This window comes from Vidua macroura, chromosome 11, assembly GCF_024509145.1.
Source record: "Vidua macroura isolate BioBank_ID:100142 chromosome 11, ASM2450914v1, whole genome shotgun sequence".
Classification (NCBI taxonomy): Eukaryota; Metazoa; Chordata; class Aves; order Passeriformes; family Viduidae; genus Vidua; species Vidua macroura.
In genome coordinates, this window is record NC_071581.1 from 6,150,340 (window position 1) to 6,222,428 (window position 72,089).

The following is a 72,089-nucleotide window of genomic DNA, read 5'->3' on the forward strand; positions in this document are numbered from 1 at the left end:
ACCTTCTACAGAAGGAGAAAAATGGGCACAGAGTAATTGGTTGAACTTAGAAAATGTTCTTGATAGAGTGTGTTCATTACAACATGAAACAAAATTCAAACTGGGCAAAAATAAAACTATCTTCTGCTCAGTTTTGGGAGCTTGTCTTATGGCAGCTATAGAAAATGGCTTCGAGCGAAGAAGTGAGGAACATGCTATAATAGACTCCCTTCAAAATCTAGTTGAAATTTTGCAAAAACAGTTCTATGAAGCAAAAAAATGTGATCTATGCATTGCGAGCTGCCTTAACAGAGGAACATATTAACAAATCCCATCATGCTGATTCCTCTACAGAGCTTGAGGAGAAGGAAACTCCTCACATTAAACAAATCTATCCTCATCAAGAACTTGAAGCAGCAAGTAATTGTGGGGAACATTGCTGCCATCACTTGAGACCCTTGATTAAAACAGAGTAGAACTATCTCAGTGATGATGATCTGGAACCTCACATCACAACCAAACGCATACCATCACAACTAAACACGGCCACCGAGCTAGCTAAGCTTAAAAGGGAATACGGACAGCCTCCACATGAATCAGAAACAGAATATGTTTTCCGGGTGTCCCTCACTGGTGGTGATCAAATTCAATTCACTGAACAGGAAGCCAGTGGGTATTGGGGACATGGTGTCTTCTTAACAACAGGAGAGAAAGGTGACACATGGTCCCTGACACAGCGTGCAGCTTTTTGGGCCGGGGGAACAAGCCCCTTGGAAAGGGGAGATCCCATAGCTAGAATTAGTACCCCCGACCAGCTCTTGGAAAATGTGCACAAAGCTGCTTGCCTGCAAATGACTCACAAAAAGAAATGAATTCCTGGCTTTGAATCCCTGATGCAATTACCTGTGAAGCCCAAGATAATGACCCCTTGAATTTGTGGGCTTCCAGAATCACTCAAACCTACAGCAATTCTCCTTCCAAAAACGATAGCAGCTGTATCTCCTGTAGAAAGACCAGACAGATTTCCTAGTCACTGGAACGACCCATTTGTTCCCCTTTATGACTTGTTGAGGAAAGGGGTGAAATGGGATTGGAGTCTTTCTCAGGAGTCAGCATTGCAATTGCTGATTTTTGAAGCAACAGCTCATCAAGCACTGGGCCCTATCCATCCTACAGATCCTTTCCAGGTGGAATGGGCATTTGCCTCCTCAGGGCTGTCAGTACACATATGGCAGCGGGGTCCTGAGGCTCCGACAAGACCTGTTGGTTTTGATTCCCGTGGTTCCAAAGATGCTGAGAAAAGATACACTACCTGGGAAAAAGGATTGTTGATGGTTATCTTAGCTTTCCTAGAAGTAGAAAAAATTGCACAAAAACAACCAATTGTATTGAGAGGCCCCTTCAAGGTTATTAAGACAGTCACTAGTGGGAGTCCCCCTCCTGACGGGGTGGCCCAGAGGGCCTCAGTGAGAAAGTGGTATGCTCAGGTTGAACATTACTGTAACTTCTTCTCAATGACAGAAGGAGCTGTAAAAACTTTAGCAATCCAAGAAACTGAGAGCTTGGACAAACCTGCCTCTGCAATCAAAGTAACCCCTCCTTTCTGCCCCGAACAATCAGCAAACTCTTGGTTTACTGATGCTTTTGCTAAAGGGGAAGGAAAAGGATGGAAATCTAGGGCAGAAGCCCTCCACTTTTCCTCTGGTGAGCAAATGATTACAGAGGGAGAAGGTAGTACACACAGTGGGGAGCTGATAGCTGTCTGGAGTGTTTTTCAACGAGAAGCACAGAATTCCTCTTTGGTCTGCATCTACACTGACTCCTATGCTCTGTACCAAATGATCCTAATAATCCAGCTCATGACCCTGGCCAACCTGTTCTGGTGGACCTCTCTTACTATAGGACTAGTAGCACTTGTGCTAAAACCCCCTCTGAAGAAATATGCATGGGAATCCTCTGGTGCTCTAGGGAAAGAGCATTGGACAAATACATGCTGGAGAATTCCATCATTCTAACTTTTCTGCCTCTCGGCGGCAGAATTCTGTTGTGTTTACTTTTTCAGAAGAACTCCGAGGGACATGAAGACCACCTAATCCATGATAAAACTGGTCATACTTTTCTGCATCCTACCGCAACCCCATGGCCAGAAAGCAGCTGAGTGACCGTGGTCTGAACTAATTGTGGTAGCATGCAGAAAAAGTGAAAGGATCTCTTGAAGCACAAAAAGGTTTGTACGCAGCCAAGCATACAGGATTGTTGGCACAATTTCACATGAACACAAACTGTAGAAGTAGTTTGGTTTTGGTCCAAAAATACTGAAGCACTTTTTTTTTTGTTTTGTTTTGTTTTTGTTTTTGTTTTTGTTTTTTTAAGTTGAAAGTATTGATTCAAATACTGGAGTAGGACTTGATGTTAATGTTGTGACACCTACCACCCAACCACTGGTTACACTTAGCCCGAAAATTTTTGAAATTGGACCATGTAGAATCAGGAAAACTGGCCAACAACAGATATTGTTTAATCTGTTATGGTCTCTTAAACAAGTCAAATTGCTGATGCAAAACAATATCTGAGAAATACAACCAGCTTGTTCACCCTTTTTGCAGACCTCTTTTCAGGCTTGGACAACCTGGCTGCGACAGTGGAAGCCTCCTAAAAACCGCGTGCCAAGAGACATAACTGGTCTTGTGGGAACAGGATTGGGAATCCTAAATAGTATTGATTCAGAAGTATGAATGAATAAATTGGCTTCCACAACTAAAGATTTAACCAAAATACAACAACCACTGCAATCGTCCTTATCAGCCTTGGGAACACATCAGTGGTTGCTATCAAACATTCTAGCAAATTGGGAAAAGATAAATGTAAATAATAGCAAATTGATCATTGATGCACTTAATGCCGCACAAAGCAACGTTTCCTTAGCTCTTAGCCGTATCCAGGCTCAATGATGGATGCAGTCAGTTGCTGCCTCAATTATAAGAGAAGGTGAAGAAGGCACTTTTCCCACTGAAATTAGGAAAATAGTCTGGGACAGTGCCACTGACTTTGAAAGAGATTTCCAATCCTGGTGGAATTTAGTGAATTTTACCTATGACCCCAACACAAACACAGCCACAGCATTTGCGTTGACCATAAGAAATGCCTGGGTGCATTTGATATTCCCTATCATTGCACTAGGATTAAATCATGATGGACCCACTTTCTATCCTTCTGAACATAGAGAATGGGCCCGTCAAATTGATGACAAATGGCAAACTGTCAATTTAGAGTCCTGTACCATCTGAGAACAACTAGGGTTTATCTGTGAAGGTAATGCAATTGTAGCTCAAGATATTTGTCTGGAGACAGAACAAAATAGCTGTCATTTTGATATTCATCCTAACGAGACTTCTGAAACAGTCCTTGTATCTACAGACAATGGGTGTGCCTGCTTCAGAACCGCTTGGGATACTGTGTTTATAGAAAGTACAGTAGTAGCTACTAAAAATCATTCAAATTTTTGTGCTTGCAACTTTACTAAAATTGCAGGATGTGATTTTTCTTTTGTAGCTCCAGTTACTTCACATGAACTTTTAGAATCCAATCTCACGTTGATTCACAAGCTACTGCCTACTCCCATTGGGATGAACCTTTCTCTGGTCAAGCAATTATTACTTCATCAAGATCTAATAGAGATCCTAGGAAAAATCAAGGGGAATGGACAGAAAACTCTGGTAACTGTTCATCATCATGTGCAAGAAATACATCGTGTTGTAGAAAGGGTGAAAAGTGATGCCGAGCACAAGTGGTGGGATACCCTTTTCGGGTGGTCACCCACCGCCACCGGTATCCTGAAGAAATTGTGTCATCCCATTGTTGTTCTTCTGATTTTAGTTATGATTGGTTTTGTTTTATCAGTAATCTTGCTTATTGTAAATTGGAGAATGATGAAACGATTAACAAAATTAACATCTATAATTAATGCACACCACTTGGCCGACATCCTTTACACTAGAGATGTTCCCAGGACAGTAGACACAAGAAGATGATAAGGTTAGAAGATATGTTTTACATCATTTTCTTTTATGATTTGTTCTAATCGCTGTTTTAATTATTTTTGTTTATTGTTTATAAAATTGTACTGAGTAATATCGATTATACTAGGTTTATTACTTTACTGTTTAATATTGATGATACTGGTTTATTATTTGATCAATTTATTGTTTAATTGATTCATATTGATTATTATTTAAATAACTATTATTGATTTACTAATTGTATTTTGCTTATTGTTTAATTATAATTTGTTGTGATTACTAATATGTTGTGATTGTTTTAGTTTTCCTGTTTTCTCTTTCTTTCCCTTTTCCTCTTCTCTTTTCCCTGGGACCTGCTGCCAACACTTGACGAGTCCTGAAGACTCCACGACGACACCATGGAATCCTGCTGATGAAGATCTTTCGAGGGCAATCGTCAGTCACGGGGTGGTGTAAGAGCCCGTCAGAAGCCCCTCATTTTCCATTCTGCCTTCCGATTGCCACAAGAAAGAATCCCTTCCCCCACTGTAGTTCCGGCTTAGAACAGGACACAGCGCAGGTGGGACCACTGAACCGTCATGCTGGCTGTTCCCAACAAGGCCTGGTAAGAACTTGGCAAGGAGTTGGCAAGGAGTTGGCAAAGACCTGACATGGAGCCAGCACGGGACAGCCTGATGCGCGGCCTGCTTCTAATCTCCGTTCTTAAGCCCAATGAACTTTTGGGGTGACTCTCGCGGTCCTTCACTGAAGACCCCTCATCTGCCTCGTTACCACTGTGACAAAGAAAGAATGAGAACCCTCCTCCCAAGGACTGAGACTGAGACCCCTGCTATAGGGAGGAGGGGAAATTGGTGGTCTGACCACTAATGACATGACCTGTTTCCCTTCAGTGATTCAAATGGACTTATTCTTCATTGGATTCGTCTTGCTTTGGTGGTTTCTGTGGACTCACCCGTTCCCTCGGGGCGATTACAATGGACTTTCATTATTACACTTGTTCCCCCCCTCTCTCCTCTGTGGACTATAATTGGAGCCCCGAGTCGACCAGAACTTCGAAGACTCCCCCGACACGACAGACGGATCCCCATCGTCCGGAGCACTGAGGATCTCGCCTGTGTTGGTAGCTATTCCCATATCCCTGTTCTCTCTCTAACCTTTTATCTCCTTTCAGATCCCCACTATCGCGTTTACTGTTTTGGCCCCTACTAAAGGTGCATTTGTTGTGATTAACTGATAGTCCCTTGTTGTTTGCCTTTGTTGCACTTTTGGGATGGGTGAAAAGAACCATCACGACACCCCGCAAGAAACGGATCGTGACATTAAAATTGGCGTCACGGACAGGATTTCTGTCTAGACAGAAGGGTTGCAGCTGAAAAGGCACCCATACTGTCTTTGGCAATTCATAAAGGATCCCTTAGTGCAAAGGGCGGGACACTGTTGTTTTGTTGTTGTTGTGTGTATGTGGTCTGGGAAGGAAGGGACAACTTGAAGCAACTAAGCAGAGCCTCCCAGGCAGATGATTGTCCTTTCACCCAGCCAGGGAAGCGAAGGGCGACACAGCGAGGGCTGTGTAGTTTTGTGGAACTTAAGTTTGTAGCTCCCTGTCGTGGTTTTGGTCCCTTCACAAAATGAGTGACAATCTTAGCCTTGAAATTAAAGCTGAATTTTATGCACTACTAGCCAAACACAATGCCAAACCTTCTACAGAAGGAGAAAAATGGGCACAGAGTAATTGGTTGAACTTAGAAAATGTTCTTGATAGAGTGTGTTCATTACAACATGAAACAAAATTCAAACTGGGCAAAAATAAAACTATCTTCTGCTCAGTTTTGGGAGCTTGTCTTATGGCAGCTATAGAAAATGGCTTCCAGCGAAGAAGTGAGGAACATGCTATAATAGACTCCCTTCAAAATCTAGTTGAAATTTTGCAAAAACAGTTCTATGAAGCAAAAAAATGTGATCTATGCATTGCGAGCTGCCTTAACAGAGGAACATATTAACAAATCCCATCATGCTGATTCCTCTACAGAGCTTGAGGAGAAGGAAACTCCTCACATTAAACAAATCTATCCTCATCAAGAACTTGAAGCAGCAAGTAATTGTGGGGAACATTGCTGCCATCACTTGAGACCCTTGATTACAACAGAGTAGAACTATCTCAGTGATGATGATCTGGAACCTCACATCACAACCAAACGCATACCATCACAACTAAACACGGCCACCGAGCTAGCTAAGCTTAAAAGGGAATACGGACAGCCTCCACATGAATCAGAAACAGAATATGTTTTCCGGGTGTCCCTCACTGGTGGTGATCAAATTCAATTCACTGAACAGGAAGCCAGTGGGTATTGGGGACATGGTGTCTTCTTAACAACAGGAGAGAAAGGTGACACATGGTCCCTGACACAGCGTGCAGCTTTTTGGGCCGGGGGAACAAGCCCCTTGGAAAGGGGAGATCCCATAGCTAGAATTAGTACCCCCGACCAGCTCTTGGAAAATGTGCACAAAGCTGCTTGCCTGCAAATGACTCACAAAAAGAAATGAATTCCTGGCTTTGAATCCCTGATGCAATTACCTGTGAAGCCCAAGATAATGACCCCTTGAATTTGTGGGCTTCCAGAATCACTCAAACCTACAGCAATTCTCCTTCCAAAAACGATAGCAGCTGTATCTCCTGTAGAAAGACCAGACAGATTTCCTAGTCACTGGAACGACCCATTTGTTCCCCTTTATGACTTGTTGAGGAAAGGGGTGAAATGGGATTGGAGTCTTTCTCAGGAGTCAGCATTGCAATTGCTGATTTTTGAAGCAACAGCTCATCAAGCACTGGGCCCTATCCATCCTACAGATCCTTTCCAGGTGGAATGGGCATTTGCCTCCTCAGGGCTGTCAGTACACATATGGCAGCGGGGTCCTGAGGCTCCGACAAGACCTGTTGGTTTTGATTCCCGTGGTTCCAAAGATGCTGAGAAAAGATACACTACCTGGGAAAAAGGATTGTTGATGGTTATCTTAGCTTTCCTAGAAGTAGAAAAAATTGCACAAAACCAACCAATTGTATTGAGAGGCCCCTTCAAGGTTATTAAGACAGTCACTAGTGGGAGTCCCCCTCCTGACGGGGTGGCCCAGAGGGCCTCAGTGAGAAAGTGGTATGCTCAGGTTGAACATTACTGTAACTTCTTCTCAATGACAGAAGGAGCTGTAAAAACTTTAGCAATCCAAGAAACTGAGAGCTTGGACAAACCTGCCTCTGTAATCAAAGTAACCCCTCCTTTCTGCCCCGAACAATCAGCAAACTCTTGGTTTACTGATGCTTTTGCTAAAGGGGAAGGAAAAGTATGGAAATCTAGGGCAGAAGCCCTCCACTTTTCCTCTGGTGAGCAAATGATTACAGAGGGAGAAGGTAGTACACACAGTGGGGAGCTGATAGCTGTCTGGAGTATTTTTCAACGAGAAGCACAGAATTCCTCTTTGGTCTGCATCTACACTGACTCCTATGCTCTGTACCAAATGATCCTAATAATGCAGCTCATGACCCTGGCCAACCTGTTCTGGTGGACCTCTCTTACTATAGGACTAGTAGCACTTGTGCTAAAACCCCCTCTGAAGAAATATGCATGGGAATCCTCTGGTGCTCTAGGGAAAGAGCATTGGACAAATACATGCTGGAGAATTCCATCATTCTAACTTTTCTGCCTCTCGGCGGCAGAATTCTGTTGTGTTTACTTTCTCAGAAGAACTCCGAGGGACATGAAGACCACCTAATCCATGATAAAACTGGTCATACTTTTCTGCATCCTACCGCAACCCCATGGCCAGAAAGCAGCTGAGTGACCGTGGTCTGAACTAATTGTGGTAGCATGCAGAAAAAGTGAAAGGATCTCTTGAAGCACAAAAAGGTTTGTACGCAGCCAAGCATACAGGATTGTTGGCACAATTTCACATGAACACAAACTGTAGAAGTAGTTTGGTTTTGGTCCAAAAATACTGAAGCACTTTTTTTTTGTTTTGTTTTGTTTTGTTTTTTGTTTTTGTTTTTGTTTTTTAAGTTGAAAGTATTGATTCAAATACTGGAGTAGGACTTGATGTTAATGTTGTGACACCTACCACCCAACCACTGGTTACACTTAGCCCGAAAATTTTTGAAATTGGACCATGTAGAATCAGGAAAACTGGCCAACAACAGATATTGTTTAATCTGTTATGGTCTCTTAAACAAGTCAAATTGCTGATGCAAAACAATATCTGAGAAATACAACCAGCTTGTTCACCCTTTTTGCAGACCTCTTTTCAGGCTTGGACAACCTGGCTGCGACAGTGGAAGCCTCCTAAAAACCGCGTGCCAAGAGACATAACTGGTCTTGTGGGAACAGGATTGGGAATCCTAAATAGTATTGATTCAGAAGTATGAATGAATAAATTGGCTTCCACAACTAAAGATTTAACCAAAATACAACAACCACTGCAATCGTCCTTATCAGCCTTGGGAACACATCAGTGGTTGCTATCAAACATTCTAGCAAATTGGGAAAAGATAAATGTAAATAATAGCAAATTGATCATTGATGCACTTAATGCCGCACAAAGCAACGTTTCCTTAGCTCTTAGCCGTATCCAGGCTCAATGATGGATGCAGTCAGTTGCTGCCTCAAGTAGAAGAGAAGGTGAAGAAGGCACTTTTCCCACTGAAATTAGGAAAATAGTCTGGGACAGTGCCACTGACTTTGAAAGAGATTTCCAATCCTGGTGGAATTTAGTGAATTTTACCTATGACCCTAACACAAACACAGCCACAGCATTTGCGTTGACCATAAGAAATGCCTGGGTGCATTTGATATTCCCTATCATTGCACTAGGATTAAATCATGATGGACCCACTTTCTATCCTTCTGAACATAGAGAATGGGCCCGTCAAATTGATGACAAATGGCAAACTGTCAATTTAGAGTCCTGTACCATCTGAGAACAACTAGGGTTTATCTGTGAAGGTAATGCAATTGTAGCTCAAGATATTTGTCTGGAGACAGAACAAAATAGCTGTCATTTTGATATTCATCCTAACGAGACTTCTGAAACAGTCCTTGTATCTACAGACAATGGGTGTGCCTGCTTCAGAACCGCTTGGGATACTGTGTTTATAGAAAGTACAGTAGTAGCTACTAAAAATCATTCAAATTTTTGTGCTTGCAACTTTACTAAAATTGCAGGATGTGATTTTTCTTTTGTAGCTCCAGTTACTTCACATGAACTTTTAGAATCCAATCTCACGTTGATTCACAAGCTACTGCCTACTCCCATTGGGATGAACCTTTCTCTGGTCAAGCAATTATTACTTCATCAAGATCTAATAGAGATCCTAGGAAAAATCAAGGGGAATGGACAGAAAACTCTGGTAACTGTTCATCATCATGTGCAAGAAATACATCGTGTTGTAGAAAGGGTGAAAAGTGATGCCGAGCACAAGTGGTGGGATACCCTTTTCGGGTGGTCACCCACCGCCACCGGTATCCTGAAGAAATTGTGTCATCCCATTGTTGTTCTTCTGATTTTAGTTATGATTGGTTTTGTTTTATCAGTAATCTTGCTTATTGTAAATTGGAGAATGATGAAACGATTAACAAAATTAACATCTATAATTAATGCACACCACTTGGCCGACATCCTTTACACTAGAGATGTTCCCAGGACAGTAGACACAAGAAGATGATAAGGTTAGAAGATATGTTTTACATCATTTTCTTTTATGATTTGTTCTAATCGCTGTTTTAATTATTTTTGTTTATTGTTTATAAAATTGTACTGAGTAATATCGATTATACTAGGTTTATTACTTTACTGTTTAATATTGATGATACTGGTTTATTATTTGATCAATTTATTGTTTAATTGATTCATATTGATTATTATTTAAATAACTATTATTGATTTACTAATTGTATTTTGCTTATTGTTTAATTATAATTTGTTGTGATTACTAATATGTTGTGATTGTTTTAGTTTTCCCGTTTTCTCTTTCTTTCCCTTTTCCTCTTCTCTTTTCCCTGGGACCTGCTGCCAACACTTGACGAGTCCTGAAGACTGCACGACGACACCATGGAATCCTGCTGATGAAGATCTTTCGAGGGCAATCGTCAGTCACGGGGTGGTGTAAGAGCCCGTCAGAAGCCCCTCATTTTCCATTCTGCCTTCCGATTGCCACAAGAAAGAATCCCTTCCCCCACTGTAGTTCCGGCTTAGAACAGGACACAGCGCAGGTGGGACCACTGAACCGTCATGCTGGCTGTTCCCAACTAGGCCTGGTAAGAACTTGGCAAGGAGTTGGCAAGGACTTGGCAAAGACCTGACATGGAGCCAGCACGGGACAGCCTGATGCGCGGCCTGCTTCTAATCTCCGTTCTTAAGCCCAATGAACTTTTGGGGTGACTCTCACGGTCCTTCACTGAAGACCCCTCATCTGCCTCGTTACCACTGTGACAAAGAAAGAATGAGAACCCTCCTCCCAAGGACTGAGACTGAGACCCCTGCTATAGGGAGGAGGGGAAATTGGTGGTCTGACCACTAATGACATGACCTGTTTCCCTTCAGTGATTCAAATGGACTTATTCTTCATTGGATTCGTCTTGCTTTGGTGGTTTCTGTGGACTCACCCGTTCCCTCGGGGCGATTACAATGGACTTTCATTATTACACTTGTTCCCCCCCTCTCTCCTCTGTGGACTATAATTGGAGCCCCGAGTCGACCAGAACTTCGAAGACTCCCCCGACACGACAGACGGATCCCCATCGTCCGGAGCACTGAGGATCTCGCCTGTGTTGGTAGCTATTCCCATATCCCTGTTCTCTCTCTAACCTTTTATCTCCTTTCAGATCCCCACTATCGCGTTTACTGTTTTGGCCCCTACTAAAGGTGCATTTGTTGTGATTAACTGATAGTCCCTTGTTGTTTGCCTTTGTTGCACTTTTGGGATGGGTGAAAAGAACCATCACGACACCCCGCAAGAAACGGATCGTGACATTAAAATTGGCGTCACGGACAGGATTTCTGTCTAGACAGAAGGGTTGCAGCTGAAAAGGCACCCATACTGTCTTTGGCAATTCATAAAGGATCCCTTAGTGCAAAGGGCGGGACACTGTTGTTTTGTTGTTGTTGTGTGTATGTGGTCTGGGAAGGAAGGGACAACTTGAAGCAACTAAGCAGAGCCTCCCAGGCAGATGATTGTCCTTTCACCCAGCCAGGGAAGCGAAGGGCGACACAGCGAGGGCTGTGTAGTTTTGTGGAACTTAAGTTTGTAGCTCCCTGTCGTGGTTTTGGTCCCTTCACAAAATGAGTGACAATCTTAGCCTTGAAATTAAAGCTGAATTTTATGCACTACTAGCCAAACACAATGCCAAACCTTCTACAGAAGGAGAAAAATGGGCACAGAGTAATTGGTTGAACTTAGAAAATGTTATTGATAGAGTGTGTTCATTACAACATGAAACAAAATTCAAACTGGGCAAAAATAAAACTATCTTCTGCTCAGTTTTGGGAGCTTGTCTTATGGCAGCTATAGAAAATGGCTTCGAGCGAAGAAGTGAGGAACATGCTATAATAGACTCCCTTCAAAATCTAGTTGAAATTTTGCAAAAACAGTTCTATGAAGCAAAAAAATGTGATCTATGCATTGCGAGCTGCCTTAACAGAGGAACATATTAACAAATCCCATCATGCTGATTCCTCTACAGAGCTTGAGGAGAAGGAAACTCCTCACATTAAACAAATCTATCCTCATCAAGAACTTGAAGCAGCAAGTAATTGTGGGGAACATTGCTGCCATCACTTGAGACCCTTGATTAAAACAGAGTAGAACTATCTCAGTGATGATGATCTGGAACCTCACATCACAACCAAACGCATACCATCACAACTAAACACGGCCACCGAGCTAGCTAAGCTTAAAAGGGAATACGGACAGCCTCCACATGAATCAGAAACAGAATATGTTTTCCGGGTGTCCCTCACTGGTGGTGATCAAATTCAATTCACTGAACAGGAAGCCAGTGGGTATTGGGGACATGGTGTCTTCTTAACAACAGGAGAGAAAGGTGACACATGGTCCCTGACACAGCGTGCAGCTTTTTGGGCCGGGGGAACAAGCCCCTTGGAAAGGGGAGATCCCATAGCTAGAATTAGTACCCCCGACCAGCTCTTGGAAAATGTGCACAAAGCTGCTTGCCTGCAAATGACTCACAAAAAGAAATGAATTCCTGGCTTTGAATCCCTGATGCAATTACCTGTGAAGCCCAAGATAATGACCCCTTGAATTTGTGGGCTTCCAGAATCACTCAAACCTACAGCAATTCTCCTTCCAAAAACGATAGCAGCTGTATCTCCTGTAGAAAGACCAGACAGATTTCCTAGTCACTGGAACGACCCATTTGTTCCCCTTTATGACTTGTTGAGGAAAGGGGTGAAATGGGATTGGAGTCTTTCTCAGGAGTCAGCATTGCAATTGCTGATTTTTGAAGCAACAGCTCATCAAGCACTGGGCCCTATCCATCCTACAGATCCTTTCCAGGTGGAATGGGCATTTGCCTCCTCAGGGCTGTCAGTACACATATGGCAGCGGGGTCCTGAGGCTCCGACAAGACCTGTTGGTTTTGATTCCCGTGGTTCCAAAGATGCTGAGAAAAGATACACTACCTGGGAAAAAGGATTGTTGATGGTTATCTTAGCTTTCCTAGAAGTAGAAAAAATTGCACAAAAACAACCAATTGTATTGAGAGGCCCCTTCAAGGTTATTAAGACAGTCACTAGTGGGAGTCCCCCTCCTGACGGGGTGGCCCAGAGGGCCTCAGTGAGAAAGTGGTATGCTCAGGTTGAACATTACTGTAACTTCTTCTCAATGACAGAAGGAGCTGTAAAAACTTTAGCAATCCAAGAAACTGAGAGCTTGGACAAACCTGCCTCTGCAATCAAAGTAACCCCTCCTTTCTGCCCCGAACAATCAGCAAACTCTTGGTTTACTGATGCTTTTGCTAAAGGGGAAGGAAAAGTATGGAAATCTAGGGCAGAAGCCCTCCACTTTTCCTCTGGTGAGCAAATGATTACAGAGGGAGAAGGTAGTACACACAGTGGGGAGCTGATAGCTGTCTGGAGTGTTTTTCAACGAGAAGCACAGAATTCCTCTTTGGTCTGCATCTACACTGACTCCTATGCTCTGTACCAAATGATCCTAATAATCCAGCTCATGACCCTGGCCAACCTGTTCTGGTGGACCTCTCTTACTATAGGACTAGTAGCACTTGTGCTAAAACCCCCTCTGAAGAAATATGCATGGGAATCCTCTGGTGCTCTAGGGAAAGAGCATTGGACAAATACATGCTGGAGAATTCCATCATTCTAACTTTTCTGCCTCTCGGCGGCAGAATTCTGTTGTGTTTACTTTTTCAGAAGAACTCCGAGGGACATGAAGACCACCTAATCCATGATAAAACTGGTCATACTTTTCTGCATCCTACCGCAACCCCATGGCCAGAAAGCAGCTGAGTGACCGTGGTCTGAACTAATTGTGGTAGCATGCAGAAAAAGTGAAAGGATCTCTTGAAGCACAAAAAGGTTTGTACGCAGCCAAGCATACAGGATTGTTGGCACAATTTCACATGAACACAAACTGTAGAAGTAGTTTGGTTTTGGTCCAAAAATACTGAAGCACTTTTTTTTTTGTTTTGTTTTGTTTTTGTTTTTGTTTTTGTTTTTTTAAGTTGAAAGTATTGATTCAAATACTGGAGTAGGACTTGATGTTAATGTTGTGACACCTACCACCCAACCACTGGTTACACTTAGCCCGAAAATTTTTGAAATTGGACCATGTAGAATCAGGAAAACTGGCCAACAACAGATATTGTTTAATCTGTTATGGTCTCTTAAACAAGTCAAATTGCTGATGCAAAACAATATCTGAGAAATACAACCAGCTTGTTCACCCTTTTTGCAGACCTCTTTTCAGGCTTGGACAACCTGGCTGCGACAGTGGAAGCCTCCTAAAAACCGCGTGCCAAGAGACATAACTGGTCTTGTGGGAACAGGATTGGGAATCCTAAATAGTATTGATTCAGAAGTATGAATGAATAAATTGGCTTCCACAACTAAAGATTTAACCAAAATACAACAACCACTGCAATCGTCCTTATCAGCCTTGGGAACACATCAGTGGTTGCTATCAAACATTCTAGCAAATTGGGAAAAGATAAATGTAAATAATAGCAAATTGATCATTGATGCACTTAATGCCGCACAAAGCAACGTTTCCTTAGCTCTTAGCCGTATCCAGGCTCAATGATGGATGCAGTCAGTTGCTGCCTCAATTATAAGAGAAGGTGAAGAAGGCACTTTTCCCACTGAAATTAGGAAAATAGTCTGGGACAGTGCCACTGACTTTGAAAGAGATTTCCAATCCTGGTGGAATTTAGTGAATTTTACCTATGACCCCAACACAAACACAGCCACAGCATTTGCGTTGACCATAAGAAATGCCTGGGTGCATTTGATATTCCCTATCATTGCACTAGGATTAAATCATGATGGACCCACTTTCTATCCTTCTGAACATAGAGAATGGGCCCGTCAAATTGATGACAAATGGCAAACTGTCAATTTAGAGTCCTGTACCATCTGAGAACAACTAGGGTTTATCTGTGAAGGTAATGCAATTGTAGCTCAAGATATTTGTCTGGAGACAGAACAAAATAGCTGTCATTTTGATATTCATCCTAACGAGACTTCTGAAACAGTCCTTGTATCTACAGACAATGGGTGTGCCTGCTTCAGAACCGCTTGGGATACTGTGTTTATAGAAAGTACAGTAGTAGCTACTAAAAATCATTCAAATTTTTGTGCTTGCAACTTTACTAAAATTGCAGGATGTGATTTTTCTTTTGTAGCTCCAGTTACTTCACATGAACTTTTAGAATCCAATCTCACGTTGATTCACAAGCTACTGCCTACTCCCATTGGGATGAACCTTTCTCTGGTCAAGCAATTATTACTTCATCAAGATCTAATAGAGATCCTAGGAAAAATCAAGGGGAATGGACAGAAAACTCTGGTAACTGTTCATCATCATGTGCAAGAAATACATCGTGTTGTAGAAAGGGTGAAAAGTGATGCCGAGCACAAGTGGTGGGATACCCTTTTCGGGTGGTCACCCACCGCCACCGGTATCCTGAAGAAATTGTGTCATCCCATTGTTGTTCTTCTGATTTTAGTTATGATTGGTTTTGTTTTATCAGTAATCTTGCTTATTGTAAATTGGAGAATGATGAAACGATTAACAAAATTAACATCTATAATTAATGCACACCACTTGGCCGACATCCTTTACACTAGAGATGTTCCCAGGACAGTAGACACAAGAAGATGATAAGGTTAGAAGATATGTTTTACATCATTTTCTTTTATGATTTGTTCTAATCGCTGTTTTAATTATTTTTGTTTATTGTTTATAAAATTGTACTGAGTAATATCGATTATACTAGGTTTATTACTTTACTGTTTAATATTGATGATACTGGTTTATTATTTGATCAATTTATTGTTTAATTGATTCATATTGATTATTATTTAAATAACTATTATTGATTTACTAATTGTATTTTGCTTATTGTTTAATTATAATTTGTTGTGATTACTAATATGTTGTGATTGTTTTAGTTTTCCTGTTTTCTCTTTCTTTCCCTTTTCCTCTTCTCTTTTCCCTGGGACCTGCTGCCAACACTTGACGAGTCCTGAAGACTCCACGACGACACCATGGAATCCTGCTGATGAAGATCTTTCGAGGGCAATCGTCAGTCACGGGGTGGTGTAAGAGCCCGTCAGAAGCCCCTCATTTTCCATTCTGCCTTCCGATTGCCACAAGAAAGAATCCCTTCCCCCACTGTAGTTCCGGCTTAGAACAGGACACAGCGCAGGTGGGACCACTGAACCGTCATGCTGGCTGTTCCCAACAAGGCCTGGTAAGAACTTGGCAAGGAGTTGGCAAGGAGTTGGCAAAGACCTGACATGGAGCCAGCACGGGACAGCCTGATGCGCGGCCTGCTTCTAATCTCCGTTCTTAAGCCCAATGAACTTTTGGGGTGACTCTCGCGGTCCTTCACTGAAGACCCCTCATCTGCCTCGTTACCACTGTGACAAAGAAAGAATGAGAACCCTCCTCCCAAGGACTGAGACTGAGACCCCTGCTATAGGGAGGAGGGGAAATTGGTGGTCTGACCACTAATGACATGACCTGTTTCCCTTCAGTGATTCAAATGGACTTATTCTTCATTGGATTCGTCTTGCTTTGGTGGTTTCTGTGGACTCACCTGTTCCCTCCGGGCGATTACAATGGACTTTCATTATTACACTTGTTCCCCCCCTCTCTCCTCTGTGGACTATAATTGGAGCCCCGAGTCGACCAGAACTTCGAAGACTCCCCCGACACGACAGACGGATCCCCATCGTCCGGAGCACTGAGGATCTCGCCTGTGTTGGTAGCTATTCCCATATCCCTGTTCTCTCTCTAACCTTTTATCTCCTTTCAGATCCCCACTATCGCGTTTACTGTTTTGGCCCCTACTAAAGGTGCATTTGTTGTGATTAACTGATAGTCCCTTGTTGTTTGCCTTTGTTGCACTTTTGGGATGGGTGAAAAGAACCATCACGACACCCCGCAAGAAACGGATCGTGACATTAAAATTGGCGTCACGGACAGGATTTCTGTCTAGACAGAAGGGTTGCAGCTGAAAAGGCACCCATACTGTCTTTGGCAATTCATAAAGGATCCCTTAGTGCAAAGGGCGGGACACTGTTGTTTTGTTGTTGTTGTGTGTATGTGGTCTGGGAAGGAAGGGACAACTTGAAGCAACTAAGCAGAGCCTCCCAGGCAGATGATTGTCCTTTCACCCAGCCAGGGAAGCGAAGGGCGACACAGCGAGGGCTGTGTAGTTTTGTGGAACTTAAGTTTGTAGCTCCCTGTCGTGGTTTTGGTCCCTTCACAAAATGAGTGACAATCTTAGCCTTGAAATTAAAGCTGAATTTTATGCACTACTAGCCAAACACAATGCCAAACCTTCTACAGAAGGAGAAAAATGGGCACAGAGTAATTGGTTGAACTTAGAAAATGTTCTTGATAGAGTGTGTTCATTACAACATGAAACAAAATTCAAACTGGGCAAAAATAAAACTATCTTCTGCTCAGTTTTGGGAGCTTGTCTTATGGCAGCTATAGAAAATGGCTTCCAGCGAAGAAGTGAGGAACATGCTATAATAGACTCCCTTCAAAATCTAGTTGAAATTTTGCAAAAACAGTTCTATGAAGCAAAAAAATGTGATCTATGCATTGCGAGCTGCCTTAACAGAGGAACATATTAACAAATCCCATCATGCTGATTCCTCTACAGAGCTTGAGGAGAAGGAAACTCCTCACATTAAACAAATCTATCCTCATCAAGAACTTGAAGCAGCAAGTAATTGTGGGGAACATTGCTGCCATCACTTGAGACCCTTGATTACAACAGAGTAGAACTATCTCAGTGATGATGATCTGGAACCTCACATCACAACCAAACGCATACCATCACAACTAAACACGGCCACCGAGCTAGCTAAGCTTAAAAGGGAATACGGACAGCCTCCACATGAATCAGAAACAGAATATGTTTTCCGGGTGTCCCTCACTGGTGGTGATCAAATTCAATTCACTGAACAGGAAGCCAGTGGGTATTGGGGACATGGTGTCTTCTTAACAACAGGAGAGAAAGGTGACACATGGTCCCTGACACAGCGTGCAGCTTTTTGGGCCGGGGGAACAAGCCCCTTGGAAAGGGGAGATCCCATAGCTAGAATTAGTACCCCCGACCAGCTCTTGGAAAATGTGCACAAAGCTGCTTGCCTGCAAATGACTCACAAAAAGAAATGAATTCCTGGCTTTGAATCCCTGATGCAATTACCTGTGAAGCCCAAGATAATGACCCCTTGAATTTGTGGGCTTCCAGAATCACTCAAACCTACAGCAATTCTCCTTCCAAAAACGATAGCAGCTGTATCTCCTGTAGAAAGACCAGACAGATTTCCTAGTCACTGGAACGACCCATTTGTTCCCCTTTATGACTTGTTGAGGAAAGGGGTGAAATGGGATTGGAGTCTTTCTCAGGAGTCAGCATTGCAATTGCTGATTTTTGAAGCAACAGCTCATCAAGCACTGGGCCCTATCCATCCTACAGATCCTTTCCAGGTGGAATGGGCATTTGCCTCCTCAGGGCTGTCAGTACACATATGGCAGCGGGGTCCTGAGGCTCCGACAAGACCTGTTGGTTTTGATTCCCGTGGTTCCAAAGATGCTGAGAAAAGATACACTACCTGGGAAAAAGGATTGTTGATGGTTATCTTAGCTTTCCTAGAAGTAGAAAAAATTGCACAAAAACAACCAATTGTATTGAGAGGCCCCTTCAAGGTTATTAAGACAGTCACTAGTGGGAGTCCCCCTCCTGACGGGGTGGCCCAGAGGGCCTCAGTGAGAAAGTGGTATGCTCAGGTTGAACATTACTGTAACTTCTTCTCAATGACAGAAGGAGCTGTAAAAACTTTAGCAATCCAAGAAACGGAGAGCTTGGACAAACCTGCCTCTGTAATCAAAGTAACCCCTCCTTTCTGCCCCGAACAATCAGCAAACTCTTGGTTTACTGATGCTTTTGCTAAAGGGGAAGGAAAAGTATGGAAATCTAGGGCAGAAGCCCTCCACTTTTCCTCTGGTGAGCAAATGATTACAGAGGGAGAAGGTAGTACACACAGTGGGGAGCTGATAGCTGTCTGGAGTATTTTTCAACGAGAAGCACAGAATTCCTCTTTGGTCTGCATCTACACTGACTCCTATGCTCTGTACCAAATGATCCTAATAATCCAGCTCATGACCCTGGCCAACCTGTTCTGGTGGACCTCTCTTACTATAGGACTAGTAGCACTTGTGCTAAAACCCCCTCTGAAGAAATATGCATGGGAATCCTCTGGTGCTCTAGGGAAAGAGCATTGGACAAATACATGCTGGAGAATTCCATCATTCTAACTTTTCTGCCTCTCGGCGGCAGAATTCTGTTGTGTTTACTTTCTCAGAAGAACTCCGAGGGACATGAAGACCACCTAATCCATGATAAAACTGGTCATACTTTTCTGCATCCTACCGCAACCCCATGGCCAGAAAGCAGCTAAGTGACCGTGGTCTGAACTAATTGTGGTAGCATGCAGAAAAAGTGAAAGGATCTCTTGAAGCACAAAAAGGTTTGTACGCAGCCAAGCATACAGGATTGTTGGCACAATTTCACATGAACACAAACTGTAGAAGTAGTTTGGTTTTGGTCCAAAAATACTGAAGCACTTTTGTTTTGTTTTGTTTTGTTTTGTTTTTTGTTTTTGTTTTTGTTTTTTAAGTTGAAAGTATTGATTCAAATACTGGAGTAGGACTTGATGTTAATGTTGTGACACCTACCACCCAACCACTGGTTACACTTAGCCCGAAAATTTTTGAAATTGGACCATGTAGAATCAGGAAAACTGGCCAACAACAGATATTGTTTAATCTGTTATGGTCTCTTAAACAAGTCAAATTGCTGATGCAAAACAATATCTGAGAAATACAACCAGCTTGTTCACCCTTTTTGCAGACCTCTTTTCAGGCTTGGACAACCTGGCTGCGACAGTGGAAGCCTCCTAAAAACCGCGTGCCAAGAGACATAACTGGTCTTGTGGGAACAGGATTGGGAATCCTAAATAGTATTGATTCAGAAGTATGAATGAATAAATTGGCTTCCACAACTAAAGATTTAACCAAAATACAACAACCACTGCAATCGTCCTTATCAGCCTTGGGAACACATCAGTGGTTGCTATCAAACATTCTAGCAAATTGGGAAAAGATAAATGTAAATAATAGCAAATTGATCATTGATGCACTTAATGCCGCACAAAGCAACGTTTCCTTAGCTCTTAGCCGTATCCAGGCTCAATGATGGATGCAGTCAGTTGCTGCCTCAAGTAGAAGAGAAGGTGAAGAAGGCACTTTTCCCACTGAAATTAGGAAAATAGTCTGGGACAGTGCCACTGACTTTGAAAGAGATTTCCAATCCTGGTGGAATTTAGTGAATTTTACCTATGACCCTAACACAAACACAGCCACAGCATTTGCGTTGACCATAAGAAATGCCTGGGTGCATTTGATATTCCCTATCATTGCACTAGGATTAAATCATGATGGACCCACTTTCTATCCTTCTGAACATAGAGAATGGGCCCGTCAAATTGATGACAAATGGCAAACTGTCAATTTAGAGTCCTGTACCATCTGAGAACAACTAGGGTTTATCTGTGAAGGTAATGCAATTGTAGCTCAAGATATTTGTCTGGAGACAGAACAAAATAGCTGTCATTTTGATATTCATCCTAACGAGACTTCTGAAACAGTCCTTGTATCTACAGACAATGGGTGTGCCTGCTTCAGAACCGCTTGGGATACTGTGTTTATAGAAAGTACAGTAGTAGCTACTAAAAATCATTCAAATTTTTGTGCTTGCAACTTTACTAAAATTGCAGGATGTGATTTTTCTTTTGTAGCTCCAGTTACTTCACATGAACTTTTAGAATCCAATCTCACGTTGATTCACAAGCTACTGCCTACTCCCATTGGGATGAACCTTTCTCTGGTCAAGCAATTATTACTTCATCAAGATCTAATAGAGATCCTAGGAAAAATCAAGGGGAATGGACAGAAAACTCTGGTAACTGTTCATCATCATGTGCAAGAAATACATCGTGTTGTAGAAAGGGTGAAAAGTGATGCCGAGCACAAGTGGTGGGATACCCTTTTCGGGTGGTCACCCACCGCCACCGGTATCCTGAAGAAATTGTGTCATCCCATTGTTGTTCTTCTGATTTTAGTTATGATTGGTTTTGTTTTATCAGTAATCTTGCTTATTGTAAATTGGAGAATGATGAAACGATTAACAAAATTAACATCTATAATTAATGCACACCACTTGGCCGACATCCTTTACACTAGAGATGTTCCCAGGACAGTAGACACAAGAAGATGATAAGGTTAGAAGATATGTTTTACATCATTTTCTTTTATGATTTGTTCTAATCGCTGTTTTAATTATTTTTGTTTATTGTTTATAAAATTGTACTGAGTAATATCGATTATACTAGGTTTATTACTTTACTGTTTAATATTGATGATACTGGTTTATTATTTGATCAATTTATTGTTTAATTGATTCATATTGATTATTATTTAAATAACTATTATTGATTTACTAATTGTATTTTGCTTATTGTTTAATTATAATTTGTTGTGATTACTAATATGTTGTGATTGTTTTAGTTTTCCTGTTTTCTCTTTCTTTCCCTTTTCCTCTTCTCTTTTCCCTGGGACCTGCTGCCAACACTTGACGAGTCCTGAAGACTGCACGACGACACCATGGAATCCTGCTGATGAAGATCTTTCGAGGGCAATCGTCAGTCACGGGGTGGTGTAAGAGCCCGTCAGAAGCCCCTCATTTTCCATTCTGCCTTCCGATTGCCACAAGAAAGAATCCCTTCCCCCACTGTAGTTCCGGCTTAGAACAGGACACAGCGCAGGTGGGACCACTGAACCGTCATGCTGGCTGTTCCCAACTAGGCCTGGTAAGAACTTGGCAAGGAGTTGGCAAGGACTTGGCAAAGACCTGACATGGAGCCAGCACGGGACAGCCTGATGCGCGGCCTGCTTCTAATCTCCGTTCTTAAGCCCAATGAACTTTTGGGGTGACTCTCACGGTCCTTCATTGAAGACCCCTCATCTGCCTCGTTACCACTGTGACAAAGAAAGAATGAGAACCCTCCTCCCAAGGACTGAGACTGAGACCCCTGCTATAGGGAGGAGGGGAAATTGGTGGTCTGACCACTAATGACAAGACCTGTTTCCCTTCAGTGATTCAAATGGACTTATTCTTCATTGGATTCGTCTTGCTTTGGTGGTTTCTGTGGACTCACCCGTTCCCTCGGGGCGATTACAATGGACTTTCATTATTACACTTGTTCCCCCCCTCTCTCCTCTGTGGACTATAATTGGAGCCCCGAGTCGACCAGAACTTCGAAGACTCCCCCGACACGACAGACGGATCCCCATCGTCCGGAGCACTGAGGATCTCGCCTGTGTTGGTAGCTATTCCCATATCCCTGTTCTCTCTCTAACCTTTTATCTCCTTTCAGATCCCCACTATCGCGTTTACTGTTTTGGCCCCTACTAAAGGTGCATTTGTTGTGATTAACTGATAGTCCCTTGTTGTTTGCCTTTGTTGCACTTTTGGGATGGGTGAAAAGAACCATCACGACACCCCGCAAGAAACGGATCGTGACATTAAAATTGGCGTCACGGACAGGATTTCTGTCTAGACAGAAGGGTTGCAGCTGAAAAGGCACCCATACTGTCTTTGGCAATTCATAAAGGATCCCTTAGTGCAAAGGGCGGGACACTGTTGTTTTGTTGTTGTTGTGTGTATGTGGTCTGGGAAGGAAGGGACAACTTGAAGCAACTAAGCAGAGCCTCCCAGGCAGATGATTGTCCTTTCACCCAGCCAGGGAAGCGAAGGGCGACACAGCGAGGGCTGTGTAGTTTTGTGGAACTTAAGTTTGTAGCTCCCTGTCGTGGTTTTGGTCCCTTCACAAAATGAGTGACAATCTTAGCCTTGAAATTAAAGCTGAATTTTATGCACTACTAGCCAAACACAATGCCAAACCTTCTACAGAAGGAGAAAAATGGGCACAGAGTAATTGGTTGAACTTAGAAAATGTTATTGATAGAGTGTGTTCATTACAACATGAAACAAAATTCAAACTGGGCAAAAATAAAACTATCTTCTGCTCAGTTTTGGGAGCTTGTCTTATGGCAGCTATAGAAAATGGCTTCGAGCGAAGAAGTGAGGAACATGCTATAATAGACTCCCTTCAAAATCTAGTTGAAATTTTGCAAAAACAGTTCTATGAAGCAAAAAAATGTGATCTATGCATTGCGAGCTGCCTTAACAGAGGAACATATTAACAAATCCCATCATGCTGATTCCTCTACAGAGCTTGAGGAGAAGGAAACTCCTCACATTAAACAAATCTATCCTCATCAAGAACTTGAAGCAGCAAGTAATTGTGGGGAACATTGCTGCCATCACTTGAGACCCTTGATTACAACAGAGTAGAACTATCTCAGTGATGATGATCTGGAACCTCACATCACAACCAAACGCATACCATCACAACTAAACACGGCCACCGAGCTAGCTAAGCTTAAAAGGGAATACGGACAGCCTCCACATGAATCAGAAACAGAATATGTTTTCCGGGTGTCCCTCACTGGTGGTGATCAAATTCAATTCACTGAACAGGAAGCCAGTGGGTATTGGGGACATGGTGTCTTCTTAACAACAGGAGAGAAAGGTGACACATGGTCCCTGACACAGCGTGCAGCTTTTTGGGCCGGGGGAACAAGCCCCTTGGAAAGGGGAGATCCCATAGCTAGAATTAGTACCCCCGACCAGCTCTTGGAAAATGTGCACAAAGCTGCTTGCCTGCAAATGACTCACAAAAAGAAATGAATTCCTGGCTTTGAATCCCTGATGCAATTACCTGTGAAGCCCAAGATAATGACCCCTTGAATTTGTGGGCTTCCAGAATCACTCAAACCTACAGCAATTCTCCTTCCAAAAACGATAGCAGCTGTATCTCCTGTAGAAAGACCAGACAGATTTCCTAGTCACTGGAACGACCCATTTGTTCCCCTTTATGACTTGTTGAGGAAAGGGGTGAAATGGGATTGGAGTCTTTCTCAGGAGTCAGCATTGCAATTGCTGATTTTTGAAGCAACAGCTCATCAAGCACTGGGCCCTATCCATCCTACAGATCCTTTCCAGGTGGAATGGGCATTTGCCTCCTCAGGGCTGTCAGTACACATATGGCAGCGGGGTCCTGAGGCTCCGACAAGACCTGTTGGTTTTGATTCCCGTGGTTCCAAAGATGCTGAGAAAAGATACACTACCTGGGAAAAAGGATTGTTGATGGTTATCTTAGCTTTCCTAGAAGTAGAAAAAATTGCACAAAAACAACCAATTGTATTGAGAGGCCCCTTCAAGGTTATTAAGACAGTCACTAGTGGGAGTCCCCCTCCTGACGGGGTGGCCCAGAGGGCCTCAGTGAGAAAGTGGTATGCTCAGGTTGAACATTACTGTAACTTCTTCTCAATGACAGAAGGAGCTGTAAAAACTTTAGCAATCCAAGAAACTGAGAGCTTGGACAAACCTGCCTCTGTAATCAAAGTAACCCCTCCTTTCTGCCCCGAACAATCAGCAAACTCTTGGTTTACTGATGCTTTTGCTAAAGGGGAAGGAAAAGTATGGAAATCTAGGGCAGAAGCCCTCCACTTTTCCTCTGGTGAGCAAATGATTACAGAGGGAGAAGGTAGTACACACAGTGGGGAGCTGATAGCTGTCTGGAGTATTTTTCAACGAGAAGCACAGAATTCCTCTTTGGTCTGCATCTACACTGACTCCTATGCTCTGTACCAAATGATCCTAATAATGCAGCTCATGACCCTGGCCAACCTGTTCTGGTGGACCTCTCTTACTATAGGACTAGTAGCACTTGTGCTAAAACCCCCTCTGAAGAAATATGCATGGGAATCCTCTGGTGCTCTAGGGAAAGAGCATTGGACAAATACATGCTGGAGAATTCCATCATTCTAACTTTTCTGCCTCTCGGCGGCAGAATTCTGTTGTGTTTACTTTCTCAGAAGAACTCCGAGGGACATGAAGACCACCTAATCCATGATAAAACTGGTCATACTTTTCTGCATCCTACCGCAACCCCATGGCCAGAAAGCAGCTGAGTGACCGTGGTCTGAACTAATTGTGGTAGCATGCAGAAAAAGTGAAAGGATCTCTTGAAGCACAAAAAGGTTTGTACGCAGCCAAGCATACAGGATTGTTGGCACAATTTCACATGAACACAAACTGTAGAAGTAGTTTGGTTTTGGTCCAAAAATACTGAAGCACTTTTTTTTTGTTTTGTTTTGTTTTGTTTTTTGTTTTTGTTTTTGTTTTTTAAGTTGAAAGTATTGATTCAAATACTGGAGTAGGACTTGATGTTAATGTTGTGACACCTACCACCCAACCACTGGTTACACTTAGCCCGAAAATTTTTGAAATTGGACCATGTAGAATCAGGAAAACTGGCCAACAACAGATATTGTTTAATCTGTTATGGTCTCTTAAACAAGTCAAATTGCTGATGCAAAACAATATCTGAGAAATACAACCAGCTTGTTCACCCTTTTTGCAGACCTCTTTTCAGGCTTGGACAACCTGGCTGCGACAGTGGAAGCCTCCTAAAAACCGCGTGCCAAGAGACATAACTGGTCTTGTGGGAACAGGATTGGGAATCCTAAATAGTATTGATTCAGAAGTATGAATGAATAAATTGGCTTCCACAACTAAAGATTTAACCAAAATACAACAACCACTGCAATCGTCCTTATCAGCCTTGGGAACACATCAGTGGTTGCTATCAAACATTCTAGCAAATTGGGAAAAGATAAATGTAAATAATAGCAAATTGATCATTGATGCACTTAATGCCGCACAAAGCAACGTTTCCTTAGCTCTTAGCCGTATCCAGGCTCAATGATGGATGCAGTCAGTTGCTGCCTCAAGTAGAAGAGAAGGTGAAGAAGGCACTTTTCCCACTGAAATTAGGAAAATAGTCTGGGACAGTGCCACTGACTTTGAAAGAGATTTCCAATCCTGGTGGAATTTAGTGAATTTTACCTATGACCCTAACACAAACACAGCCACAGCATTTGCGTTGACCATAAGAAATGCCTGGGTGCATTTGATATTCCCTATCATTGCACTAGGATTAAATCATGATGGACCCACTTTCTATCCTTCTGAACATAGAGAATGGGCCCGTCAAATTGATGACAAATGGCAAACTGTCAATTTAGAGTCCTGTACCATCTGAGAACAACTAGGGTTTATCTGTGAAGGTAATGCAATTGTAGCTCAAGATATTTGTCTGGAGACAGAACAAAATAGCTGTCATTTTGATATTCATCCTAACGAGACTTCTGAAACAGTCCTTGTATCTACAGACAATGGGTGTGCCTGCTTCAGAACCGCTTGGGATACTGTGTTTATAGAAAGTACAGTAGTAGCTACTAAAAATCATTCAAATTTTTGTGCTTGCAACTTTACTAAAATTGCAGGATGTGATTTTTCTTTTGTAGCTCCAGTTACTTCACATGAACTTTTAGAATCCAATCTCACGTTGATTCACAAGCTACTGCCTACTCCCATTGGGATGAACCTTTCTCTGGTCAAGCAATTATTACTTCATCAAGATCTAATAGAGATCCTAGGAAAAATCAAGGGGAATGGACAGAAAACTCTGGTAACTGTTCATCATCATGTGCAAGAAATACATCGTGTTGTAGAAAGGGTGAAAAGTGATGCCGAGCACAAGTGGTGGGATACCCTTTTCGGGTGGTCACCCACCGCCACCGGTATCCTGAAGAAATTGTGTCATCCCATTGTTGTTCTTCTGATTTTAGTTATGATTGGTTTTGTTTTATCAGTAATCTTGCTTATTGTAAATTGGAGAATGATGAAACGATTAACAAAATTAACATCTATAATTAATGCACACCACTTGGCCGACATCCTTTACACTAGAGATGTTCCCAGGACAGTAGACACAAGAAGATGATAAGGTTAGAAGATATGTTTTACATCATTTTCTTTTATGATTTGTTCTAATCGCTGTTTTAATTATTTTTGTTTATTGTTTATAAAATTGTACTGAGTAATATCGATTATACTAGGTTTATTACTTTACTGTTTAATATTGATGATACTGGTTTATTATTTGATCAATTTATTGTTTAATTGATTCATATTGATTATTATTTAAATAACTATTATTGATTTACTAATTGTATTTTGCTTATTGTTTAATTATAATTTGTTGTGATTACTAATATGTTGTGATTGTTTTAGTTTTCCCGTTTTCTCTTTCTTTCCCTTTTCCTCTTCTCTTTTCCCTGGGACCTGCTGCCAACACTTGACGAGTCCTGAAGACTGCACGACGACACCATGGAATCCTGCTGATGAAGATCTTTCGAGGGCAATCGTCAGTCACGGGGTGGTGTAAGAGCCCGTCAGAAGCCCCTCATTTTCCATTCTGCCTTCCGATTGCCACAAGAAAGAATCCCTTCCCCCACTGTAGTTCCGGCTTAGAACAGGACACAGCGCAGGTGGGACCACTGAACCGTCATGCTGGCTGTTCCCAACTAGGCCTGGTAAGAACTTGGCAAGGAGTTGGCAAGGACTTGGCAAAGACCTGACATGGAGCCAGCACGGGACAGCCTGATGCGCGGCCTGCTTCTAATCTCCGTTCTTAAGCCCAATGAACTTTTGGGGTGACTCTCACGGTCCTTCATTGAAGACCCCTCATCTGCCTCGTTACCACTGTGACAAAGAAAGAATGAGAACCCTCCTCCCAAGGACTGAGACTGAGACCCCTGCTATAGGGAGGAGGGGAAATTGGTGGTCTGACCACTAATGACATGACCTGTTTCCCTTCAGTGATTCAAATGGACTTATTCTTCATTGGATTCGTCTTGCTTTGGTGGTTTCTGTGGACTCACCCGTTCCCTCGGGGCGATTACAATGGACTTTCATTATTACACTTGTTCCCCCCCTCTCTCCTCTGTGGACTATAATTGGAGCCCCGAGTCGACCAGAACTTCGAAGACTCCCCCGACACGACAGACGGATCCCCATCGTCCGGAGCACTGAGGATCTCGCCTGTGTTGGTAGCTATTCCCATATCCCTGTTCTCTCTCTAACCTTTTATCTCCTTTCAGATCCCCACTATCGCGTTTACTGTTTTGGCCCCTACTAAAGGTGCATTTGTTGTGATTAACTGATAGTCCCTTGTTGTTTGCCTTTGTTGCACTTTTGGGATGGGTGAAAAGAACCATCACGACACCCCGCAAGAAACGGATCGTGACATTAAAATTGGCGTCACGGACAGGATTTCTGTCTAGACAGAAGGGTTGCAGCTGAAAAGGCACCCATACTGTCTTTGGCAATTCATAAAGGATCCCTTAGTGCAAAGGGCGGGACACTGTTGTTTTGTTGTTGTTGTGTGTATGTGGTCTGGGAAGGAAGGGACAACTTGAAGCAACTAAGCAGAGCCTCCCAGGCAGATTATTGTCCTTTCACCCAGCCAGGGAAGCGAAGGGCGACACAGCGAGGGCTGTGTAGTTTTGTGGAACTTAAGTTTGTAGCTCCCTGTCGTGGTTTTGGTCCCTTCACAAAATGAGTGACAATCTTAGCCTTGAAATTAAAGCTGAATTTTATGCACTACTAGCCAAACACAATGCCAAACCTTCTACAGAAGGAGAAAAATGGGCACAGAGTAATTGGTTGAACTTAGAAAATGTTATTGATAGAGTGTGTTCATTACAACATGAAACAAAATTCAAACTGGGCAAAAATAAAACTATCTTCTGCTCAGTTTTGGGAGCTTGTCTTATGGCAGCTATAGAAAATGGCTTCCAGCGAAGAAGTGAGGAACATGCTATAATAGACTCCCTTCAAAATCTAGTTGAAATTTTGCAAAAACAGTTCTATGAAGCAAAAAAATGTGATCTATGCATTGCGAGCTGCCTTAACAGAGGAACATATTAACAAATCCCATCATGCTGATTCCTCTACAGAGCTTGAGGAGAAGGAAACTCCTCACATTAAACAAATCTATCCTCATCAAGAACTTGAAGCAGCAAGTAATTGTGGGGAACATTGCTGCCATCACTTGAGACCCTTGATTACAACAGAGTAGAACTATCTCAGTGATGATGATCTGGAACCTCACATCACAACCAAACGCATACCATCACAACTAAACACGGCCACCGAGCTAGCTAAGCTTAAAAGGGAATACGGACAGCCTCCACATGAATCAGAAACAGAATATGTTTTCCGGGTGTCCCTCACTGGTGGTGATCAAATTCAATTCACTGAACAGGAAGCCAGTGGGTATTGGGGACATGGTGTCTTCTTAACAACAGGAGAGAAAGGTGACACATGGTCCCTGACACAGCGTGCAGCTTTTTGGGCCGGGGGAACAAGCCCCTTGGAAAGGGGAGATCCCATAGCTAGAATTAGTACCCCCGACCAGCTCTTGGAAAATGTGCACAAAGCTGCTTGCCTGCAAATGACTCACAAAAAGAAATGAATTCCTGGCTTTGAATCCCTGATGCAATTACCTGTGAAGCCCAAGATAATGACCCCTTGAATTTGTGGGCTTCCAGAATCACTCAAACCTACAGCAATTCTCCTTCCAAAAACGATAGCAGCTGTATCTCCTGTAGAAAGACCAGACAGATTTCCTAGTCACTGGAACGACCCATTTGTTCCCCTTTATGACTTGTTGAGGAAAGGGGTGAAATGGGATTGGAGTCTTTCTCAGGAGTCAGCATTGCAATTGCTGATTTTTGAAGCAACAGCTCATCAAGCACTGGGCCCTATCCATCCTACAGATCCTTTCCAGGTGGAATGGGCATTTGCCTCCTCAGGGCTGTCAGTACACATATGGCAGCGGGGTCCTGAGGCTCCGACAAGACCTGTTGGTTTTGATTCCCGTGGTTCCAAAGATGCTGAGAAAAGATACACTACCTGGGAAAAAGGATTGTTGATGGTTATCTTAGCTTTCCTAGAAGTAGAAAAAATTGCACAAAAACAACCAATTGTATTGAGAGGCCCCTTCAAGGTTATTAAGACAGTCACTAGTGGGAGTCCCCCTCCTGACGGGGTGGCCCAGAGGGCCTCAGTGAGAAAGTGGTATGCTCAGGTTGAACATTACTGTAACTTCTTCTCAATGACAGAAGGAGCTGTAAAAACTTTAGCAATCCAAGAAACTGAGAGCTTGGACAAACCTGCCTCTGTAATCAAAGTAACCCCTCCTTTCTGCCCCGAACAATCAGCAAACTCTTGGTTTACTGATGCTTTTGCTAAAGGGGAAGGAAAAGGATGGAAATCTAGGGCAGAAGCCCTCCACTTTTCCTCTGGTGAGCAAATGATTACAGAGGGAGAAGGTAGTACACACAGTGGGGAGCTGATAGCTGTCTGGAGTGTTTTTCAACGAGAAGCACAGAATTCCTCTTTGGTCTGCATCTACACTGACTCCTATGCTCTGTACCAAATGATCCTAATAATCCAGCTCATGACCCTGGCCAACCTGTTCTGGTGGACCTCTCTTACTATAGGACTAGTAGCACTTGTGCTAAAACCCCCTCTGAAGAAATATGCATGGGAATCCTCTGATGCTCTAGGGAAAGAGCATTGGACAAATACATGCTGGAGAATTCCATCATTCTAACTTTTCTGCCTCTCGGCGGCAGAATTCTGTTGTGTTTACTTTCTCAGAAGAACTCCGAGGGACATGAAGACCACCTAATCGATGATAAAACTGGTCATACTTTTCTGCATCCTACCGCAACCCCATGGCCAGAAAGCAGCTGAGTGACCGTGGTCTGAACTAATTGTGGTAGCATGCAGAAAAAGTGAAAGGATCTCTTGAAGCACAAAAAGGTTTGTACGCAGCCAAGCATACAGGATTGTTGGCACAATTTCACATGAACACAAACTGTAGAAGTAGTTTGGTTTTGGTCCAAAAATACTGAAGCACTTTTTTTTTGTTTTGTTTTGTTTTTGTTTTTGTTTTTGTTTTTTAAGTTGAAAGTATTGATTCAAATACTGGAGTAGGACTTGATGTTAATGTTGTGACACCTACCACCCAACCACTGGTTACACTTAGCCCGAAAATTTTTGAAATTGGACCATGTAGAATCAGGAAAACTGGCCAACAACAGATATTGTTTAATCTGTTATGGTCTCTTAAACAAGTCAAATTGCTGATGCAAAACAATATCTGAGAAATACAACCAGCTTGTTCACCCTTTTTGCAGACCTCTTTTCAGGCTTGGACAACCTGGCTGCGACAGTGGAAGCCTCCTAAAAACCGCGTGCCAAGAGACATAACTGGTCTTGTGGGAACAGGATTGGGAATCCTAAATAGTATTGATTCAGAAGTATGAATGAATAAATTGGCTTCCACAACTAAAGATTTAACCAAAATACAACAACCACTGCAATCGTCCTTATCAGCCTTGGGAACACATCAGTGGTTGCTATCAAACATTCTAGCAAATTGGGAAAAGATAAATGTAAATAATAGCAAATTGATCATTGATGCACTTAATGCCGCACAAAGCAACGTTTCCTTAGCTCTTAGCCGTATCCAGGCTCAATGATGGATGCAGTCAGTTGCTGCCTCAATTCTAAGAGAAGGTGAAGAAGGCACTTTTCCCACTGAAATTAGGAAAATAGTCTGGGACAGTGCCACTGACTTTGAAAGAGATTTCCAATCCTGGTGGAATTTAGTGAATTTTACCTATGACCCTAACACAAACACAGCCACAGCATTTGCGTTGACCATAAGAAATGCCTGGGTGCATTTGATATTCCCTATCATTGCACTAGGATTAAATCATGATGGACCCACTTTCTATCCTTCTGAACATAGAGAATGGGCCCGTCAAATTGATGACAAATGGCAAACTGTCAATTTAGAGTCCTGTACCATCTGAGAACAACTAGGGTTTATCTGTGAAGGTAATGCAATTGTAGCTCAAGATATTTGTCTGGAGACAGAACAAAATAGCTGTCATTTTGATATTCATCCTAACGAGACTTCTGAAACAGTCCTTGTATCTACAGACAATGGGTGTGCCTGCTTCAGAACCGCTTGGGATACTGTGTTTATAGAAAGTACAGTAGTAGCTACTAAAAATCATTCAAATTTTTGTGCTTGCAACTTTACTAAAATTGCAGGATGTGATTTTTCTTTTGTAGCTCCAGTTACTTCACATGAACTTTTAGAATCCAATCTCACGTTGATTCACAAGCTACTGCCTACTCCCATTGGGATGAACCTTTCTCTGGTCAAGCAATTATTACTTCATCAAGATCTAATAGAGATCCTAGGAAAAATCAAGGGGAATGGACAGAAAACTCTGGTAACTGTTCATCATCATGTGCAAGAAATACATCGTGTTGTAGAAAGGGTGAAAAGTGATGCCGAGCACAAGTGGTGGGATACCCTTTTCGGGTGGTCACCCACCGCCACCGGTATCCTGAAGAAATTGTGTCATCCCATTGTTGTTCTTCTGATTTTAGTTATGATTGGTTTTGTTTTATCAGTAATCTTGCTTATTGTAAATTGGAGAATGATGAAACGATGAACAAAATTAACATCTATAATTAATGCACACCACTTGGCCGACATCCTTTACACTAGAGATGTTCCCAGGACAGTAGACACAAGAAGATGATAAGGTTAGAAGATATGTTTTACATCATTTTCTTTTATGATTTGTTCTAATCGCTGTTTTAATTATTTTTGTTTATTGTTTATAAAATTGTACTGAGTAATATCGATTATACTAGGTTTATTACTTTACTGTTTAATATTGATGATACTGGTTTATTATTTGATCAATTTATTGTTTAATTGATTCATATTGATTATTATTTAAATAACTATTATTGATTTACTAATTGTATTTTGCTTATTGTTTAATTATAATTTGTTGTGATTACTAATATGTTGTGATTGTTTTAGTTTTCCCGTTTTCTCTTTCTTTCCCTTTTCCTCTTCTCTTTTCCCTGGGACCTGCTGCCAACACTTGACGAGTCCTGAAGACTCCACGACGACACCATGGAATCCTGCTGATGAAGATCTTTCGAGGGCAATCGTCAGTCACGGGGTGGTGTAAGAGCCCGTCAGAAGCCCCTCATTTTCCATTCTGCCTTCCGATTGCCACAAGAAAGAATCCCTTCCCCCACTGTAGTTCCGGCTTAGAACAGGACACAGCACAGGTGGGACCACTGAACCGTCATGCTGGCTGTTCCCAACTAGGCCTGGTAAGAACTTGGCAAGGAGTTGGCAAGGACTTGGCAAAGACCTGACATGGAGCCAGCACGGGACAGCCTGATGCGCGGCCTGCTTCTAATCTCCGTTCTTAAGCCCAATGAACTTTTGGGGTGACTCTCGCGGTCCTTCACTGAAGACCCCTCATCTGCCTCGTTACCACTGTGACAAAGAAAGAATGAGAACCCTCCTCCCAAGGACTGAGACTGAGACCCCTGCTATAGGGAGGAGGGGAAATTGGTGGTCTGACCACTAATGACATGACCTGTTTCCCTTCAGTGATTCAAATGGACTTATTCTTCATTGGATTCGTCTTGCTTTGGTGGTTTCTGTGGACTCACCCGTTCCCTCGGGGCGATTACAATGGACTTTCATTATTACACTTGTTCCCCCCCTCTCTCCTCTGTGGACTATAATTGGAGCCCCGAGTCGACCAGAACTTCGAAGACTCCCCCGACACGACAGACGGATCCCCATCGTCCGGAGCACTGAGGATCTCGCCTGTGTTGGTAGCTATTCCCATAGCCCTGTTCTCTCTCTAACCTTTTATCTCCTTTCAGATCCCCACTATCGCGTTTACTGTTTTGGCCCCTACTAAAGGTGCATTTGTTGTGATTAACTGATAGTCCCTTGTTGTTTGCCTTTGTTGCACTTTTGGGATGGGTGAAAAGAACCATCACGACACCCCGCAAGAAGCGGATCGTGACAGAGGCGGGCTGGTTACCCCAGGCCTGCTAAGCGAGAGCGGCAGTCTCCCATGCTGCGTTTCCGTCTTTTTCGCGAGAAAAGCGGCCAGTAAAGAGACGAAGCGAGTAATAAAAAGAGTGAGAGAACCCCCCTGGGACTGGGTCCCAGAGAAAGAGTGGGACCCCTTGGGGGGGGGGGGGGGGGAGTAAAATGTAATTTTTTAGAAAAAAAAATGAATTAAAAGGTAAAAAGAGGGTTTTCTTGGCATAATCTATTGGGGAAAAATAAAAGGTAAAATGTGTAGGAGGGGCCCCTAAAAATTCTGCTGGATTGAGGGATAAGAATGCCCGAGAACATCCAAGATCAAACCTGCTGGATTGAGGGATTAATATTCCAAGAGCATCCAGGGTTGATTCAAACCTGCTGGATTGAGGGATTAATGTTCCAAGAGCATCCAGGGTTGATTCAAACCTGCTGGATTGAGGGATTAATGTTCCAAGAGCATCCAGGGTTAAGTCAAACCTGCTGGGTTGAGGGATTAACATTCCAAGAGCACCCAGAATTAAGTTTGCTGGGTTGTTGAGAGCACCCAAGATTGAGTAAAAATTTTGCCAGTTTGAAGAGAAGTCTGACAGGATCTAGAGTTGGGAACCACACAGCTAGATTGAGGGGTATCCAAGAACACTGGGACTAGCCAGGGACACCTACAAGTGTAATAGGTGTGTTGAAAAAGAAAAGGTACCTTGTTGTTGTGGTTGTTTTGTTATGTGTAAGAGTAAGTAAAATAAAGTTAAGTGAATGTAGACGAAGGAAAGTATATGTATGCATCCTGCCCTGTTAAGCAGCCTCACTGTGCTTCCCTGCTGTCACCGACAAACACAAGTTACGAACCCTCAGAACTGAAAAAGTTCCATCAAATATTGCTTCCATTGATGACCATGATATTGTCTATAATACCTTGTTCCAACTTATGTTATGTAAGTGTTAATACCCCTATCCTACCAGTTGGTAAACCTGATGGGTCATACCGGTTAGTACAGGATCTGCGGGCCATAAACAAGGTCACTGAGGATCTGTATCCTGTGGTGGCCAATCCCTACACGTTATTAACTTGCTTAACCCCCGAGCTAACTTGGTTTACCGTTTTAGATTGAAAAGATGCCTTCTTTTGCCTTCCTATCCACGAAGCCAGAAAATTTTTGCATTTGAATGGGAAAATCCTAAGAGCGGGCGAAGAACTCAACTGACATGGACCAGACTCCCACAAGGATTCAAAAACTCACCCACTTTGTTTGGAGAACAACTTGCAAAAGAATTAGAGACCTGAGAAGCCCCTCCAGAGGAAGGGAAGTTGCTAGAGTACGTAGATGACATCCTGATAGCCACACGGACAAGGGAAGCATGCACGGCCTGGACGATAAGCCTCTTGAACTTTTTGGGGCTCCAAGGGTACCGAGTATCAAAGAAAAAAGCCCAAGTAGTAAAACAGAAAGTAACTTATCTGGGTTAGGAAGTCAGTGCTAGACAACGTACCTTGGGCCAAAGCCGGAAGGAGGCAATATGCCAGACCCCAAAACCTCAGACGGTAAAGGAACTACGAACTTTCCTGAGGATGACAGGGTGGTGCAGGTTATGGATCTATAACTATGGACTGTTTGTTAAGCCCTTCTATGAACTGATTGCAACTGAAAGCAGGAACATCCAAGAGACAAAGGAAGCTACGCAAGCTTTCAACCAGCTGAAAAAAGCCCTCATGTCAGCTCCAGCCATGAGATTGCCGGACGTGAGTAAGCCTTTCCTTTTATTCTCCCATGAGAAGCAAGGAATCGCCTTAGGAATACTAGCACAGGACCTGGGCCCATATCGGAGAGCAGTGGCTTACTTCTCTAAGCAATTGGATACAGCAGCTAAAGGGTGGCCTGGGTGCCTCAGAGCTGTTGCAGCAGTCATCCTGAACATCCAAGAGGCACACAAATTCACCCTAGGCCAGAAAAGAACTGTGCTAGTGTCTCACACAGTGTCTGCAGTGCTAGAGGTAAAAGGTGGGCATTGGCTTTCCCCACAACGGCTCCTGAGATACCAAGCTATCATAGCGGAGCAAGATGATGTAGAGATAGTAGTGGCTAACATTGTCAATCCAGCCTCCTTCCTCAGTAGAAACCAAGGGGAACCAGTGGAACATGACTGCCTGGAGACCATTGAAGCCACCTACTCCAGCTGCCCTGACTCGAAGGACACCCCTCTCGAGAATGCAGAAGTCTCGTTTACTGATGGAAGCAGTTATATCATCAGTGGAAAACGGCACGCCGGCTAGGCAGTTCCAACGTGCAAGGAAGTAATATCATCTGGGCCCCTGCCAACAAATACCTCTGCACAGAAGGCCGAGATAATTGCTCTAACTCGGGCCCTAGAATTGGCAAGAGGGAAAGAAATAAACATATACACGGACTCGAAGTATGCATTTGGAGTAGTGCATGCTCACAGAGCCATTTAGAAAGAGAGAGGACTGCTGAAGTCTCAAGGGAAAAATATTAAAGATGCATCAGAAGTACTGCCACTTCTAGCAGCAGTCCAGTTGCCAGAGAAAGTAGCGATCATGCACATTAAGGCACATCAGAAGATCAACTCCGAATTGGAAGAAGGAAACGAGCTGGCAGATAGGGAAGCAAAAGAAGCAGCAAGACGGGCAAATTTCCCCTAAAGGTAAGCCAAGATACAACAAACCAGAAAAAAAATTAATCTATGAGCAAAAAGGAGACTATAACCAAGAGGGATGGGCCACCATAGAAGGAAAATTAGTTCTACCCTCCTATTTATGATGGTCCCTAATAAAGGAAGAACACCAGAAAACCATTGGGGTATTGATGCTCTAGCATAACTAGACATTTACAACTCGACAATGTGACCTTTGCCTCCAAACCAACCCCAAAAATACTCCCAAACCAAAGCTTAGCCAGATTAGGAAGGGTCATGGGCCGGAGCAGCAATGGCAGATTGATTGTACAGAATTGCCAAGAAAAGGGGGGTATAAGTTTTTCCTGGTGCTAACAGATACCTTTTCAGGATGGCCAGAAGCATTCCCCACCAGGACTTCTAAAGCTCAAGAAGTAACTAAGGTATTGGTACAAGAAAACATACCACGCTTTAGAGTCCTGGCCACAATCTCCTCAAATAGAGGACCACATTTTATTGTAAAATTCGTGCAACAAGTTAGCCAATACTTGAACATAGACTGAGAACTTCGCACCCCATATAACCCACAATCAAGTGGTCAGGTAAAAAAAATGAATCATTTGATCAAACAACAAATTGTACAATTGGGACAAGAAGCTAATTTGTCATGGACTCAATCCCTCCCATTAGCACTACTGCAGATCCAAACCAAACCCAAGACTAAAGAAAAGCTAAACCACTTTGAATTGCTTTATGAAAAACCATATGGGGTGCGAAAGAGAATGTCTACCCAAGACATGTCACTAACCTCCTGTATGTTAAGTCTCTTAACTTGGTGTATCCAGCACCAATCACTAGCTAATAAACACAAGTCATAACTAGTGAAATACACTGTTTAGAAGACTTTATGTCACCCAATTATAATCCTATTAATTTTAGTTACTGTAAGTTTAATGATGTCTACTTTAACACTCATGTAGAATTCGAGGATGTTAAAACACATGGCCAGTCTGACATCACTCTCTAGAACTCATAGAATCTTACTGAAAGAGGACGGTCATGATAGTAGATCAGAATTTAAATCAAGACCCCTGTAGTAAAAGAATTTAATCTATTTTAAGAAAAGGGGGGACTGAAGCAGAGATTTTTAGAGTTAGGTTAACAAAATGAATGAAGCATTTCTAATTTAGCTTGTAGAGTTATCTGTTGAATTTTCAACCTTTTACTTAAGAAACCTCTGCCTAGTACAAAGGGCATAGGAAAATGCAAATTTCTGAAGCTTCTTGCATAGAGAACAATACCAGAAGAAGGAAAGAACCCAGATAAAGAAGCTCCTCTGTCTCCAAGCCTATCAAGACTGACAGACGTACTCAGATAAGCACCAAAGGACCAAAAGCGCACGCGCAGAGAGGAAAAGTTCAAAAGTTCAATCATGAGGAAGACCACAATCTTCAGCCTCAGGACCACCAAGAGACCCCCGTACGACCACCACAGCAAACCACGCATGCCCAGAAGGGCGTGGACTTACTTCGCATGAGAAGCGAGGACAGGCGGGGCCAGGGGTGGAATATGCATGAAAATGTTGTGCAATGTATTGCATATGGAACGCCTTTAAGAATAAAAGTGTGGGTCAGACTGAGGCTCGGGGCACAAGTTTTGGAGAGCTATCTCACTTGTGCCGGGCGCTGACATACGTACCCACTTCATAACTACCCCAGGTTATGGAGTCTATTTATTTCTTCCGCGTATCGTTTCAGAGGTTTCTTGCCTTCGCCAGGCTGCAACGTGCCCGCTAGTACCAAGAACTGGGCAGGAGTGGGCAGAGAGCACGGCCATCTGCCAGCAGGTTGCAGCTTGCCCAGGAAAATGCAGTGTCCTTGGAATGTGCAGCAAATCCTATTTCCTGGCAAGGTCGGGCTAAGTGAGCAGTGCTGGGACACTTTCTCCTTGAGAACTGGAGCGGAAAAGCTTTGCGCTAAGATGTAGGCGACTAGAGAGGCAGAATACGGAGCTCCGCAGCTGGCCGAAAGCAAGTGCCGCTTCCCGGCGTCTTTCGGCAAAAGCGGCGCTTCGGAGCGCACCGCTGCCGCTCCAGTCATCTGTGCGCGAAGTAGCCGCTTCGTCGCCTCAGGCAGCCGGAGATCGCGGTAGCTTGCAAGAGGCGAAGAACGAAGCCGCGAAGAAGCCGGCTTGTGTGCGAAGCTCGCAGACAGCTGCAGGACGGTGGCTGCCGCTCTCCAAGCCTGTTGAATTCACTCTTGGCATGCGAGTGGAAGGTGTTCCAGGACAATTTTCCTGGGTTTTGACGTAGTCCTACTTCATCCCACCTTGGAAATTCTTGCTGCTCCCCAGAGGCTCCGAGATGCAGAGAACACGGTGGCAGCTGCTGAGAAGAAGGGCAACTGTGAGTTGGTCAAGAAGCAAGAACACAGGCAGTTGACTGTGCTTGGCGAGGAGCAGCTGCTGGATTCTAGCAATTGCCTTCAGTGCGCACAGAAGCCCGCTGCTCTGCTGCTTGGTTTTTCGCCTTCAGTCAATTACACACTGCTGAAGCTGAGGCAGGCAGTTCAGCTTTGCTGCTTTTCAGCATCTCAGCTGCCCTTCTGCTCTGTGACAGCTCTCCAGGTTTCTTGCCTTCGCCAGGCTGCAACGTGCCCGCTAGTACCAAGAACTGGGCAGGAGTGGGCAGAGAGCACGGCCATCTGCCAGCAGGTTGCAGCTTGCCCAGGAAAATGCAGTGTCCTTGGAATGTGCAGCAAATCCTATTTCCTGGCAAGGTCGGGCTAAGTGAGCAGTGCTGGGACACTTTCTCCTTGAGAACTGGAGCGGAAAAGCTTTGCGCTAAGATGTAGGCGACTAGAGAGGCAGAATACGGAGCTCCGCAGCTGGCCGAAAGCAAGTGCCGCTTCCCGGCGTCTTTCGGCAAAAGCGGCGCTTCGGAGCGCACCGCTGCCGCTCCAGTCATCTGTGCGCGAAGTTGCCGCTTCTTCGCCTCCGGCAGCCGGAGATCGCGGTAGCTTGCAAGAGGCGAAGAACGAAGCCGCGAAGAAGCCGGCTTGTGTGCGAAGCTCGCAGACAGCTGCAGGACGGTGGCTGCCGCTCTCCTGCCTGTTGAATTCACTCTTGGCATGCCAGTAGAAGGTGTTCCAGGACAAACTTCCTGAGTTATTATTTTAGTTTTCATGCATCCCACCTTGGAAATTCTTGTTGCTCCCCTGAGGCTCCGAGATGCAGAGAACACGGTGGCAGCTGCTGAGAAGAAGGGCAACTGTGAGTTGGTCAAGAAGCAAGAACACAGGCAGTTGACTGTGCTTGGCTAGGAGCAGCTGCTGGATTCTTGCAATTGCCTTCAGTGCGCACAGAAGCCCGCTGCTCTGCTGCTTGGTTTTTCGCCTTCAGTCAATTACACACTGCTGAAGTTGAGGCAGGCAGTTCAGCTTTGCTGCTTTTCAGCATCTCAGCTGCTTTCTGCTCTGTGACAGCTCTCCAGGTTTCTTGCCTTCGCCAGGCTGCAACGTGCCCGCTAGTACCAAGAACTGGGCAGGAGTGAGCAGAGAGCACGGCCATCTGCCAGCAGGTTGCAGCTTGCCCAGGAAAATGCAGTGTCCTTGGAATGTGCAGCAAATCCTATTTCCTGGCAAGGTCGGGCTAAGTGAGCAGTGCTGGTACACTTTCTCCTTGAGAACTGGAGCGGAAAAGCTTTTCGCTAAGATGTAGGCGACTAGAGAGGCAGAATACGGAGCTCCGCAGCTGGCCGAAAGCAAGTGCCGCTTCCCGGCGTCTTTCGGCAAAAGCGGCGCTTCGGAGCGCACCGCTGCCGCTCCAGTCATCTGTGCGCGAAGTAGCCGCTTCGTCGCCTCAGGCAGCCGGAGATCGCGGTAGCTTGCAAGAGGAGAAGAACGAAGCCGCGAAGAAGCCGGCTTGTGTGCGAAGCTCGCAGACTGCTGCAGGACGGTGGCTGCCGCTCTCCTGCCTGTTGAATTCACTCTTGGCATGCCAATAGAAGGTGTTCCAGGACAACCTTCCTGAGTTTTTATTTTAGTTTTCATGCATCCCACCTTGGAAATTCTTGTTGCTCCCCAGAGGCTCCGAGATGCAGAGAACACGGTGGCAGCTGCTGAGAAGAAGGGCAACTGTGAGTTGGTCAAGAAGCAAGAACACAGGCAGTTGACTGTGCTTGGCGAGGAGCAGCTGCTGGATTCTTGCAATTGCCTTCAGTGCGCACAGAAGCCCGCTGCTCTGCTGCTTCGTGTTTCGCCTGCAGTCAATTACACACTGCTGAAGTTGAGGCAGGCAGTTCAGCTTTGCTGCTTTTCAGCATCTCAGCTGCCCTTCTGCTCTGTGACAGCTCTCCAGGTTTCTTGCCTTCGCCAGGCTGCAACGTGCCCGCTACTACCCAGAGCTGGGCAGGAGTGGGCAGAGAGCACGGCCATTTGCCAGCAGGTTGCAGCTTGCCCAGGAAAATGCAGTGTCCTTGGAATGTGCAGCAAATCTCATTTCCTGGCAAGGTCGGGCTAAGTGAGCAGTGCTGGTACACTTTCTCCTTGAGAACTGGAGCGGAAAAGCTTTTCGCTAAGATGTAGGCGACTAGAGAGGCAGAATACGCAGCTCCGCAGCTGGCCGAAAGCAAGTGCCGCTTCCCGGCGTCTTTCGGCAAAAGCGGCGCTTCGGAGCGCACCGCTGCCGCTCCAGTCATCTGTGCGCGAAGTTGCCGCTTCTTCGCCTCCGGCAGCCGGAGATCGCGGTAGCTTGCATAGGCGAAGAACGAAGCCGCGAAGAAGCCGGCTTGTGTGCGAAGCTCGCAGACAGCTGCAGGACGGTGGCTGCCGCTCTCCAAGCCTGTTGAATTCACTCTTGGCATGCGAGTGGAAGGTGTTCCAGGACAATTTTCCAGGGTTTTGACGTAGTCCTACTACATCCCACCTTGGAAATTCTTGCTGCTCCCCAGAGGCTCCGAGATGCAGAGAACACGGTGGCAGCTGCTGAGAAGAAGGGCAACTGTGAGTTGGTCAAGAAGCAAGAACACAGGCAGTTGACTGTGCTTGGCGAGGAGCAGCTGCTGGATTCTAGCAATTGCCTTCAGTGCGCACAGAAGCCCGCTGCTCTGCTGCTTGGTTTTTCGCCTTCAGTCAATTACACTCTGCTGAAGTTGAGGCAGGCAGTTCAGCTTTGCTGCTTTTCAGCATCTCAGCTGCCCTTCTGCTCTGTGACAGCTCTCCAGGTTTCTTGCCTTCGCCAGGCTGCAACGTGCCCGCTACTACTCAGAGCTGGGCAGGAGTGGGCAGAGAGCACGGCCATCTGCCAGCAGGTTGCAGCTTGCCCAGGAAAATGCAGTGTCCTTGGAATGTGCAGCAAATCCTATTTCCTGGCAAGGTCGGGCTAAGTGAGCAGTGCTGGGACACTTTCTCCTTGAGAACTGGAGCGGAAAAGCTTTGCGCTAAGATGTAGGCGACTAGAGAGGCAGAATACGCAGCTCCGCAGCTGGCCGAAAGCAAGTGCCGCTTCCCGGCGTCTTTCGGCAAAAGCGGCGCTTCGGAGCGCACCGCTGCCGCTCCAGTCATCTGTGCGCGAAGTTGCCGCTTCTTCGCCTCCGGCAGCCGGAGATCGCGGTAGCTTGCAAGAGGCGAAGAACGAAGCCGCGAAGAAGCCGGCTTGTGTGCGAAGCTCGCAGACTGCTGCAGGACGGTGGCTGCCGCTCTCCTGCCTGTTGAATTCACTCTTGGCATGCCAATAGAAGGTGTTCCAGGACAAACTTCCTGAGTTTTTATTTTAGTTTTCATGCATCCCACCTTGGAAATTCTTGTTGCTCCCCTGAGGCTCCGAGATGCAGAGAACACGATGGCAGCTGCTGAAAAGAAGGGCAACTGTGAGTTGGTCAAGAAGCAAGAACACAGGCAGCTTCCTGTGCTTGGCAAGGAGCAGCTGCTGGATTCTTGCAATTGCCTTCAGTGCGCACAGAAGCCCGCTGCTCTGCTGCTTGGTTTTTCGCCTTCAGTCAATTACACACTGCTGAAGTTGAGGCAGGCAGTTCAGCTTTGCTGCTTTTCAGCATCTCAGCTGCTTTCTGCTCTGTGACAGCTCTCGAGGTGAAATAGAGATTTTTAGAGTTAGATTAACAAAATGAATTAAGCATTTCTAATTTAGCTTGTAGAGTTATGTGTTGAATTTTCAACCTTTTGCTTAAGAAACCTCTGCCTAATACAAAGGGCAAAGGAAAATGCAAATTTCTGAAGCTTCTTGCATGAAGAACAATACCAGAAGAAGGAAAGAACCCTTTCCTTCTGAATTAAAATAAAGAAGCTCCTCTGTCTCCAAGCCTATCAAGACTGACAGACGTACTCAGATAAGCACCAAAGGACCAAAAGCGCACGCGCAGAGAGGAAAAGTTCAAAAGTTCAATCATGAGGAAGACCACAATCTTCAGCCTCAGGACCACCAAGAGACCCCCGTACGACCACCACAGCAAACCACGCATGCCCAGAAGGGCGTGGACTTACTTCGCATGAGAAGCGAGGACAGGCGGGGCCAGGGGTGGAATATGCATGAAAATGTTGTGCAATGTATTGCATATGGAACGCCTTTAAGAATAAAAGTGTGGGTCAGACTGAGGCTCGGGGCACAAGTTTTGGAGAGCTATCTCACTTGTGCCGGGCGCTGACATACGTACCCACTTCATAACTACCCCAGGTTATGGAGTCTATTGATTTCTTCCGCGTATCGTTTCAGTCGGGGCTTGCAAAGGTGCTTTAGGCGCGGCCCAGCTGATAGCGCAGCGGGCGCGCGGGCAGAAGCCGCGGTTTGAGGAGCTGCTTTGAACGCCGCTAGCTGATAGCGCAGCTAGTGGGAGCGTGGTACAAGCTAGGAGTTACAAGCACCGCTTACAAGCATCGCTAGTTGGTAAAAAGCTTGCAAAAGTAGCCAGCGAGCCCGGCTGGGCTAAGAATTAAGTGTTTGTTATACAATAGCACTGCCCTTCAGTGTTAAAAGCTGTCACTGGTGCAGGGGGAGGGGTTGGGGAAGGCAGTCTAGGGTTGCCATGGGAAACAGCAGTTGTATGAGTTCTCCACCCCCTTTCGTAAGAGAATTGTACCCTCCCCCTGTCCTGTCAGTTGTTGTTCAAGTCTGCCCCTTAGCCTAGAATCTTCTCTGTTCCACGGTTCTTCCACCAAGAACACTCCTTTCCCTTTTCCCCACTGGTTAATGTTATATTTCCCCTCCCTTTAGCCTTCTCCCGATTGTACCCTCGAATGCTAAACCCTCCTACCCCTACGCAGTAAAAGAATCCTCAGCCCGCCCTTCGGGGCTCTCGGAATCTGCCTCTCTACTGCTTCGTTGTCTCCCTGTTTGCCCCTTCTGCGACCCTTCAATCAACGAGCAGGATTTCAGCAGCCCGAGTGTCCCTCCCGTTCTTCTGGTGGACCCTCAGATGTACCAGCTACCCGAGCTTCGTGCCGAGCGGCTAAAAGCCCCCACGGCTCGGCAAGTGGGAGATCCTTTGCATTACAGGGCGAATAAAGGGGGGATGAATGTGTGTGAATGCGAGGCTGTAAGAGCCCGTCAGAAGCCCCTCATTTTCCATTCTGCCTTCCGATTGCCACAAGAAAGAATCCCTTCCCCCACTGTAGTTCCGGCTTAGAACAGGACACAGCACAGGTGGGACCACTGAACCGTCATGCTGGCTGTTCCCAACAAGGCCTGGTAAGAACTTGGCAAGGAGTTGGCAAGGACTTGGCAAAGACCTGACATGGAGCCAGCACGGGACAGCCTGATGCGCGGCCTGCTTCTAATCTCCGTTCTTAAGCCCAATGAACTTTTGGGGTGACTCTCGCGGTCCTTCACTGAAGACCCCTCATCTGCCTCGTTACCACTGTGACAAAGAAAGAATGAGAACCCTCCTCCCAAGGACTGAGACTGAGACCCCTGCTATAGGGAGGAGGGGAAATTGGTGGTCTGACCACTAATGACATGACCTGTTTCCCTTCAGTGATTCAAATGGACTTATTCTTCATTGGATTCGTCTTGCTTTGGTGGTTTCTGTGGACTCACCCGTTCCCTCGGGGCGATTACAATGGACTTTCATTATTACACTTGTTCCCCCCCTCTCTCCTCTGTGGACTATAATTGGAGCCCCGAGTCGACCAGAACTTCGAAGACTCCCCCGACACGACAGACGGATCCCCATCGTCCGGAGCACTGAGGATCTCGCCTGTGTTGGTAGCTATTCCCATATCCCTGTTCTCTCTCTAACCTTTTATCTCCTTTCAGATCCCCACTATCGCGTTTACTGTTTTGGCCCCTACTAAAGGTGCATTTGTTGTGATTAACTGATAGTCCCTTGTTGTTTGCCTTTGTTGCACTTTTGGGATGGGTGAAAAGAACCATCACGACACCCCGCAAGAAACGGATCGTGACATTAAAATTGGCGTCACGGACAGGATTTCTGTCTAGACAGAAGGGTTGCAGCTGAAAAGGCACCCATACTGTCTTTGGCAATTCATAAAGGATCCCTTAGTGCAAAGGGCGGGACACTGTTGTTTTGTTGTTGTTGTGTGTATGTGGTCTGGGAAGGAAGGGACAACTTGAAGCAACTAAGCAGAGCCTCCCAGGCAGATTATTGTCCTTTCACCCAGCCAGGGAAGCGAAGGGCGACACAGCGAGGGCTGTGTAGTTTTGTGGAACTTAAGTTTGTAGCTCCCTGTCATGGTTTTGGTCCCTTCACAAAATGAGTGACAATCTTAGCCTTGAAATTAAAGCTGAATTTTATGCACTACTAGCCAAACACAATGCCAAACCTTCTACAGAAGGAGAAAAATGGGCACAGAGTAATTGGTTGAACTTAGAAAATGTTCTTGATAGAGTGTGTTCATTACAACATGAAACAAAATTCAAACTGGGCAAAAATAAAACTATCTTCTGCTCAGTTTTGGGAGCTTGTCTTATGGCAGCTATAGAAAATGGCTTCGAGCGAAGAAGTGAGGAACATGCTATAATAGACTCCCTTCAAAATCTAGTTGAAATTTTGCAAAAACAGTTCTATGAAGCAAAAAAATGTGATCTATGCATTGCGAGCTGCCTTAACAGAGGAACATATTAACAAATCCCATCATGCTGATTCCTCTACAGAGCTTGAGGAGAAGGAAACTCCTCACATTAAACAAATCTATCCTCATCAAGAACTTGAAGCAGCAAGTAATTGTGGGGAACATTGCTGCCATCACTTGAGACCCTTGATTACAACAGAGTAGAACTATCTCAGTGATGATGATCTGGAACCTCACATCACAACCAAACGCATACCATCACAACTAAACACGGCCACCGAGCTAGCTAAGCTTAAAAGGGAATACGGACAGCCTCCACATGAATCAGAAACAGAATATGTTTTCCGGGTGTCCCTCACTGGTGGTGATCAAATTCAATTCACTGAACAGGAAGCCAGTGGGTATTGGGGACATGGTGTCTTCTTAACAACAGGAGAGAAAGGTGACACATGGTCCCTGACACAGCGTGCAGCTTTTTGGGCCGGGGGAACAAGCCCCTTGGAAAGGGGAGATCCCATAGCTAGAATTAGTACCCCCGACCAGCTCTTGGAAAATGTGCACAAAGCTGCTTGCCTGCAAATGACTCACAAAAAGAAATGAATTCCTGGCTTTGAATCCCTGATGCAATTACCTGTGAAGCCCAAGATAATGACCCCTTGAATTTGTGGGCTTCCAGAATCACTCAAACCTACAGCAATTCTCCTTCCAAAAACGATAGCAGCTGTATCTCCTGTAGAAAGACCAGACAGATTTCCTAGTCACTGGAACGACCCATTTGTTCCCCTTTATGACTTGTTGAGGAAAGGGGTGAAATGGGATTGGAGTCTTTCTCAGGAGTCAGCATTGCAATTGCTGATTTTTGAAGCAACAGCTCATCAAGCACTGGGCCCTATCCATCCTACAGATCCTTTCCAGGTGGAATGGGCATTTGCCTCCTCAGGGCTGTCAGTACACATATGGCAGCGGGGTCCTGAGGCTCCGACAAGACCTGTTGGTTTTGATTCCCGTGGTTCCAAAGATGCTGAGAAAAGATACACTACCTGGGAAAAAGGATTGTTGATGGTTATCTTAGCTTTCCTAGAAGTAGAAAAAATTGCACAAAAACAACCAATTGTATTGAGAGGCCCCTTCAAGGTTATTAAGACAGTCACTAGTGGGAGTCCCCCTCCTGACGGGGTGGCCCAGAGGGCCTCAGTGAGAAAGTGGTATGCTCAGGTTGAACATTACTGTAACTTCTTCTCAATGACAGAAGGAGCTGTAAAAACTTTAGCAATCCAAGAAACTGAGAGCTTGGACAAACCTGCCTCTGTAATCAAAGTAACCCCTCCTTTCTGCCCCGAACAATCAGCAAACTCTTGGTTTACTGATGCTTTTGCTAAAGGGGAAGGAAAAGGATGGAAATCTAGGGCAGAAGCCCTCCACTTTTCCTCTGGTGAGCAAATGATTACAGAGGGAGAAGGTAGTACACACAGTGGGGAGCTGATAGCTGTCTGGAGTATTTTTCAACGAGAAGCACAGAATTCCTCTTTGGTCTGCATCTACACTGACTCCTATGCTCTGTACCAAATGATCCTAATAATGCAGCTCATGACCCTGGCCAACCTGTTCTGGTGGACCTCTCTTACTATAGGACTAGTAGCACTTGTGCTAAAACCCCCTCTGAAGAAATATGCATGGGAATCCTCTGGTGCTCTAGGGAAAGAGCATTGGACAAATACATGCTGGAGAATTCCATCATTCTAACTTTTCTGCCTCTCGGCGGCAGAATTCTGTTGTGTTTACTTTTTCAGAAGAACTCCGAGGGACATGAAGACCACCTAATCCATGATAAAACTGGTCATACTTTTCTGCATCCTACCGCAACCCCATGGCCAGAAAGCAGCTGAGTGACCGTGGTCTGAACTAATTGTGGTAGCATGCAGAAAAAGTGAAAGGATCTCTTGAAGCACAAAAAGGTTTGTACGCAGCCAAGCATACAGGATTGTTGGCACAATTTCACATGAACACAAACTGTAGAAGTAGTTTGGTTTTGGTCCAAAAATACTGAAGCACTTTTTTTTTGTTTTGTTTTGTTTTTGTTTTTGTTTTTGTTTTTTAAGTTGAAAGTATTGATTCAAATACTGGAGTAGGACTTGATGTTAATGTTGTGACACCTACCACCCAACCACTGGTTACACTTAGCCCGAAAATTTTTGAAATTGGACCATGTAGAATCAGGAAAACTGGCCAACAACAGATATTGTTTAATCTGTTATGGTCTCTTAAACAAGTCAAATTGCTGATGCAAAACAATATCTGAGAAATACAACCAGCTTGTTCACCCTTTTTGCAGACCTCTTTTCAGGCTTGGACAACCTGGCTGCGACAGTGGAAGCCTCCTAAAAACCGCGTGCCAAGAGACATAACTGGTCTTGTGGGAACAGGATTGGGAATCCTAAATAGTATTGATTCAGAAGTATGAATGAATAAATTGGCTTCCACAACTAAAGATTTAACCAAAATACAACAACCACTGCAATCGTCCTTATCAGCCTTGGGAACACATCAGTGGTTGCTATCAAACATTCTAGCAAATTGGGAAAAGATAAATGTAAATAATAGCAAATTGATCATTGATGCACTTAATGCCGCACAAAGCAACGTTTCCTTAGCTCTTAGCCGTATCCAGGCTCAATGATGGATGCAGTCAGTTGCTGCCTCAATTATAAGAGAAGGTGAAGAAGGCACTTTTCCCACTGAAATTAGGAAAATAGTCTGGGACAGTGCCACTGACTTTGAAAGAGATTTCCAATCCTGGTGGAATTTAGTGAATTTTACCTATGACCCTAACACAAACACAGCCACAGCATTTGCGTTGACCATAAGAAATGCCTGGGTGCATTTGATATTCCCTATCATTGCACTAGGATTAAATCATGATGGACCCACTTTCTATCCTTCTGAACATAGAGAATGGGCCCGTCAAATTGATGACAAATGGCAAACTGTCAATTTAGAGTCCTGTACCATCTGAGAACAACTAGGGTTTATCTGTGAAGGTAATGCAATTGTAGCTCAAGATATTTGTCTGGAGACAGAACAAAATAGCTGTCATTTTGATATTCATCCTAACGAGACTTCTGAAACAGTCCTTGTATCTACAGACAATGGGTGTGCCTGCTTCAGAACCGCTTGGGATACTGTGTTTATAGAAAGTACAGTAGTAGCTACTAAAAATCATTCAAATTTTTGTGCTTGCAACTTTACTAAAATTGCAGGATGTGATTTTTCTTTTGTAGCTCCAGTTACTTCACATGAACTTTTAGAATCCAATCTCACGTTGATTCACAAGCTACTGCCTACTCCCATTGGGATGAACCTTTCTCTGGTCAAGCAATTATTACTTCATCAAGATCTAATAGAGATCCTAGGAAAAATCAAGGGGAATGGACAGAAAACTCTGGTAACTGTTCATCATCATGTGCAAGAAATACATCGTGTTGTAGAAAGGGTGAAAAGTGATGCCGAGCACAAGTGGTGGGATACCCTTTTCGGGTGGTCACCCACCGCCACCGGTATCCTGAAGAAATTGTGTCATCCCATTGTTGTTCTTCTGATTTTAGTTATGATTGGTTTTGTTTTATCAGTAATCTTGCTTATTGTAAATTGGAGAATGATGAAACGATGAACAAAATTAACATCTATAATTAATGCACACCACTTGGCCGACATCCTTTACACTAGAGATGTTCCCAGGACAGTAGACACAAGAAGATGATAAGGTTAGAAGATATGTTTTACATCATTTTCTTTTATGATTTGTTCTAATCGCTGTTTTAATTATTTTTGTTTATTGTTTATAAAATTGTACTGAGTAATATCGATTATACTAGGTTTATTACTTTACTGTTTAATATTGATGATACTGGTTTATTATTTGATCAATTTATTGTTTAATTGATTCATATTGATTATTATTTAAATAACTATTATTGATTTACTAATTGTATTTTGCTTATTGTTTAATTATAATTTGTTGTGATTACTAATATGTTGTGATTGTTTTAGTTTTCCCGTTTTCTCTTTCTTTCCCTTTTCCTCTTCTCTTTTCCCTGGGACCTGCTGCCAACACTTGACGAGTCCTGAAGACTCCACGACGACACCATGGAATCCTGCTGATGAAGATCTTTCGAGGGCAATCGTCAGTCACGGGGTGGTGTAAGAGCCCGTCAGAAGCCCCTCATTTTCCATTCTGCCTTCCGATTGCCACAAGAAAGAATCCCTTCCCCCACTGTAGTTCCGGCTTAGAACAGGACACAGCGCAGGTGGGACCACTGAACCGTCATGCTGGCTGTTCCCAACAAGGCCTGGTAAGAACTTGGCAAGGAGTTGGCAAGGACTTGGCAAAGACCTGACATGGAGCCAGCACGGGACAGCCTGATGCGCGGCCTGCTTCTAATCTCCGTTCTTAAGCCCAATGAACTTTTGGGGTGACTCTCGCGGTCCTTCACTGAAGACCCCTCATCTGCCTCGTTACCACTGTGACAAAGAAAGAATGAGAACCCTCCTCCCAAGGACTGAGACTGAGACCCCTGCTATAGGGAGGAGGGGAAATTGGTGGTCTGACCACTAATGACATGACCTGTTTCCCTTCAGTGATTCAAATGGACTTATTCTTCATTGGATTCGTCTTGCTTTGGTGGTTTCTGTGGACTCACCCGTTCCCTCGGGGCAATTACAATGGACTTTCATTATTACACTTGTTCCCCCCCTCTCTCCTCTGTGGACTATAATTGGAGCCCCGAGTCGACCAGAACTTCGAAGACTCCCCCGACACGACAGACGGATCCCCATCGTCCGGAGCACTGAGGATCTCGCCTGTGTTGGTAGCTATTCCCATAGCCCTGTTCTCTCTCTAACCTTTTATCTCCTTTCAGATCCCCACTATCGCGTTTACTGTTTTGGCCCCTACTAAAGGTGCATTTGTTGTGATTAACTGATAGTCCCTTGTTGTTTGCCTTTGTTGCACTTTTGGGATGGGTGAAAAGAACCATCACGACACCCCGCAAGAAACGGATCGTGACATTAAAATTGGCGTCACGGACAGGATTTCTGTCTAGACAGAAGGGTTGCAGCTGAAAAGGCACCCATACTGTCTTTGGCAATTCATAAAGGATCCCTTAGTGCAAAGGGCGGGACACTGTTGTTTTGTTGTTGTTGTGTGTATGTGGTCTGGGAAGGAAGGGACAACTTGAAGCAACTAAGCAGAGCCTCCCAGGCAGATTATTGTCCTTTCACCCAGCCAGGGAAGCGAAGGGCGACACAGCGAGGGCTGTGTAGTTTTGTGGAACTTAAGTTTGTAGCTCCCTGTCGTGGTTTTGGTCCCTTCACAAAATGAGTGACAATCTTAGCCTTGAAATTAAAGCTGAATTTTATGCACTACTAGCCAAACACAATGCCAAACCTTCTACAGAAGGAGAAAAATGGGCACAGAGTAATTGGTTGAACTTAGAAAATGTTATTGATAGAGTGTGTTCATTACAACATGAAACAAAATTCAAACTGGGCAAAAATAAAACTATCTTCTGCTCAGTTTTGGGAGCTTGTCTTATGGCAGCTATAGAAAATGGCTTCCAGCGAAGAAGTGAGGAACATGCTATAATAGACTCCCTTCAAAATCTAGTTGAAATTTTGCAAAAACAGTTCTATGAAGCAAAAAAATGTGATCTATGCATTGCGAGCTGCCTTAACAGAGGAACATATTAACAAATCCCATCATGCTGATTCCTCTACAGAGCTTGAGGAGAAGGAAACTCCTCACATTAAACAAATCTATCCTCATCAAGAACTTGAAGCAGCAAGTAATTGTGGGGAACATTGCTGCCATCACTTGAGACCCTTGATTAAAACAGAGTAGAACTATCTCAGTGATGATGATCTGGAACCTCACATCACAACCAAACGCATACCATCACAACTAAACACGGCCACCGAGCTAGCTAAGCTTAAAAGGGAATACGGACAGCCTCCACATGAATCAGAAACAGAATATGTTTTCCGGGTGTCCCTCACTGGTGGTGATCAAATTCAATTCACTGAACAGGAAGCCAGTGGGTATTGGGGACATGGTGTCTTCTTAACAACAGGAGAGAAAGGTGACACATGGTCCCTGACACAGCGTGCAGCTTTTTGGGCCGGGGGAACAAGCCCCTTGGAAAGGGGAGATCCCATAGCTAGAATTAGTACCCCCGACCAGCTCTTGGAAAATGTGCACAAAGCTGCTTGCCTGCAAATGACTCACAAAAAGAAATGAATTCCTGGCTTTGAATCCCTGATGCAATTACCTGTGAAGCCCAAGATAATGACCCCTTGAATTTGTGGGCTTCCAGAATCACTCAAACCTACAGCAATTCTCCTTCCAAAAACGATAGCAGCTGTATCTCCTGTAGAAAGACCAGACAGATTTCCTAGTCACTGGAACGACCCATTTGTTCCCCTTTATGACTTGTTGAGGAAAGGGGTGAAATGGGATTGGAGTCTTTCTCAGGAGTCAGCATTGCAATTGCTGATTTTTGAAGCAACAGCTCATCAAGCACTGGGCCCTATCCATCCTACAGATCCTTTCCAGGTGGAATGGGCATTTGCCTCCTCAGGGCTGTCAGTACACATATGGCAGCGGGGTCCTGAGGCTCCGACAAGACCTGTTGGTTTTGATTCCCGTGGTTCCAAAGATGCTGAGAAAAGATACACTACCTGGGAAAAAGGATTGTTGATGGTTATCTTAGCTTTCCTAGAAGTAGAAAAAATTGCACAAAAACAACCAATTGTATTGAGAGGCCCCTTCAAGGTTATTAAGACAGTCACTAGTGGGAGTCCCCCTCCTGACGGGGTGGCCCAGAGGGCCTCAGTGAGAAAGTGGTATGCTCAGGTTGAACATTACTGTAACTTCTTCTCAATGACAGAAGGAGCTGTAAAAACTTTAGCAATCCAAGAAACTGAGAGCTTGGACAAACCTGCCTCTGTAATCAAAGTAACCCCTCCTTTCTGCCCCGAACAATCAGCAAACTCTTGGTTTACTGATGCTTTTGCTAAAGGGGAAGGAAAAGGATGGAAATCTAGGGCAGAAGCCCTCCACTTTTCCTCTGGTGAGCAAATGATTACAGAGGGAGAAGGTAGTACACACAGTGGGGAGCTGATAGCTGTCTGGAGTATTTTTCAACGAGAAGCACAGAATTCCTCTTTGGTCTGCATCTACACTGACTCCTATGCTCTGTACCAAATGATCCTAATAATGCAGCTCATGACCCTGGCCAACCTGTTCTGGTGGACCTCTCTTACTATAGGACTAGTAGCACTTGTGCTAAAACCCCCTCTGAAGAAATATGCATGGGAATCCTCTGGTGCTCTAGGGAAAGAGCATTGGACAAATACATGCTGGAGAATTCCATCATTCTAACTTTTCTGCCTCTCGGCGGCAGAATTCTGTTGTGTTTACTTTTTCAGAAGAACTCCGAGGGACATGAAGACCACCTAATCCATGATAAAACTGGTCATACTTTTCTGCATCCTACCGCAACCCCATGGCCAGAAAGCAGCTGAGTGACCGTGGTCTGAACTAATTGTGGTAGCATGCAGAAAAAGTGAAAGGATCTCTTGAAGCACAAAAAGGTTTGTACGCAGCCAAGCATACAGGATTGTTGGCACAATTTCACATGAACACAAACTGTAGAAGTAGTTTGGTTTTGGTCCAAAAATACTGAAGCACTTTTTTTTTGTTTTGTTTTGTTTTTGTTTTTGTTTTTGTTTTTTAAGTTGAAAGTATTGATTCAAATACTGGAGTAGGACTTGATGTTAATGTTGTGACACCTACCACCCAACCACTGGTTACACTTAGCCCGAAAATTTTTGAAATTGGACCATGTAGAATCAGGAAAACTGGCCAACAACAGATATTGTTTAATCTGTTATGGTCTCTTAAACAAGTCAAATTGCTGATGCAAAACAATATCTGAGAAATACAACCAGCTTGTTCACCCTTTTTGCAGACCTCTTTTCAGGCTTGGACAACCTGGCTGCGACAGTGGAAGCCTCCTAAAAACCGCGTGCCAAGAGACATAACTGGTCTTGTGGGAACAGGATTGGGAATCCTAAATAGTATTGATTCAGAAGTATGAATGAATAAATTGGCTTCCACAACTAAAGATTTAACCAAAATACAACAACCACTGCAATCGTCCTTATCAGCCTTGGGAACACATCAGTGGTTGCTATCAAACATTCTAGCAAATTGGGAAAAGATAAATGTAAATAATAGCAAATTGATCATTGATGCACTTAATGCCGCACAAAGCAACGTTTCCTTAGCTCTTAGCCGTATCCAGGCTCAATGATGGATGCAGTCAGTTGCTGCCTCAAGTAGAAGAGAAGGTGAAGAAGGCACTTTTCCCACTGAAATTAGGAAAATAGTCTGGGACAGTGCCACTGACTTTGAAAGAGATTTCCAATCCTGGTGGAATTTAGTGAATTTTACCTATGACCCTAACACAAACACAGCCACAGCATTTGCGTTGACCATAAGAAATGCCTGGGTGCATTTGATATTCCCTATCATTGCACTAGGATTAAATCATGATGGACCCACTTTCTATCCTTCTGAACATAGAGAATGGGCCCGTCAAATTGATGACAAATGGCAAACTGTCAATTTAGAGTCCTGTACCATCTGAGAACAACTAGGGTTTATCTGTGAAGGTAATGCAATTGTAGCTCAAGATATTTGTCTGGAGACAGAACAAAATAGCTGTCATTTTGATATTCATCCTAACGAGACTTCTGAAACAGTCCTTGTATCTACAGACAATGGGTGTGCCTGCTTCAGAACCGCTTGGGATACTGTGTTTATAGAAAGTACAGTAGTAGCTACTAAAAATCATTCAAATTTTTGTGCTTGCAACTTTACTAAAATTGCAGGATGTGATTTTTCTTTTGTAGCTCCAGTTACTTCACATGAACTTTTAGAATCCAATCTCACGTTGATTCACAAGCTACTGCCTACTCCCATTGGGATGAACCTTTCTCTGGTCAAGCAATTATTACTTCATCAAGATCTAATAGAGATCCTAGGAAAAATCAAGGGGAATGGACAGAAAACTCTGGTAACTGTTCATCATCATGTGCAAGAAATACATCGTGTTGTAGAAAGGGTGAAAAGTGATGCCGAGCACAAGTGGTGGGATACCCTTTTCGGGTGGTCACCCACCGCCACCGGTATCCTGAAGAAATTGTGTCATCCCATTGTTGTTCTTCTGATTTTAGTTATGATTGGTTTTGTTTTATCAGTAATCTTGCTTATTGTAAATTGGAGAATGATGAAACGATTAACAAAATTAACATCTATAATTAATGCACACCACTTGGCCGACATCCTTTACACTAGAGATGTTCCCAGGACAGTAGACACAAGAAGATGATAAGGTTAGAAGATATGTTTTACATCATTTTCTTTTATGATTTGTTCTAATCGCTGTTTTAATTATTTTTGTTTATTGTTTATAAAATTGTACTGAGTAATATCGATTATACTAGGTTTATTACTTTACTGTTTAATATTGATGATACTGGTTTATTATTTGATCAATTTATTGTTTAATTGATTCATATTGATTATTATTTAAATAACTATTATTGATTTACTAATTGTATTTTGCTTATTGTTTAATTATAATTTGTTGTGATTACTAATATGTTGTGATTGTTTTAGTTTTCCTGTTTTCTCTTTCTTTCCCTTTTCCTCTTCTCTTTTCCCTGGGACCTGCTGCCAACACTTGACGAGTCCTGAAGACTGCACGACGACACCATGGAATCCTGCTGATGAAGATCTTTCGAGGGCAATCGTCAGTCACGGGGTGGTGTAAGAGCCCGTCAGAAGCCCCTCATTTTCCATTCTGCCTTCCGATTGCCACAAGAAAGAATCCCTTCCCCCACTGTAGTTCCGGCTTAGAACAGGACACAGCACAGGTGGGACCACTGAACCGTCATGCTGGCTGTTCCCAACTAGGCCTGGTAAGAACTTGGCAAGGAGTTGGCAAGGACTTGGCAAAGACCTGACATGGAGCCAGCACGGGACAGCCTGATGCGCGGCCTGCTTCTAATCTCCGTTCTTAAGCCCAATGAACTTTTGGGGTGACTCTCGCGGTCCTTCACTGAAGACCCCTCATCTGCCTCGTTACCACTGTGACAAAGAAAGAATGAGAACCCTCCTCCCAAGGACTGAGACTGAGACCCCTGCTATAGGGAGGAGGGGAAATTGGTGGTCTGACCACTAATGACATGACCTGTTTCCCTTCAGTGATTCAAATGGACTTATTCTTCATTGGATTCGTCTTGCTTTGGTGGTTTCTGTGGACTCACCCGTTCCCTCGGGGCAATTACAATGGACTTTCATTATTACACTTGTTCCCCCCCTCTCTCCTCTGTGGACTATAATTGGAGCCCCGAGTCGACCAGAACTTCGAAGACTCCCCCGACACGACAGACGGATCCCCATCGTCCGGAGCACTGAGGATCTCGCCTGTGTTGGTAGCTATTCCCATAGCCCTGTTCTCTCTCTAACCTTTTATCTCCTTTCAGATCCCCACTATCGCGTTTACTGTTTTGGCCCCTACTAAAGGTGCATTTGTTGTGATTAACTGATAGTCCCTTGTTGTTTGCCTTTGTTGCACTTTTGGGATGGGTGAAAAGAACCATCACGACACCCCGTAAGAAACGGATCGTGACATTAAAATTGGCGTCACGGACAGGATTTCTGTCTAGACAGAAGGGTTGCAGCTGAAAAGGCACCCATACTGTCTTTGGCAATTCATAAAGGATCCCTTAGTGCAAAGGGCGGGACACTGTTGTTTTGTTGTTGTTGTGTGTATGTGGTCTGGGAAGGAAGGGACAACTTGAAGCAACTAAGCAGAGCCTCCCAGGCAGATTATTGTCCTTTCACCCAGCCAGGGAAGCGAAGGGCGACACAGCGAGGGCTGTGTAGTTTTGTGGAACTTAAGTTTGTAGCTCCCTGTCGTGGTTTTGGTCCCTTCACAAAATGAGTGACAATCTTAGCCTTGAAATTAAAGCTGAATTTTATGCACTACTAGCCAAACACAATGCCAAACCTTCTACAGAAGGAGAAAAATGGGCACAGAGTAATTGGTTGAACTTAGAAAATGTTATTGATAGAGTGTGTTCATTACAACATGAAACAAAATTCAAACTGGGCAAAAATAAAACTATCTTCTGCTCAGTTTTGGGAGCTTGTCTTATGGCAGCTATAGAAAATGGCTTCCAGCGAAGAAGTGAGGAACATGCTATAATAGACTCCCTTCAAAATCTAGTTGAAATTTTGCAAAAACAGTTCTATGAAGCAAAAAAATGTGATCTATGCATTGCGAGCTGCCTTAACAGAGGAACATATTAACAAATCCCATCATGCTGATTCCTCTACAGAGCTTGAGGAGAAGGAAACTCCTCACATTAAACAAATCTATCCTCATCAAGAACTTGAAGCAGCAAGTAATTGTGGGGAACATTGCTGCCATCACTTGAGACCCTTGATTAAAACAGAGTAGAACTATCTCAGTGATGATGATCTGGAACCTCACATCACAACCAAACGCATACCATCACAACTAAACACGGCCACCGAGCTAGCTAAGCTTAAAAGGGAATACGGACAGCCTCCACATGAATCAGAAACAGAATATGTTTTCCGGGTGTCCCTCACTGGTGGTGATCAAATTCAATTCACTGAACAGGAAGCCAGTGGGTATTGGGGACATGGTGTCTTCTTAACAACAGGAGAGAAAGGTGACACATGGTCCCTGACACAGCGTGCAGCTTTTTGGGCCGGGGGAACAAGCCCCTTGGAAAGGGGAGATCCCATAGCTAGAATTAGTACCCCCGACCAGCTCTTGGAAAATGTGCACAAAGCTGCTTGCCTGCAAATGACTCACAAAAAGAAATGAATTCCTGGCTTTGAATCCCTGATGCAATTACCTGTGAAGCCCAAGATAATGACCCCTTGAATTTGTGGGCTTCCAGAATCACTCAAACCTACAGCAATTCTCCTTCCAAAAACGATAGCAGCTGTATCTCCTGTAGAAAGACCAGACAGATTTCCTAGTCACTGGAACGACCCATTTGTTCCCCTTTATGACTTGTTGAGGAAAGGGGTGAAATGGGATTGGAGTCTTTCTCAGGAGTCAGCATTGCAATTGCTGATTTTTGAAGCAACAGCTCATCAAGCACTGGGCCCTATCCATCCTACAGATCCTTTCCAGGTGGAATGGGCATTTGCCTCCTCAGGGCTGTCAGTACACATATGGCAGCGGGGTCCTGAGGCTCCGACAAGACCTGTTGGTTTTGATTCCCGTGGTTCCAAAGATGCTGAGAAAAGATACACTACCTGGGAAAAAGGATTGTTGATGGTTATCTTAGCTTTCCTAGAAGTAGAAAAAATTGCACAAAAACAACCAATTGTATTGAGAGGCCCCTTCAAGGTTATTAAGACAGTCACTAGTGGGAGTCCCCCTCCTGACGGGGTGGCCCAGAGGGCCTCAGTGAGAAAGTGGTATGCTCAGGTTGAACATTACTGTAACTTCTTCTCAATGACAGAAGGAGCTGTAAAAACTTTAGCAATCCAAGAAACTGAGAGCTTGGACAAACCTGCCTCTGTAATCAAAGTAACCCCTCCTTTCTGCCCCGAACAATCAGCAAACTCTTGGTTTACTGATGCTTTTGCTAAAGGGGAAGGAAAAGGATGGAAATCTAGGGCAGAAGCCCTCCACTTTTCCTCTGGTGAGCAAATGATTACAGAGGGAGAAGGTAGTACACACAGTGGGGAGCTGATAGCTGTCTGGAGTATTTTTCAACGAGAAGCACAGAATTCCTCTTTGGTCTGCATCTACACTGACTCCTATGCTCTGTACCAAATGATCCTAATAATGCAGCTCATGACCCTGGCCAACCTGTTCTGGTGGACCTCTCTTACTATAGGACTAGTAGCACTTGTGCTAAAACCCCCTCTGAAGAAATATGCATGGGAATCCTCTGGTGCTCTAGGGAAAGAGCATTGGACAAATACATGCTGGAGAATTCCATCATTCTAACTTTTCTGCCTCTCGGCGGCAGAATTCTGTTGTGTTTACTTTTTCAGAAGAACTCCGAGGGACATGAAGACCACCTAATCCATGATAAAACTGGTCATACTTTTCTGCATCCTACCGCAACCCCATGGCCAGAAAGCAGCTGAGTGACCGTGGTCTGAACTAATTGTGGTAGCATGCAGAAAAAGTGAAAGGATCTCTTGAAGCACAAAAAGGTTTGTACGCAGCCAAGCATACAGGATTGTTGGCACAATTTCACATGAACACAAACTGTAGAAGTAGTTTGGTTTTGGTCCAAAAATACTGAAGCACTTTTTTTTTGTTTTGTTTTGTTTTTGTTTTTGTTTTTGTTTTTTAAGTTGAAAGTATTGATTCAAATACTGGAGTAGGACTTGATGTTAATGTTGTGACACCTACCACCCAACCACTGGTTACACTTAGCCCGAAAATTTTTGAAATTGGACCATGTAGAATCAGGAAAACTGGCCAACAACAGATATTGTTTAATCTGTTATGGTCTCTTAAACAAGTCAAATTGCTGATGCAAAACAATATCTGAGAAATACAACCAGCTTGTTCACCCTTTTTGCAGACCTCTTTTCAGGCTTGGACAACCTGGCTGCGACAGTGGAAGCCTCCTAAAAACCGCGTGCCAAGAGACATAACTGGTCTTGTGGGAACAGGATTGGGAATCCTAAATAGTATTGATTCAGAAGTATGAATGAATAAATTGGCTTCCACAACTAAAGATTTAACCAAAATACAACAACCACTGCAATCGTCCTTATCAGCCTTGGGAACACATCAGTGGTTGCTATCAAACATTCTAGCAAATTGGGAAAAGATAAATGTAAATAATAGCAAATTGATCATTGATGCACTTAATGCCGCACAAAGCAACGTTTCCTTAGCTCTTAGCCGTATCCAGGCTCAATGATGGATGCAGTCAGTTGCTGCCTCAAGTAGAAGAGAAGGTGAAGAAGGCACTTTTCCCACTGAAATTAGGAAAATAGTCTGGGACAGTGCCACTGACTTTGAAAGAGATTTCCAATCCTGGTGGAATTTAGTGAATTTTACCTATGACCCTAACACAAACACAGCCACAGCATTTGCGTTGACCATAAGAAATGCCTGGGTGCATTTGATATTCCCTATCATTGCACTAGGATTAAATCATGATGGACCCACTTTCTATCCTTCTGAACATAGAGAATGGGCCCGTCAAATTGATGACAAATGGCAAACTGTCAATTTAGAGTCCTGTACCATCTGAGAACAACTAGGGTTTATCTGTGAAGGTAATGCAATTGTAGCTCAAGATATTTGTCTGGAGACAGAACAAAATAGCTGTCATTTTGATATTCATCCTAACGAGACTTCTGAAACAGTCCTTGTATCTACAGACAATGGGTGTGCCTGCTTCAGAACCGCTTGGGATACTGTGTTTATAGAAAGTACAGTAGTAGCTACTAAAAATCATTCAAATTTTTGTGCTTGCAACTTTACTAAAATTGCAGGATGTGATTTTTCTTTTGTAGCTCCAGTTACTTCACATGAACTTTTAGAATCCAATCTCACGTTGATTCACAAGCTACTGCCTACTCCCATTGGGATGAACCTTTCTCTGGTCAAGCAATTATTACTTCATCAAGATCTAATAGAGATCCTAGGAAAAATCAAGGGGAATGGACAGAAAACTCTGGTAACTGTTCATCATCATGTGCAAGAAATACATCGTGTTGTAGAAAGGGTGAAAAGTGATGCCGAGCACAAGTGGTGGGATACCCTTTTCGGGTGGTCACCCACCGCCACCGGTATCCTGAAGAAATTGTGTCATCCCATTGTTGTTCTTCTGATTTTAGTTATGATTGGTTTTGTTTTATCAGTAATCTTGCTTATTGTAAATTGGAGAATGATGAAACGATTAACAAAATTAACATCTATAATTAATGCACACCACTTGGCCGACATCCTTTACACTAGAGATGTTCCCAGGACAGTAGACACAAGAAGATGATAAGGTTAGAAGATATGTTTTACATCATTTTCTTTTATGATTTGTTCTAATCGCTGTTTTAATTATTTTTGTTTATTGTTTATAAAATTGTACTGAGTAATATCGATTATACTAGGTTTATTACTTTACTGTTTAATATTGATGATACTGGTTTATTATTTGATCAATTTATTGTTTAATTGATTCCTATTGATTATTATTTAAATAACTATTATTGATTTACTAATTGTATTTTGCTTATTGTTTAATTATAATTTGTTGTGATTACTAATATGTTGTGATTGTTTTAGTTTTCCTGTTTTCTCTTTCTTTCCCTTTTCCTCTTCTCTTTTCCCTGGGACCTGCTGCCAACACTTGACGAGTCCTGAAGACTGCACGACGACACCATGGAATCCTGCTGATGAAGATCTTTCGAGGGCAATCGTCAGTCACGGGGTGGTGTAAGAGCCCGTCAGAAGCCCCTCATTTTCCATTCTGCCTTCCGATTGCCACAAGAAAGAATCCCTTCCCCCACTGTAGTTCCGGCTTAGAACAGGACACAGCACAGGTGGGACCACTGAACCGTCATGCTGGCTGTTCCCAACTAGGCCTGGTAAGAACTTGGCAAGGAGTTGGCAAGGACTTGGCAAAGACCTGACATGGAGCCAGCACGGGACAGCCTGATGCGCGGCCTGCTTCTAATCTCCGTTCTTAAGCCCAATGAACTTTTGGGGTGACTCTCGCGGTCCTTCACTGAAGACCCCTCATCTGCCTCGTTACCACTGTGACAAAGAAAGAATGAGAACCCTCCTCCCAAGGACTGAGACTGAGACCCCTGCTATAGGGAGGAGGGGAAATTGGTGGTCTGACCACTAATGACATGACCTGTTTCCCTTCAGTGATTCAAATGGACTTATTCTTCATTGGATTCGTCTTGCTTTGGTGGTTTCTGTGGACTCACCCGTTCCCTCGGGGCAATTACAATGGACTTTCATTATTACACTTGTTCCCCCCCTCTCTCCTCTGTGGACTATAATTGGAGCCCCGAGTCGACCAGAACTTCGAAGACTCCCCCGACACGACAGACGGATCCCCATCGTCCGGAGCACTGAGGATCTCGCCTGTGTTGGTAGCTATTCCCATATCCCTGTTCTCTCTCTAACCTTTTATCTCCTTTCAGATCCCCACTATCGCGTTTACTGTTTTGGCCCCTACTAAAGGTGCATTTGTTGTGATTAACTGATAGTCCCTTGTTGTTTGCCTTTGTTGCACTTTTGGGATGGGTGAAAAGAACCATCACGACACCCCGCAAGAAACGGATCGTGACATTAAAATTGGCGTCACGGACAGGATTTCTGTCTAGACAGAAGGGTTGCAGCTGAAAAGGCACCCATACTGTCTTTGGCAATTCATAAAGGATCCCTTAGTGCAAAGGGCGGGACACTGTTGTTTTGTTGTTGTTGTGTGTATGTGGTCTGGGAAGGAAGGGACAACTTGAAGCAACTAAGCAGAGCCTCCCAGGCAGATGATTGTCCTTTCACCCAGCCAGGGAAGCGAAGGGCGACACAGCGAGGGCTGTGTAGTTTTGTGGAACTTAAGTTTGTAGCTCCCTGTCGTGGTTTTGGTCCCTTCACAAAATGAGTGACAATCTTAGCCTTGAAATTAAAGCTGAATTTTATGCACTACTAGCCAAACACAATGCCAAACCTTCTACAGAAGGAGAAAAATGGGCACAGAGTAATTGGTTGAACTTAGAAAATGTTATTGATAGAGTGTGTTCATTACAACATGAAACAAAATTCAAACTGGGCAAAAATAAAACTATCTTCTGCTCAGTTTTGGGAGCTTGTCTTATGGCAGCTATAGAAAATGGCTTCCAGCGAAGAAGTGAGGAACATGCTATAATAGACTCCCTTCAAAATCTAGTTGAAATTTTGCAAAAACAGTTCTATGAAGCAAAAAAATGTGATCTATGCATTGCGAGCTGCCTTAACAGAGGAACATATTAACAAATCCCATCATGCTGATTCCTCTACAGAGCTTGAGGAGAAGGAAACTCCTCACATTAAACAAATCTATCCTCATCAAGAACTTGAAGCAGCAAGTAATTGTGGGGAACATTGCTGCCATCACTTGAGACCCTTGATTACAACAGAGTAGAACTATCTCAGTGATGATGATCTGGAACCTCACATCACAACCAAACGCATACCATCACAACTAAACACGGCCACCGAGCTAGCTAAGCTTAAAAGGGAATACGGACAGCCTCCACATGAATCAGAAACAGAATATGTTTTCCGGGTGTCCCTCACTGGTGGTGATCAAATTCAATTCACTGAACAGGAAGCCAGTGGGTATTGGGGACATGGTGTCTTCTTAACAACAGGAGAGAAAGGTGACACATGGTCCCTGACACAGCGTGCAGCTTTTTGGGCCGGGGGAACAAGCCCCTTGGAAAGGGGAGATCCCATAGCTAGAATTAGTACCCCCGACCAGCTCTTGGAAAATGTGCACAAAGCTGCTTGCCTGCAAATGACTCACAAAAAGAAATGAATTCCTGGCTTTGAATCCCTGATGCAATTACCTGTGAAGCCCAAGATAATGACCCCTTGAATTTGTGGGCTTCCAGAATCACTCAAACCTACAGCAATTCTCCTTCCAAAAACGATAGCAGCTGTATCTCCTGTAGAAAGACCAGACAGATTTCCTAGTCACTGGAACGACCCATTTGTTCCCCTTTATGACTTGTTGAGGAAAGGGGTGAAATGGGATTGGAGTCTTTCTCAGGAGTCAGCATTGCAATTGCTGATTTTTGAAGCAACAGCTCATCAAGCACTGGGCCCTATCCATCCTACAGATCCTTTCCAGGTGGAATGGGCATTTGCCTCCTCAGGGCTGTCAGTACACATATGGCAGCGGGGTCCTGAGGCTCCGACAAGACCTGTTGGTTTTGATTCCCGTGGTTCCAAAGATGCTGAGAAAAGATACACTACCTGGGAAAAAGGATTGTTGATGGTTATCTTAGCTTTCCTAGAAGTAGAAAAAATTGCACAAAAACAACCAATTGTATTGAGAGGCCCCTTCAAGGTTATTAAGACAGTCACTAGTGGGAGTCCCCCTCCTGACGGGGTGGCCCAGAGGGCCTCAGTGAGAAAGTGGTATGCTCAGGTTGAACATTACTGTAACTTCTTCTCAATGACAGAAGGAGCTGTAAAAACTTTAGCAATCCAAGAAACTGAGAGCTTGGACAAACCTGCCTCTGTAATCAAAGTAACCCCTCCTTTCTGCCCCGAACAATCAGCAAACTCTTGGTTTACTGATGCTTTTGCTAAAGGGGAAGGAAAAGGATGGAAATCTAGGGCAGAAGCCCTCCACTTTTCCTCTGGTGAGCAAATGATTACAGAGGGAGAAGGTAGTACACACAGTGGGGAGCTGATAGCTGTCTGGAGTGTTTTTCAACGAGAAGCACAGAATTCCTCTTTGGTCTGCATCTACACTGACTCCTATGCTCTGTACCAAATGATCCTAATAATCCAGCTCATGACCCTGGCCAACCTGTTCTGGTGGACCTCTCTTACTATAGGACTAGTAGCACTTGTGCTAAAACCCCCTCTGAAGAAATATGCATGGGAATCCTCTGGTGCTCTAGGGAAAGAGCATTGGACAAATACATGCTGGAGAATTCCATCATTCTAACTTTTCTGCCTCTCGGCGGCAGAATTCTGTTGTGTTTACTTTCTCAGAAGAACTCCGAGGGACATGAAGACCACCTAATCGATGATAAAACTGGTAATACTTTTCTGCATCCTACCGCAACCCCATGGCCAGAAAGCAGCTGAGTGACCGTGGTCTGAACCAATTGTGGTAGCATGCAGAAAAAGTGAAAGGATCTCTTGAAGCACAAAAAGGTTTGTACGCAGCCAAGCATACAGGATTGTTGGCACAATTTCACATGAACACAAACTGTAGAAGTAGTTTGGTTTTGGTCCAAAAATACTGAAGCACTTTTTTTTTGTTTTGTTTTGTTTTTGTTTTTGTTTTTGTTTTTTAAGTTGAAAGTATTGATTCAAATACTGGAGTAGGACTTGATGTTAATGTTGTGACACCTACCACCCAACCACTGGTTACACTTAGCCCGAAAATTTTTGAAATTGGACCATGTAGAATCAGGAAAACTGGCCAACAACAGATATTGTTTAATCTGTTATGGTCTCTTAAACAAGTCAAATTGCTGATGCAAAACAATATCTGAGAAATACAACCAGCTTGTTCACCCTTTTTGCAGACCTCTTTTCAGGCTTGGACAACCTGGCTGCGACAGTGGAAGCCTCCTAAAAACCGCGTGCCAAGAGACATAACTGGTCTTGTGGGAACAGGATTGGGAATCCTAAATAGTATTGATTCAGAAGTATGAATGAATAAATTGGCTTCCACAACTAAAGATTTAACCAAAATACAACAACCACTGCAATCGTCCTTATCAGCCTTGGGAACACATCAGTGGTTGCTATCAAACATTCTAGCAAATTGGGAAAAGATAAATGTAAATAATAGCAAATTGATCATTGATGCACTTAATGCCGCACAAAGCAACGTTTCCTTAGCTCTTAGCCGTATCCAGGCTCAATGATGGATGCAGTCAGTTGCTGCCTCAATTCTAAGAGAAGGTGAAGAAGGCTTCACTTTTCCCACTGAAATTAGGAAAATAGTCTGGGACAGTGCCACTGACTTTGAAAGAGATTTCCAATCCTGGTGGAATTTAGTGAATTTTACCTATGACCCTAACACAAACACAGCCACAGCATTTGCGTTGACCATAAGAAATGCCTGGGTGCATTTGATATTCCCTATCATTGCACTAGGATTAAATCATGATGGACCCACTTTCTATCCTTCTGAACATAGAGAATGGGCCCGTCAAATTGATGACAAATGGCAAACTGTCAATTTAGAGTCCTGTACCATCTGAGAACAACTAGGGTTTATCTGTGAAGGTAATGCAATTGTAGCTCAAGATATTTGTCTGGAGACAGAACAAAATAGCTGTCATTTTGATATTCATCCTAACGAGACTTCTGAAACAGTCCTTGTATCTACAGACAATGGGTGTGCCTGCTTCAGAACCGCTTGGGATACTGTGTTTATAGAAAGTACAGTAGTAGCTACTAAAAATCATTCAAATTTTTGTGCTTGCAACTTTACTAAAATTGCAGGATGTGATTTTTCTTTTGTAGCTCCAGTTACTTCACATGAACTTTTAGAATCCAATCTCACGTTGATTCACAAGCTACTGCCTACTCCCATTGGGATGAACCTTTCTCTGGTCAAGCAATTATTACTTCATCAAGATCTAATAGAGATCCTAGGAAAAATCAAGGGGAATGGACAGAAAACTCTGGTAACTGTTCATCATCATGTGCAAGAAATACATCGTGTTGTAGAAAGGGTGAAAAGTGATGCCGAGCACAAGTGGTGGGATACCCTTTTCGGGTGGTCACCCACCGCCACCGGTATCCTGAAGAAATTGTGTCATCCCATTGTTGTTCTTCTGATTTTAGTTATGATTGGTTTTGTTTTATCAGTAATCTTGCTTATTGTAAATTGGAGAATGATGAAACGATTAACAAAATTAACATCTATAATTAATGCACACCACTTGGCCGACATCCTTTACACTAGAGATGTTCCCAGGACAGTAGACACAAGAAGATGATAAGGTTAGAAGATATGTTTTACATCATTTTCTTTTATGATTTGTTCTAATCGCTGTTTTAATTATTTTTGTTTATTGTTTATAAAATTGTACTGAGTAATATCGATTATACTAGGTTTATTACTTTACTGTTTAATATTGATGATACTGGTTTATTATTTGATCAATTTATTGTTTAATTGATTCCTATTGATTATTATTTAAATAACTATTATTGATTTACTAATTGTATTTTGCTTATTGTTTAATTATAATTTGTTGTGATTACTAATATGTTGTGATTGTTTTAGTTTTCCCGTTTTCTCTTTCTTTCCCTTTTCCTCTTCTCTTTTCCCTGGGACCTGCTGCCAACACTTGACGAGTCCTGAAGACTGCACGACGACACCATGGAATCCTGCTGATGAAGATCTTTCGAGGGCAATCGTCAGTCACGGGGTGGTGTAAGAGCCCGTCAGAAGCCCCTCATTTTCCATTCTGCCTTCCGATTGCCACAAGAAAGAATCCCTTCCCCCACTGTAGTTCCGGCTTAGAACAGGACACAGCGCAGGTGGGACCACTGAACCGTCATGCTGGCTGTTCCCAACTAGGCCTGGTAAGAACTTGGCAAGGAGTTGGCAAGGACTTGGCAAAGACCTGACATGGAGCCAGCACGGGACAGCCTGATGCGCGGCCTGCTTCTAATCTCCATTCTTAAGCCCAATGAACTTTTGGGGTGACTCTCACGGTCCTTCATTGAAGACCCCTCATCTGCCTCGTTACCACTGTGACAAAGAAAGAATGAGAACCCTCCTCCCAAGGACTGAGACTGAGACCCCTGCTATAGGGAGGAGGGGAAATTGGTGGTCTGACCACTAATGACATGACCTGTTTCCCTTCAGTGATTCAAATGGACTTATTCTTCATTGGATTCGTCTTGCTTTGGTGGTTTCTGTGGACTCACCCGTTCCCTCGGGGCGATTACAATGGACTTTCATTATTACACTTGTTCCCCCCCTCTCTCCTCTGTGGACTATAATTGGAGCCCCGAGTCGACCAGAACTTCGAAGACTCCCCCGACACGACAGACGGATCCCCATCGTCCGGAGCACTGAGGATCTCGCCTGTGTTGGTAGCTATTCCCATATCCCTGTTCTCTCTCTAACCTTTTATCTCCTTTCAGATCCCCACTATCGCGTTTACTGTTTTGGCCCCTACTAAAGGTGCATTTGTTGTGATTAACTGATAGTCCCTTGTTGTTTGCCTTTGTTGCACTTTTGGGATGGGTGAAAAGAACCATCACGACACCCCGTAAGAAACGGATCGTGACATTAAAATTGGCGTCACGGACAGGATTTCTGTCTAGACAGAAGGGTTGCAGCTGAAAAGGCACCCATACTGTCTTTGGCAATTCATAAAGGATCCCTTAGTGCAAAGGGCGGGACACTGTTGTTTTGTTGTTGTTGTGTGTATGTGGTCTGGGAAGGAAGGGACAACTTGAAGCAACTAAGCAGAGCCTCCCAGGCAGATTATTGTCCTTTCACCCAGCCAGGGAAGCGAAGGGCGACACAGCGAGGGCTGTGTAGTTTTGTGGAACTTAAGTTTGTAGCTCCCTGTCGTGGTTTTGGTCCCTTCACAAAATGAGTGACAATCTTAGCCTTGAAATTAAAGCTGAATTTTATGCACTACTAGCCAAACACAATGCCAAACCTTCTACAGAAGGAGAAAAATGGGCACAGAGTAATTGGTTGAACTTAGAAAATGTTCTTGATAGAGTGTGTTCATTACAACATGAAACAAAATTCAAACTGGGCAAAAATAAAACTATCTTCTGCTCAGTTTTGGGAGCTTGTCTTATGGCAGCTATAGAAAATGGCTTCCAGCGAAGAAGTGAGGAACATGCTATAATAGACTCCCTTCAAAATCTAGTTGAAATTTTGCAAAAACAGTTCTATGAAGCAAAAAAATGTGATCTATGCATTGCGAGCTGCCTTAACAGAGGAACATATTAACAAATCCCATCATGCTGATTCCTCTACAGAGCTTGAGGAGAAGGAAACTCCTCACATTAAACAAATCTATCCTCATCAAGAACTTGAAGCAGCAAGTAATTGTGGGGAACATTGCTGCCATCACTTGAGACCCTTGATTACAACAGAGTAGAACTATCTCAGTGATGATGATCTGGAACCTCACATCACAACCAAACGCATACCATCACAACTAAACACGGCCACCGAGCTAGCTAAGCTTAAAAGGGAATACGGACAGCCTCCACATGAATCAGAAACAGAATATGTTTTCCGGGTGTCCCTCACTGGTGGTGATCAAATTCAATTCACTGAACAGGAAGCCAGTGGGTATTGGGGACATGGTGTCTTCTTAACAACAGGAGAGAAAGGTGACACATGGTCCCTGACACAGCGTGCAGCTTTTTGGGCCGGGGGAACAAGCCCCTTGGAAAGGGGAGATCCCATAGCTAGAATTAGTACCCCCGACCAGCTCTTGGAAAATGTGCACAAAGCTGCTTGCCTGCAAATGACTCACAAAAAGAAATGAATTCCTGGCTTTGAATCCCTGATGCAATTACCTGTGAAGCCCAAGATAATGACCCCTTGAATTTGTGGGCTTCCAGAATCACTCAAACCTACAGCAATTCTCCTTCCAAAAACGATAGCAGCTGTATCTCCTGTAGAAAGACCAGACAGATTTCCTAGTCACTGGAACGACCCATTTGTTCCCCTTTATGACTTGTTGAGGAAAGGGGTGAAATGGGATTGGAGTCTTTCTCAGGAGTCAGCATTGCAATTGCTGATTTTTGAAGCAACAGCTCATCAAGCACTGGGCCCTATCCATCCTACAGATCCTTTCCAGGTGGAATGGGCATTTGCCTCCTCAGGGCTGTCAGTACACATATGGCAGCGGGGTCCTGAGGCTCCGACAAGACCTGTTGGTTTTGATTCCCGTGGTTCCAAAGATGCTGAGAAAAGATACACTACCTGGGAAAAAGGATTGTTGATGGTTATCTTAGCTTTCCTAGAAGTAGAAAAAATTGCACAAAAACAACCAATTGTATTGAGAGGCCCCTTCAAGATTATTAAGACAGTCACTAGTGGGAGTCCCCCTCCTGACGGGGTGGCCCAGAGGGCCTCAGTGAGAAAGTGGTATGCTCAGGTTGAACATTACTGTAACTTCTTCTCAATGACAGAAGGAGCTGTAAAAACTTTAGCAATCCAAGAAACTGAGAGCTTGGACAAACCTGCCTCTGTAATCAAAGTAACCCCTCCTTTCTGCCCCGAACAATCAGCAAACTCTTGGTTTACTGATGCTTTTGCTAAAGGGGAAGGAAAAGTATGGAAATCTAGGGCAGAAGCCCTCCACTTTTCCTCTGGTGAGCAAATGATTACAGAGGGAGAAGGTAGTACACACAGTGGGGAGCTGATAGCTGTCTGGAGTATTTTTCAACGAGAAGCACAGAATTCCTCTTTGGTCTGCATCTACACTGACTCCTATGCTCTGTACCAAATGATCCTAATAATCCAGCTCATGACCCTGGCCAACCTGTTCTGGTGGACCTCTCTTACTATAGGACTAGTAGCACTTGTGCTAAAACCCCCTCTGAAGAAATATGCATGGGAATCCTCTGGTGCTCTAGGGAAAGAGCATTGGACAAATACATGCTGGAGAATTCCATCATTCTAACTTTTCTGCCTCTCGGCGGCAGAATTCTGTTGTGTTTACTTTTTCAGAAGAACTCCGAGGGACATGAAGACCACCTAATCCATGATAAAACTGGTCATACTTTTCTGCATCCTACCGCAACCCCATGGCCAGAAAGCAGCTGAGTGACCGTGGTCTGAACTAATTGTGGTAGCATGCAGAAAAAGTGAAAGGATCTCTTGAAGCACAAAAAGGTTTGTACGCAGCCAAGCATACAGGATTGTTGGCACAATTTCACATGAACACAAACTGTAGAAGTAGTTTGGTTTTGGTCCAAAAATACTGAAGCACTTTTTTTTTGTTTTGTTTTGTTTTGTTTTTTGTTTTTGTTTTTGTTTTTTAAGTTGAAAGTATTGATTCAAATACTGGAGTAGGACTTGATGTTAATGTTGTGACACCTACCACCCAACCACTGGTTACACTTAGCCCGAAAATTTTTGAAATTGGACCATGTAGAATCAGGAAAACTGGCCAACAACAGATATTGTTTAATCTGTTATGGTCTCTTAAACAAGTCAAATTGCTGATGCAAAACAATATCTGAGAAATACAACCAGCTTGTTCACCCTTTTTGCAGACCTCTTTTCAGGCTTGGACAACCTGGCTGCGACAGTGGAAGCCTCCTAAAAACCGCGTGCCAAGAGACATAACTGGTCTTGTGGGAACAGGATTGGGAATCCTAAATAGTATTGATTCAGAAGTATGAATGAATAAATTGGCTTCCACAACTAAAGATTTAACCAAAATACAACAACCACTGCAATCGTCCTTATCAGCCTTGGGAACACATCAGTGGTTGCTATCAAACATTCTAGCAAATTGGGAAAAGATAAATGTAAATAATAGCAAATTGATCATTGATGCACTTAATGCCGCACAAAGCAACGTTTCCTTAGCTCTTAGCCGTATCCAGGCTCAATGATGGATGCAGTCAGTTGCTGCCTCAAGTAGAAGAGAAGGTGAAGAAGGCACTTTTCCCACTGAAATTAGGAAAATAGTCTGGGACAGTGCCACTGACTTTGAAAGAGATTTCCAATCCTGGTGGAATTTAGTGAATTTTACCTATGACCCTAACACAAACACAGCCACAGCATTTGCGTTGACCATAAGAAATGCCTGGGTGCATTTGATATTCCCTATCATTGCACTAGGATTAAATCATGATGGACCCACTTTCTATCCTTCTGAACATAGAGAATGGGCCCGTCAAATTGATGACAAATGGCAAACTGTCAATTTAGAGTCCTGTACCATCTGAGAACAACTAGGGTTTATCTGTGAAGGTAATGCAATTGTAGCTCAAGATATTTGTCTGGAGACAGAACAAAATAGCTGTCATTTTGATATTCATCCTAACGAGACTTCTGAAACAGTCCTTGTATCTACAGACAATGGGTGTGCCTGCTTCAGAACCGCTTGGGATACTGTGTTTATAGAAAGTACAGTAGTAGCTACTAAAAATCATTCAAATTTTTGTGCTTGCAACTTTACTAAAATTGCAGGATGTGATTTTTCTTTTGTAGCTCCAGTTACTTCACATGAACTTTTAGAATCCAATCTCACGTTGATTCACAAGCTACTGCCTACTCCCATTGGGATGAACCTTTCTCTGGTCAAGCAATTATTACTTCATCAAGATCTAATAGAGATCCTAGGAAAAATCAAGGGGAATGGACAGAAAACTCTGGTAACTGTTCATCATCATGTGCAAGAAATACATCGTGTTGTAGAAAGGGTGAAAAGTGATGCCGAGCACAAGTGGTGGGATACCCTTTTCGGGTGGTCACCCACCGCCACCGGTATCCTGAAGAAATTGTGTCATCCCATTGTTGTTCTTCTGATTTTAGTTATGATTGGTTTTGTTTTATCAGTAATCTTGCTTATTGTAAATTGGAGAATGATGAAACGATTAACAAAATTAACATCTATAATTAATGCACACCACTTGGCCGACATCCTTTACACTAGAGATGTTCCCAGGACAGTAGACACAAGAAGATGATAAGGTTAGAAGATATGTTTTACATCATTTTCTTTTATGATTTGTTCTAATCGCTGTTTTAATTA